At 18.2% G+C, this 58,289-nt stretch overlaps 9 protein-coding genes and 4 pseudogenes across 9 annotated transcripts, besides 4 other annotated features; 12 read left to right on the top strand and 1 right to left on the bottom strand.

Moving 5' to 3' along the window:
• Window positions 1-1,987: 1,987 nt before the first annotated feature.
• Window positions 1,988-2,867, top strand: PmUG01_11014400 (Plasmodium exported protein, unknown function; the record flags this gene model as incomplete). The annotated part of the gene is made up of 2 exons (XM_029005787.1): window positions 1,988-2,074; window positions 2,211-2,867. 2 exons carry the CDS (start codon window positions 1,988-1,990, stop codon window positions 2,865-2,867), a joined length of 744 nt encoding a protein of 247 aa, XP_028862342.1.
• Window positions 2,868-6,619: 3,752 nt separating this feature from the next.
• PmUG01_11014300 (Plasmodium exported protein, unknown function) lies at window positions 6,620-7,546 on the top strand (the record flags this gene model as incomplete). Its single annotated transcript, XM_029005786.1, has 2 exons — window positions 6,620-6,706; window positions 6,878-7,546. 2 exons carry the CDS (start codon window positions 6,620-6,622, stop codon window positions 7,544-7,546), a joined length of 756 nt encoding a protein of 251 aa, XP_028862341.1.
• Window positions 7,547-9,364: 1,818 nt separating this feature from the next.
• PmUG01_11014200 (Plasmodium exported protein, unknown function) lies at window positions 9,365-10,240 on the top strand (the record flags this gene model as incomplete). Its single annotated transcript, XM_029005785.1, has 2 exons — window positions 9,365-9,451; window positions 9,590-10,240. 2 exons carry the CDS (start codon window positions 9,365-9,367, stop codon window positions 10,238-10,240), a joined length of 738 nt encoding a protein of 245 aa, XP_028862340.1.
• A 3,083-nt stretch (window positions 10,241-13,323) lies between these two features.
• PmUG01_11014100 lies at window positions 13,324-14,284 on the top strand (annotated as a pseudogene).
• Window positions 13,324-14,284: a sequence feature (fam-l protein, pseudogene).
• Window positions 14,285-16,858: 2,574 nt separating this feature from the next.
• PmUG01_11014000 lies at window positions 16,859-17,701 on the top strand (annotated as a pseudogene).
• Window positions 16,859-17,701: a sequence feature (fam-m protein, pseudogene).
• Window positions 17,702-20,045: 2,344 nt separating this feature from the next.
• PmUG01_11013900 (fam-l protein) lies at window positions 20,046-21,013 on the top strand (the record flags this gene model as incomplete). Its single annotated transcript, XM_029005784.1, has 2 exons — window positions 20,046-20,132; window positions 20,255-21,013. 2 exons carry the CDS (start codon window positions 20,046-20,048, stop codon window positions 21,011-21,013), a joined length of 846 nt encoding a protein of 281 aa, XP_028862339.1.
• A 5,202-nt stretch (window positions 21,014-26,215) lies between these two features.
• Window positions 26,216-27,566, top strand: PmUG01_11013800 (PIR protein; the record flags this gene model as incomplete). The annotated part of the gene is made up of 3 exons (XM_029005783.1): window positions 26,216-26,236; window positions 26,441-27,307; window positions 27,423-27,566. The coding sequence occupies 3 exons, from the start codon at window positions 26,216-26,218 to the stop codon at window positions 27,564-27,566; spliced, it is 1,032 nt and encodes a 343-aa protein (XP_028862338.1).
• Window positions 27,567-31,174: 3,608 nt separating this feature from the next.
• On the top strand, window positions 31,175-31,813 carry PmUG01_11013750 (annotated as a pseudogene).
• Window positions 31,175-31,813: a sequence feature (Plasmodium exported protein, unknown function, pseudogene).
• Window positions 31,814-34,823: 3,010 nt separating this feature from the next.
• On the top strand, window positions 34,824-35,793 carry PmUG01_11013700 (Plasmodium exported protein, unknown function; the record flags this gene model as incomplete). Its single annotated transcript, XM_029005782.1, has 2 exons — window positions 34,824-34,910; window positions 35,038-35,793. 2 exons carry the CDS (start codon window positions 34,824-34,826, stop codon window positions 35,791-35,793), a joined length of 843 nt encoding a protein of 280 aa, XP_028862337.1.
• A 2,005-nt stretch (window positions 35,794-37,798) lies between these two features.
• On the top strand, window positions 37,799-38,754 carry PmUG01_11013600 (fam-l protein; the record flags this gene model as incomplete). Its single annotated transcript, XM_029005781.1, has 2 exons — window positions 37,799-37,882; window positions 38,014-38,754. The coding sequence occupies 2 exons, from the start codon at window positions 37,799-37,801 to the stop codon at window positions 38,752-38,754; spliced, it is 825 nt and encodes a 274-aa protein (XP_028862336.1).
• Window positions 38,755-42,583: 3,829 nt separating this feature from the next.
• PmUG01_11013500 (Plasmodium exported protein, unknown function) lies at window positions 42,584-43,450 on the top strand (the record flags this gene model as incomplete). Its single annotated transcript, XM_029005780.1, has 2 exons — window positions 42,584-42,670; window positions 42,791-43,450. 2 exons carry the CDS (start codon window positions 42,584-42,586, stop codon window positions 43,448-43,450), a joined length of 747 nt encoding a protein of 248 aa, XP_028862335.1.
• A 4,772-nt stretch (window positions 43,451-48,222) lies between these two features.
• Window positions 48,223-49,051, bottom strand: PmUG01_11013400 (Plasmodium exported protein, unknown function; the record flags this gene model as incomplete). Its single annotated transcript, XM_029005779.1, has 2 exons — window positions 48,223-48,837; window positions 48,968-49,051. The coding sequence occupies 2 exons, from the start codon at window positions 49,049-49,051 to the stop codon at window positions 48,223-48,225; spliced, it is 699 nt and encodes a 232-aa protein (XP_028862334.1).
• A 6,855-nt stretch (window positions 49,052-55,906) lies between these two features.
• PmUG01_11013300 lies at window positions 55,907-56,900 on the top strand (annotated as a pseudogene).
• Window positions 55,907-56,900: a sequence feature (fam-l protein, pseudogene).
• Window positions 56,901-58,289: the final 1,389 nt, after the last annotated feature.

Raw genomic sequence — 58,289 nt, 5'->3', positions numbered from 1 at the left:
TAAAAGGTTAATTGCGACACATAATTTTGCATACATAAATTTGTAAATCCATTAGTAACAGTTTAATTAAAATATGTAATAAGCTGTACCAGAAATATTAAAATATTACTAAAAAATGAAATATTTACGTAATAAAATGTTTATAAAGCATATTTAATAGATTTTTATTATTTTTAAAAAAAAATATTGCTGTGAAGAAAATTATTATTATATATTATTATATTCTTAATTAAGTGAAAAAATGTAGAAATAATAAAATAATGTAAAGGAAAATTTATAAAATTTTAGAACTTTATATAATATGACATTTAAATGCAAATAGGTCAACGTTAAAGATTCATATAAACATATATAAACACAAAATCACTGATGATAGAGGTACATATTATGGAAAACACTAAATACTTTAGAAAAAAAGGAAATGGTACATACGTGCCTCAATTTTGTTTAAATATAAATTATTTATGTTATATTTAATATAATTTAATTATGAAATGGTCAAATAATAAAATGTTTGAAGAAAACTATATATGGTCATTTCTATATTAGACTATAATACCATTTATATTTGGAATGAATGTAGAATTATACTATTTTTGGCATTTTTATTTTTTTATTTTAAAATTCTTTTTATATTTAATAGTTTTCTTTATTTTTTTTAATTTAATGGTTCTTTTTTTTTGAGATAGAGATTGTAATATCAAATTGTTTTTTTTTTATCATTAGTGTAAATTTTGTTTATATAATAATATTATAGCTGCCCCTTACATGGTTATACAACAACAAAAATAAAATTATAAAGTTATATAATATTATTTTAAAATATTTATTTATCAAGAAACATAAATTCATTTAACTTGTATTTATGTATATATTTTTTTTTAATGTGCCCTTTGTGCTATGTTTTTATAAAAATATTAAAAAAATTATAGATTCGTTTTAAAATTTTCATTAGAAAAGTGAATAAATTTATGAATAGTTTTCTTTACATATATTAATTAAAATATTATATTAATTGAATAAAAAATAATATATATGTAACATTTATTTGCAAATATATTTCAACTCATTTTTCTTGAAATTATTGTTATTTTTTCGGACGAATATTAACGAAAATTATTATGAATTTTTTTTTTTTAATCATACATGTTAATTTATTTATATGAATATATTAAAAAAAAAAACTTTTTTTATAAATTTATTAATATTTTATGTATAATAATAAAATGAATTTCCAGAATAAACTTTATATATAATATAATTAATTTATGATACAGAAACAATGATTTCATATAGATTATACTTTTTAGAATATAAAACTTGATATATTATAAATATACTGAAAATTCTATTTCTTACAATGTATTGTACTTGATGGAAAAATCTCTATTATATTAGTTATTAAGGAATAAATTATAATGCAACCTCTTTTTAAAAAATTAATTTTATTATTTATTTTTCTAATTAAAAACTTTTAATTATAAGAACTCAATTTTATAAGATACAGTTCGTATATAATGAAAGTAGTAATAAGAAAAAACAGTTGAAATTAATCAAGTCTTAATACATTGTGTTGTGAGTGCTAACTACATTTGTGGCTTTTACATGTTTTAATAAATTCAATAATTAGAAATATTAGATAATAATCTTTTTTTTTTTTTTCAAAAGAGTTAATAAAATATTATTTATTAAGTCTAATGTTAAATAATTATTTTATAAAATTTGAATAATTATTAATGAAACTAAATTATATTATTATAATGAAAATTCAGTTTTTGTAAATAACAGTGATATAAAAATTTTATAGTAATTATTCATTATCCTTTTGTAAAATATATTATATTTATATACATTTATTAAGTTCTTTATGAAGTTTTAATATAATTGTTTTTATTAATTTATATTGAAACCTTTATCATTAGACATAAATTACATTTTTGTTAACTTTTTTCTAACTGTATATATTATAATATCGATAATTCTAACAATGGAGCAAAAAAATAAGTTACTGGTTTTTATAATAATTTTTATGTTTATGTTTTTATGTTGTGTGCGCTATATAAACAATGATATGGTATTATTATATAATTAAAGTATATTTTGTATTATTCTTTTTTTTGTTGTTTTTTTCTTGTTTAGACGTTTTCTCTGAATGAAGTTATTCATTTCTTAATTAATAAAAAGTATTTACATTTTTTTCCTTTTTTTAGAATAAGTTTAATTTACATTTGGGTGACACTTACAATTTTCATAAGAAATTAGATACAAGAACTTATAGATTACTATCAAAATATAGACCTATTAAGGATTCAAGTACTGTATTTTTAAAAGAAAAGATGCAAAAAAATGAAATGCATGAGGAAAGAGATGCATTTAATGATGTTGAAGTGACAAGAAGAAGAAATAAACATTCTAGTAAACATTCGTTAAATAATATAGAGGGCTATGTACCATATAGGAAATGTAAATCTAATGTATGTACAGAAAGAGATTCATATTTTGAAAAAAGAATATTAGACAAAATATATTATACAAATAATATTAGGTATGCTGTGAATTCTGATATTAATTTTTTAAAAAGGTGTAAAAAAAACAAAATATACTTTTTATATGTTTTATTTATCTTATTCGTAGTACGTCTAATACTAGGTGTTCCTTCAATGTTTCCTAAAAATGTTGTTGGTAATAAAATACTTTCAGGAACTTTTGGATTATCATTTGAAATAATATGTACTATAATGACTTTTATATTTATACTGGCGGCTATCTATATCTGGAGAAAGATAAAAAAATACGATAAAATATTACATGTAAAAAGTAAAATGAATAAAAGTCAATATCGTCATTTCCCTAAAATAGGTTTTTAAAAAAATTATTATGAATTATTTTCTTATATATATATGTCAAAAGCATAAATATAATTGTGCAGCTCTAATAAATTCACCTGTAAATGCCTATTCCTTTTTATAGGAAACAATAAAAATAAACTTTAAATTTTTTGGTTAATTTGAATGTTTTTATATTTTACAAATTGTATATTAAAATATGTTTTAGTTTGACAAAATATTATGTCTATATATGTATATTTGCTTATTTCAATATATCCTTATGAATAATATATGTATATATACAAGTTAAAATTTTTACTAAATATAGTGATTCCAATAAATTTATGATTATCTTGTGTAGTTTACATATGTAACAGAAAAATATAGTTTAATTTTTATTATTACCTTGTTGTATCTTAAAAATTATTTGATATAATCAAAGAATAGTTTTATTAATTTTATAAAAAATATTAATTCTCCTCTTTTTCATATAAAGAACTGAAGTGAATGAATGCACATATATTGTTATTTTTTCTTTTTACTTTATTCTTCTTAAATATATATAAAAAGTAAATTACAGGTTATATAAATGTCGTCAACATTTATTTAATATTCCTTAAAGTATAAATTTATTATATGAGAGCTAAGATAAATTTAAAAAAAAAAAAAAATCAATGTAACTTAATGCAATAGATAATATGAAAATTTTTAAATAATATCTATGATAATTCCTTTATATCCATTTTTCTGTTCGGTCTTTTTTATTAAGAAACATTTTGTTTAATTAATAATTATAGCATTATGTAAGGCACAAAACAGTAAAAAATTTATGACTTTATAAATAATAGAAGATAAAAGAATAACAGTTCTTGTTTTTATTTTAATAAATTTATTTCAATGTATACTATAATTTCGTTACTAATTTTATTACATTTTACACATTACTATACTTTGAAATTTCCGCTTAATATTATGTTCTTTGTCATGCGTGTAATATAGAATGCAGCTTTTATTTTTTATTAATTATTTTTCTAAAACTTCCCTTGTTAATAATTATGTATAAGGAAAGGAATGAATATATAACAAAGGAAATTGGCTATTATATTTATATTTGTTTTACATGTGTATATTTGATAAATCTTATGTTTTGTGATAGACAAATAAATTTAACTTTTTTTTGTTTTTTTAGTGAACATTATATTGGATAAGTATAAGTAAAATCATAGAGGATATGAAAGTGTTAAATATTTTTTGAACATAAGAAGTTAATTAGTAAAAATAAATGACACTAATATGCTATAATTAAATGATACATATGTCATTGTATGATAACAAAAAGGTGAGGCATGAAATGTCCCTCCATTTCATGATTAATTGAAATATATAATTTTGTGATGACGTATTTTAATAGACACATTAGTACTACTCCCTTAGTTGCAAAGAAATAATAGCTATATAGTAAATACCATTATATAATTTATACTTAATGAAATAATAGTATAATATTATTTTAACTGAATATATATATTGTGCCATATCATTTAATTTTAAACAAAATACTGAAATAAATGATGTCATATAGAGCGTTATTACATATCATTAATGAAAACACTTATTAGAAGAAAAATAAACTATTATTCTACTTGTTTTTATGAGAACACGTGTACATTACAATAGATATATATAAAAGAGATAAAAATGTATTAAGGCGTTAAAATAAATAAATATATATATATATACATATATATATATATACAATAGATACATAAGAACAAGAATATATATAATAATTCCATTAGTATAGGATATATACATTTACTAAAGAGAAAATTATATATTACAGAAAGTGGTGAAAATTATTTATGCAAAAAATTTTAATTTTGATGAACATGTGTAATTAACTAGTTAAAAATGATATTGATTTTTTTATTAAATATATCATTCATAAATGGTTTAGGAAAAAGGAACTTTTAAATGTGACAAGATAAATTATTTAATTGAGAATCTAAAAAATATTAATTTATTATCAAAAAAATAAATATATTTCACTTGTATTAGTGGATATTCTATGTAAGATATATTATTATTATTATTATGAACTATTTTATTTTTGTAAAAAAATTTAAATATACAATATCCGAAACAAAATATGTAACATCAAACGTCTAAAACCAAGAATATTTCTAAAACTGTTTATAAATATATATATAAATATATATATTATATCTAATCATATACTTATGAAATGGTGAAATGAGTAAATATTGTATTTTTGTATCATTTCCTCATAGTGATAGTAAATATAATGTATTTAATTTAATGATTTTTTTTTTTCATTTAATTAATTATTTTTTAGAAGAGTAATTTTATTATATAAATAAGAATACATTAATTATTTATATAACTACAATAATGTATTTAATGAATAATATTTATATAACTAACGCCTAAGTGTATGAGAAACAAAAAGAAAGGAATGAAAATATTGGAGTACAAATATGTTTGATTAAGTAGTCATTATTCCGATAAAATATAATTTATTTTATTTACATTAGTTGCATAACAGTTATACATTATTACATTGATCTAGAAAATATTTATTAGCGCATAAAAATAGAATACAGTGTTCTTTCACTCTTTAAAAATTTTCAATAAAAAAATTAGTATATCAATTATTTTTATAAGGTTTATTGTATAATACTTTATATATTAACATTTCGAAATTTTCGAATACATTCATTTATGTTCTAAATTATTTTTTTTTATGTTATATTTTGTTAATATATCAATTAAAATTAACTTAATTACTAAAAATGTTTTTTAGTAAATATGTTTTTATATTTTTATTTTTTAATATTAATATTACAGTAGAAGTTTTATATTTATAATATTTTAATAAAAAAAATATACATATATATACTTAATTGAATTCTTAAGTTTAATGAATACTTTTTTTGTTATAATAACTAAAAAATACTTTTTATATTACATAAAAATTATAGTATTGTACTTATATTAATATGATGAAAAAATTTAAAAGCATTAATTTGGATTACACTTTTTAAGATATAAAAATTTTGTATGTAATTTAAATTTTACATTCAAATTTTAACAAATAGAATATATAAACTTTTTATATATTTAAAGCCGTATATCATATGTTCGATCAAAATTTATACAATAAAAAAAAATTTCTAGTTTTTTTATTTTTTCTTTTTTATACTGCCTTTGTAATTATATTCTATATGATAATTTATATTTTTTAATTAAAAAATAATGTTTAAAAAAAAAAATATATATATATATATATATAACTATATTATTAATAGGATGTTTTTCAGAAAATTAATAATTATATTCTTATTAAGTGATAATATATTTTTATTCTTATTACGTAAATTTTTTTGTTCTAAATGTATAACACAGATATCATCGAGCAAAAAAAAACTCATTTGATTTGATTTGATATGTATTCGAAAAGAAATTTAATTTTACACTTATAGGATGTTAAAATGTATTTTCAACATATAATAACAAAATTCTATTTACCAAAAATTGTTTTAAATAATGTTTAGTTTTTAAAAAATAAATTTATGGAAATGTTTGCTAAAATATTTTTTATATTATTCTTATTTAATCTTTCTATTTTTAATTTTTTCTTTAAAATTTATTATTTTTTAAAAAAATAAAATAATGTCACAAACGAAATGGAAGTATATATTTATTTGAATTTTGTGTATACATAGGAAATTATTTACATATTCAAAGATAATAAACGAAATAATTTTAGTATGTATGTAAAAATGATATTTTTTATTTCAGTTAAAACTATTATATTTATGTATTTCATTTGGATGTATTCATATTTCTGTAATAAGGTATAATTATAATAATGAAGTAAATTTTCTTTATATTTTTTGCTCATTCGTGTTATATATACATATATAAATAATATATATATATATATATATTTAGAACAAAAAATTGTTTGTATGCGTAGATAAATATATCACATTTTAAAAAATAAAAATGTTTTATTTTATTTTTAGTATAACTTTGATAAAATATTAGATATAAAAAATATTGAGAATATAGCACTATATGCAAGAAATTATAGATTATTATCTAAATTTAAGAAAAAAAAGAAAAAAGTATCATTAGCACATAACTTACGTAGAAATGGATATTACTATATGAGAAATAAAGAAAGTAATTGTGAAATAGAAAATTATGATAACAATTGTAAAACAGAATACTATGAAAAATTTAAATCTAAAAATAAAAGTAATTCAAGAGTTGAGGCAACAAAATTATTGAAGAAGAAAATATGCGTATTATGTAAACCATTTGTTAAATTAGATAATATGTTCGAAAAGTTAATTTATGGAGGATTTGCTGCTATATATAAATACAGAAAATGTACAGATTCTATACAGAAAAAGAGTTTAAAATGTTCAGCTTGTAAGAGTGCGGTTTTAACTTTTGCTGTACCGTCAATATGTTTTTTTACAGTACTTTCATTACTTTTGTTAGTTTGTCCTCCGCTAGGTAAACTAGTATTGGGGGAAAATAGTCAATATTTTCATGACTTTATGACAAAATGTGGAATCCAAGCTTTTTTATTGTCGTTATTTATATTAAGTATCACTGTGGTAATTTATATACTGGTAAAATTTATAAATTATGTAATAGAAATAGGAGATGAAATAGAAAACTAATTATAATGAATACATGGCTTTCAGAAAAATTATACTTTTTTGTAAATAGTCAAGATTTACTTTTCTCTTGATGAAATTATGCATTAACATTTTTTTTTTGTTTTGTATACATGATAATATTTTACAAGCTAGATAGCGTTCATTTATACATAACTATAAAAATATACATATATATTTTTTATACCAATTATAGTGTTTTAGTACTTTTGTTCCCATAATAATGTATTCTTTTGAAGTAATTTAATACTTTCTTTTGGTGTGTATATATAAATGTATATACATATGAAAGCATGAAATAAAAAAATTATTATCTTATTTTTTGAAATGCTCCAAAGTAATATGTGTTATATAATATATTAAAAATTATTATAATTCCGTTTTCTTATTTTCAATTAATTATTTCTTAGAACAGTAATTTAATTTGATATATTAGTACTAACTAATTATTTATAATTAAAATAATTTATTTAATATATAATATTTTTATAGTTAACTCAAGTTGCCAAATGCAACAAACGAGGATGAATAAAAATATTGGGATATTAGTTTTTCTTCATTTGTCGGTAATATTAATAAAAAAACTATGTTACTTAACTTAAAATTGTTTCATAAAAGTTATAATTTAATATATGAATCCAGGGAGAAATTATTTATAAAGCACAAGGTATAAATACGGAGTTCTTTCTCTGTTAAAATTCAAAGTAAAAATTAATAATTCAAAGATATTCTAAAATATTATTATATTGTTTTATTTACATTTTATCCCTTAAAATTGAATAAAGAAAATATTTTTCTTTCAAATTTATAATGTAAAATTATATTATGGTGAAATTTTTTTTAATTTTCTAATTCGTAAAAATATTTTTCCTTAAATTTACTTTTATATTTTTCTTTTCTCTTATTTTTTTTAATGTACTATTTCCATATAACTTATAAATTTGTAATTCATTAATAGGAAATAAATAATTATATAATTAAATGAACTATTAAATATTGTGCATTCTATTTTAATGATAATAAATAACATATATTTTTTAAAATTATATAAAAATTATTATGTGATACGTATAGTAATATGATATAAAACTACAAAACTATAATTTGGAGTTTATTTTCTAAATACAAAATTTAGTATGTTAATTCAATCTTCCAATAAATATTCTACAATAAAATTATATAAACGCACTATAGATTCAAGTATATATAAGGCGCAGCCTTATAATTTTTACAATAATAAAAATATATAGTTCTTTTTTTTTCCAACATATTACACGAATTAAATTATATATAATAATTTAGAGTTTTTTAATAAGTACAAGAAACTATGTATATTTACAAGAACATAGATACTTCAATTGTTATATTCCTAATGTATATTAATGTAATCATTTATATAGAAGTTTGTTTATATTTTAAATGCAAAACAAAAATTTTAAGAATCAGAGAAGCCATTTTATTTTATTTTTTGAAGATTATTAATAGAAGAAATTTATATTTTTTCCTTTAGATAAAAAAGAAGAATGTATATTTATATTTATTGGTTTATTAATGAAATTAGCTCTACCGAAGTCATTTTAATTGAAGTTTTTTTATAAATAAATTCTTTCTAAATATTTCGTAAAGAATTTATATTGTTGAATTTTCTGTTATATTATTTATATTTGTGTTTTGCTTAAACAATTTAATACTATGTAAGAAAAAGTAATATAAAAAAATAAAATAACAGATGAAAGAAGATTATTTTTCATCTCTATTTCCCCAATATACGACCTATTTTTTTTTATAAATAAATACATTATAATATTAAATATTGACAAAATGAAAGGGAATATTAAATATTTTATTTTAGTTAAAACTACAATATTTATCATTTTTAATTTCATCTACTCTTATATTTATAATTTGGTACCACATTTACATGCCAGATAATTTGCTTTATATTTTTTTTATTTGATATTATATATATTTAAAAGAAAATTTTTTTTAATTGTAAATTAATATCTCATATTATACACAACATGAATATTTTTTTTTTCTTTGTAGTGTAATTCTGATGAATATTTATACGATAGAAACTGTGAATGTATCATATTAAATTCAAGAAATAATAGAATATTATCAGAAGATAAGAATAAAACAATCAAGTTGGGATACAAACATAAATTACATCTAAACAAAAATGATTATTTAAAAAATAAAAAATACTCTGCTGAATCAGATTGCAGTGGAAGAAGCGTATCTAAAAAAAAATATAATTCAAAATTTGCAGCCAAATCATTAGTTAAAAAATGTACGTCTGTTATATGTAAACCATATACAACAATATATACTTTTTTTGAAAAACTATTATATAGGGTATTTTGTATTATATATAAATATAGGAAAAGTAGAGATCCTTCTCAGAAAAAAAGTTTAAAACGTTCTGTATTTATAAGTACAGCTTTGATATTTGTTCTACCAGTAATACTTTTTTTAACAGCATCTGTAATATATATTTTAGATCAATTTTTCTCCCAAACTTGGAAGGATCTTATTCCACTTAATGGAACAGACAATTTTTTATATTATCTACGTGAAAATGCAAAGTTCATTGCATTATCAACATCTATATTAAGTGTTTCAATGGTTATTTTTATTCTCGTAAAATTCTTAAAATATGTAATTGAAGTAAATAAAAATGAACTTAAATCTTAGTTATAATGAATACATATCTTTAAGAAAAAGATTTTTTCATTTATCTATTGAAAATATTCTTTGTGATTAAGAAAATTATATGCTTAAACTAATCTCTTATATAAATAAAAATATTATTATTCAATCTAGATTATATATAAATATAAATTGATGCACAAGTGTAAGAAACAAAAATTTTATTTATGTAATAAATATCTATAATAGTTTTTTTTTTATATTGTTGTTCATCTTATGGTGTTTTTATATAATGTCATATAATACTCTGGGTTAAAATATATATACATATATAAAAATATCTTGTGCTTCATTAAAATTCGAAATTGATATTTCTTAATATTCGCTATATAATTTCTTTTATATAGAAAATTATATTTTACAAGTTTTAAGTAAATAAATATTACAATAAATAAATATTCATTTAATTTAATATATTAAATTTGAATTACTACAACTTTAATTATGGAATGAAGCAATTAATATATTTAACAGTCATGCATTTTATGTTTTTTTTTTTTTAAGTTTACCATTATTTGATGATTTTTTAAGATCTAATTTTTAAGTTTTACTTTTAGATTATATATGGAAATCTGTTGTTCAGTTAATAAAATTCAAATCCTTTTTTTTTTTTATTTATGAGTAAGTTTAATTAAAATAAAAGTTAACTTATAAACTTTATAAAAAAAAAATTATTAAAGGATACATATATTTTAAAATTTCTTTTGTTTATGGATATAGTTATTGGTTCTTTCGTTTTTTTTTAAATAGTTTAGAAATAAAATTTAAATATGTACTATAATAATTTAAGTTTTAAGAATGATCTATGAACAGCACATTATCAATTTAGTTTTCATAAAGCATTATAATTAAATGAAGTAATCAAAGCATATAAATCACTTTATTAAATTACGTAATTGTTAAATATAAATCTGCTTTGTAAACATTACTTAAATATAAAAAAAGGAAATTTTACATATTTGTTTTTGAAAATATATTGTGAACAAAATATTAAATTAAGGTTAGTATAATATTAGATAGTATTATAGAACAATTACACTTTTTCTCTCTAAAAGAATAACTAACTTAATAAAAATAAATCATATATTAATAAAAATCATTTAACCATTAAATAAAAAGTAAATAATTTTTAATTATAAATGCATTTATTCTAGTAATCTAATTATATAAGGATAATTATTTATACATTTGTGTTACTTGATGTTTTTGCTATATATATTCGTTTACCTCATCAATAAGAACTTATGCGCAAAAGTATATAGGATTTATATTAATAACTAAATGTGTTTTGGAAATTTGTAATACACCTCTATTTAATAATATAATATTAAGTAAAATAAAAACAATTTTATACATATAGGTTAGTTCATATAAAGGTTATTGTACTTCTATTAGTGCTAAATGAGTTAATATACATTTATTCATATATTAATATATTTTTATAAATTTTTTAATAAAATAAGATTATATTACTTCTTTTAGAATTGAGTATATTTACACGTATTCTATTGTATCAAACGATAATATTTTAAAAGTATTCTTCCATGAATTCTATCTGAAACCTGAATTAATATAAACATTTGATTTATTAATCTATCAGTATATACAATTGAAATAATATTCCTTATCCCATGGAAAATATAAAAGAAATCCATTTTAAGGAAATGTTTAGTTGATCATAAATATCTTGAGATATATATCTGGAAACACGTGCACAAAAAAAATGGGCGCCTTATTAATAAAAATTTTAAGGTTTTCTAATTTTTATTTTCTTAGTTCATATTAAAAATATGATATTATATTAAATTATATTATTTTATTTAAATTATTTGTATACTTATTTAAGAGTTTGTATATCTGTTAATATTATTTTGTAGAAAATCTTAAAAATTTATGTTTGCAATTATAATTTATATTAGTTACAGACGTAGGAAATTATTAATTTTTTTATTATAACGTTTTAGGAATAAATGAAACAATAGTAACATATATTCTTGTTACACTCATGTAATTTTTGTTTTATTTCTACTTAATATAAATTTTTTTAAATTATTTAATTAAATGTATTCACATCAAAAAAGGAAAACATGCCTATACATGGCAGAAAGGACATACATATTAAGGAAATTTTATTATTATGATATTAGTACATTCTAGACAGGGAAAAATTTTTTTTTTTCTATATTAATATTTTTTATAAAAATTTATATATAATTAAAAAAAAAAAATACTTAATAGAAGAATTTATGATCATTTCATTTTCAAATAATAGTAAAAATTAACATTAATTAAAAATCATACTTTTCAGCAATTATTATACAAAAATAAATTATTATAATTTACTTACTGTTTAGAAAAATATTTTTCCATAGGTTATTTATTATGTTATAAATTGTAAATTTTAAAGATATAATATAAGATAAAAAGTTCATATATTTAATTAGTACTTAATTATTTCGTTATAATTAATATATCATAAAAAGTTTTTTTTTTCGTTTAATATTACAAATATTATATTTTTATAATATTTGATATATTTTAGCAACAATAACCTGTTTTTCAAAATTGGAATGTTAATGAAATTAGAAATATCAATAGGAATACATCATTAAAATTAGCAGTTATTCTCTTAATAAACATTACAGTGTATTATATATATTCTCTACTTTCTTTATTCCATAAAAGCACATTATGTAGATATAGAACAAAATGGAATGTATATTTTGTTTATTTTATTTTTAAAAAATTTAATAAAGAATAATATAATTACTCTGCCACATTAAATAATTTTTATATAAATTTAGAATATTTACTAATAAATTCAATTTATATTATTTTAAATTTATTTTTTTTATAAATAACATTATGATAAAAACACTGTAGTTCATTTGTATTTTATTTTTCCTTGTTTCTATTGTAAAAAATGTTATAGTATATACATATTTTCATTTTACGAAAAAATAATAGAAACATTAAACAAAAAATAATAGTGTCTTTTATCATTATCAAATATTTAATTATTGTTAATTTTATCCTCTTATTATATTACCGTTTCAAACTTCTATAACATGGAACTAACAATTAAGTCAATATTATTTATTAAAATTTCTACGTTTATTCTTTTAAGTTAGATATGTCATTTGTGCACGTATATGGTATGATAAATTTAATTAAGTATATATATATTTACTATGTTTTTTGTGTTTTATTTATGTTAGTACTTTTTTTTAGTATGTATTTATTCATTTTATTAAATGAAAATTTTTTTTTTTGTTTTTTCAGATTATGCATATTAAATCTTTGGTTAAATTCTACAATAATCGTAAAAAATTATGCATAAGAAATTATAGTTTACTGGTAAAATATAAGATGTATATGGATTCAGTTATTTTATTTTTAAAAGAAGAAATACTAAATGGAGTAAACTACAAAATTGATATATCTTATTATGAAAAATTTGTCGCAAGCAAAAAGAAACAATCTAATGAAAGATTACTAAGAAATGCAAAAGGATATAAAAAAATATGAAAGATAAATTTTGTATATTTGAAACAAAAAATATGTTCTCATTTAGAAAAAAAAAATATTCAAAGAACTTGATTTTAAGAATTTTCATAAAAACAAGACAGTTAGGGATAAGCTTAACAAAAAAATATTGCGTAAAAAATACGGATTAATATTTTTTTTACCTTTATCATTATTATTGTTGTTAACTGTATCAATCATATTAGATTATTCGCGTGGGTTGGGACTTGTAAGGAGGTTATTAAGGATAGTGAAGAAATTCTATGAAGGTAACGGTTGTCGAAGAATTTTGGGTTAAAATTTAATGAAAACGTCCACTTTTTATGTGATTTTCAAGGTTGTTGATAGTAGTAGTGAGGATTTAAAATTATATATAACAAGTTTATTTTGGACGTTAATATACTGTACATTCTTTCTTACGTTAGGCGATGCAGTTATATTAAGAATTGTATTTACCATAAAAAAGTAAAAAACTATAAAAAAATTGAGTTCACGAAACAATAAAACAGACACTAAGGAGTATGTTTCTTACAGTACATAGTCTTTAACAATAAGTAATATTAATGATATATTTTGTTATATAATTATTAGAAACATATATAGTTGGATAAATTTTATATATACACATGCATATACGTGTTTTTTTTTATGGATAATTTTAGTAAATATTGTTTTTGAATTTTCTATGAAATTCAATGCTATAATATTCATAAAAATGTATTTTCAAGTATATTTTCATTTTAATTAAATAGTAAAGACTAATGTATTTATTTTTGTTTTTATATATTTTTTCATAAAAAAAATATATGTGTTAGATTATATATATAACATGACAATCCTTATAGTTTAAATAAAGTCTTGTGGTCATGTACCACTGATCTATGAAAAATAACATTTTTTATATATTATATTGTTTCAGTAAAAAATAATTATTTGTTGAATACAAAAAATAAATCATTAGTTTTAATATTAAAAGTTAATATGTCTTTTTTTATACGTAATAAATGTGAGTGAATATATTTTGTTCCGTTGTAATGTATGTACATACATATAAATGGAAACATGTCTTTTACTACAGTAAAAACTGAATATTTATTATATAAAATAAATTTATGAGAAATATGTTAAAAAGAATAATTATTATGAAAAGCTTCCTAATATAATATTAGTTTTTTTTTAACTATATAATTGTGAAGTTATTAATATGTAATAAAAAAATATCGTCATGAAATATAAATTATTTATAAATGCATAGTAACTTATGGATTATCTACCTTTACATCTGATTGAAGAATAAAAGACATTTATTATTTTGCATAATTTTGGTGTTAATTCTCTTTTGCAAAAATGAAATAAATATATATCAAAAGGGATTTTAGATGTAATTAAACAATGTATTTTTTTTTTATTATTACATTACTAAAAAATTAATTTAGTTTATTAAATATTAATATATATTAAAAGGCAATATCTATAAAAATTTTTTTTTTTATGTAATTGTAAAATTTTACATATGTGAATATACATATAAAAAACTAAATCATCTTTGGAGATAATGAAAATAAATATATATCTTATACAATATATTCATTATATATAGGTATTTATTTTAATATTTATGGAATATTTTATGGTTGTCTATATATATTAATTAAAGATATAAAGGTACTTTAAAAATACATAAAAATTCGTATGCTTTATTTTGACTAGTACTAATAATTCCATATTTGTACTTTTCATTTTTTAATTAAAAGTAAAAAGGGAAATTTTTTTAATATATATTTCATAAACATATTTTAAGTTTTATATATATTATCTAAGCTATTGCTAGGGATTAGTTGATATTTATTAATGTAATTTTAGTTTTTCGTGTAAATGTATGAATTATATTTTTAACATTGTTGGTCACTATGTTGTTCCAATACGAAAGAGGATTTCGACATTAATTATATTATTATTTTGATTACATAATGATTAAGATAATAATATTTATATAACAAATTTTTAAATTTGTACAAAAACATAAAATGATAAGCAAGGAAATAAGCATTTTTATTTTTTATATAAATAAATATATACTTTATAAATTTGAGATTATTAAGATTTTAATATATTTATAGAACAACTCTGTATATTGTTTATTTCTAATTTTTATTATATATCTTATAGGAATATATATTTAATTAAAAAATAATAAAACAGATAAATTTACAAAATTTTCCGCAAAAATTAGCGATGTATATTATTCTTCCCAAATATTATAACTTTCAAAATATATATTACAAGAATGAGAGAATGTTCTTTATTTAATTATAAAATTTATATTTATTAATAGATTATGTTCTATTATATGAATGCGAATATTTAAATATATTATAAAAAGTAGAAGAATGCACGTGTTGTATATACTATAAAACAGGAATTTGCAAAAAACAAATATGTTTTTATTTATTATTACTATTATTATATTGTTATTACACTTAACTTCATTTAACAACAATAATTAGTTTTTCAAAAATATAATTCATATAAAATTAAAATTATTAACAGGAAAATATCTCTGAAAATAGTTATAAATATATCAATATATCGAAAAATATGTTAACTATGTATTATACATTTTTTCTCTATATATTACATATTCCATTGTAAACACTATAAAAATATTAAGAAATTCAATTTTTTTTTTTTTTTTTATTTTATTATTAAAAAGTTTAATGAAAATATAATATATTTAATGTAAAATGATAAATTGTATATTTTGAGTATTTATGAATGTATTTAAATTATTTTATTTTATAGAATTTTTGTTTTTCTTTTTTTAAAAATTTCTAATATATAAATTATATAAATCATTACTTAATGTTATTTTTTTTTTTCATTGTTGAGAGATACATTATATATATTTTATTTCGTTTTAATGAAGAAATAAAAAATAATTTTAAAATCAAATATAGTATTTCTTATTATTAGAGCTATATTATATTTTTATTTTTTTGTTTTCTTAATATATGAGAATATTTAAAATTTTATATCTTGAAAAAAGGAATTAAATTACTTTTTTTTATTAAATTTTCTATGTTTATGTTTTTTCATTGGGTATGCCATTTTCACAATGCTATGGTATGATAAATTTATTGGAGTATATATGGTTTACTCATATATTCTTTGTTTTATTTATAATAATAATATTATTTTTCTTACGATTATGTTATTAATTCTATTAATAATATAAGATGAACTTTTATTTTTAGAGCTTGTTTAACAAATATTTGGGTGACTACTTCAAATTTGATAGAAAATTAGACGCACGAAATTGCTGATTACCAGCAAAATACAAGAAGAATAAGTATTCAAACCTTGTATCAGTAAATGAAGATATAGGATATAACAGAGATGACGAAACATAATATGTGTATAATAATGAAAAAGTGTTAGGAAAAAAAAAAAAAAAGAAACAATATAATTGTTGTCTGTTAAAGAAGGCATAATACATTAAGGATATTATCGATTATAATAATGCATTGTTTGATGGAAATCATTTCCATTTTGAAAAAAAATATATACCAAAAAGAGATTTTGATAATTATCTAGAAAAAAAAAAGAAAAATTTGCTACATAGCTTTAAAAAAAATAAAATTTAAAAGTTAGAGATATGGAGTTGCTCTATTTTTTATTTTTCTTATGTTGGAAGTAGAACATATTATAGGAGATATTTATGATTTGGGGAAAGGAACAATAAAAAAAATTAAAGAAGCATTACAGTTGAGTATTGAAATTCCAAAAAGTTTAGATACGTATACTTGGGCATTATTGTATCTCGTAGATATTGTTATATTTTCAATTCTAATTATAATAGCAATTCGTAATATCTTAAAAAATAACGAAAAATATAATAAAATTAAGTTGATGAATGAATAAATAAATGATAAGTAATATTTTTTTTTCTGTAAAATTTCCTTTAATATTATTATTGTAATATCTATAATACGTTTAAGGATATACTTAGTAAACGTAGTTATAATTTCTTGTGCTTTTTAAGTGCATTCACATATAAGTTATATTTTTCATACACAACAATAAAAAAAGGTGCTCCTCTTTTTTTCTTAAATTTGAATGTTTTATTATTTTTATATATGAATGTTAAAGCATACATCATTTAAAATAACTATTATAGCCTAATATATATATTTATGTATTTAAATAGATTTTTAAAAAAAATTATTTCTGTACGTTAAAATAAATATATATTATATAATAGTTCACACAATTTTATTCATGTGTTTTGGAATTTTATGTATGAATTATATGAAATGGTACTTTTCGTTTTTTCTGTTCTTTCTGACAAAAATGAGTATTTTTTCACATTTGGGAAAATGTGCTCTTAGATTTAAATTAGAAATAAATGTCTTTTTTTGTATTCGAAGAAAAATAATGAACATATTTTGTTATACTGATAAGTGTATGTATATATTTTTTTTACTAAGTAAAAAATTTTTATTTATTCTATTAAATGTTTTTTATGTGATTTACATTATTAGAAGTTATTATTGTAAAAACTCTTTCAATATATTTTTATTTTTATTTGTGAATTATGTAAAATTGAACTTGTATTTATATAATAAAAAATATATCCTTATTATGTATATATAATTTATAATTATGAAGAAATAGATATAATATCTTTACAATTAATTAAAGAGTTAAATACATCCTCTATATTGTTAATGTTTTAACTATATTGTTGTTTCTCTTTTGGAAAATTAAATTAAATATAGTATATATTAAAAATTTCTAAATAAATAAACTATATATTTTTGCTATATTTTATGGTTTCTTGTAATTATATTGATAATATTATTTTGAATATTTATAATAATTTATATAGTTCTTTTTTAACATTATTAATATTTTAAAGTTTATAATGCGGATTTTTTACAAAATAATAAGAAGAAAAATTTTCTTTTTTAATATATAATTCTTAAAGAGAGATTTATGAATAGAGTTAGGTTTTTTTTTATTTTTATTCATTATTCAGTATTGATTACGCTAATTTTAGTTTTAGTTGTAGGTATAATTACCTTATTATTAATGTTGTGTATTATTATATTGTTACAATAAATAAGAGTATACGTACCATAGTAGTTCTATTATTATATTTACATAAAGGTTAATTTAAAATGATTTTATAACCATTACATAAATGTTTATGATATAATAAATTTATAAGTAAAGCAAATATGAATTTTTATTGACAAAAAATTTGAGAGATAAATAATTGCTGTAATTTTATTCTAATAACAACACCTTTAATGGAATAATTTCTGTATACTTTATTTATTTTATTCGTATATATTTTTTTTATTATATTTCTTCTATATTAATGTATTTAGTTTAAAAAAAAACTTAAGCAGGAAAATTTTAAAACGTTTAATAGAAATATTGATATGAATTAAAGTTAATTAAAAACTGTAATTTTCATAGATGCTTATACAAAGATGAAATTTTATATTATATTTACCATAAAAATATACATAGTTTTATATATTTGATCGTATGATATAAATGCTAATCATTAAATATATTATATACCATGATACAATGAGAAAACTATAATTAATATATAATGCAATGTTATACTAAAATTTGTTTTCTTCATTTATCACTGCTATTATAATATTATTTTAATAATTAATATTTTATTAAAAAAAATAGATTTTTTCAAAATATAATATTTATAAAATTAGCCTTAATAGAAAAATATAGCTGAAATTAGTTTTTATTGTTATAGTATATGGAAAGAAGTATTATCTATAATCTATATTTTCTATATTATGTACATTCTGCAATTTATTTATTCTATATTCTAGCTAAGCTAAATATTAAGAAATATTGAAAAAAATTACTTTTTTATTTTTTTATTTTTTTTAAAAAGGTTAATAAAAAAAATTATTTTACTTCTATAATGCATTAAGTTGTATTTTTTGAATATTTATGTAACAGTACAAATTATTTTATTTAAATGAAATTGGTTTTTTAAAAATAAAATTAACATAGAAACCTCATAATATGTGTTAAAAGTTACATTACTTGATCGATGTTGTAAAACGTATTATAACTGTATATATATTATTTATTTTTTACAAAAGTACAGTAATGAAAAAGAAATAAAATAAATAATTTCAGTGTGCCTTATCATCTATAAATATTATATTATTTTAATTTAGTTTTTACTGAATGTATTACAATGTTAAAAAAATATATCATGCAACAAAAAATTAAGTTACTTTTATTTATTAAAATTTCTGAGTTTATGCTTATATCATGGATATTCCATTTTAATAATGATATAGTACGATAATATTATTTGGATATATTTGGATTATTACCATTTTTTATGTTTTATTTTTTCTTATTACAATTTTTATCATTAAGTAATTGTTTAAGTATCAAATAATTATTTTGTTTTTTTAGAGTATAATTAAGAAACCTGTGGATGAGAACTACAATATAGGTAAAAAATTAGATGCAAGAAAATATAGGATACTAGTGAAATATAAACAGGATGAGGACTCAAGTATTTTATATTTTAAAGAAGTTATACCAAATTATGCATCGAACGAAAAAAAAGATATATCTAATTATGAAAAAAATACTACAGAAAAAAAAGAACAGTCAAATAAAAGTTCATACGTGAGTTCGGGATTAAACAAAGAACATATAAAAAATAAATCGTGTATGTTTGAAACAAAAATATATTCCCATATGGAAAAAAAAATATTTAAAGAACTTGATTATATGGATTTTCTTCAAAACAACAGAACTATTAGTGACAAGTTTTTCAGAAGTGTAGCATTTAAAAAATACAGAGTACGAATTATTTTACCTTTATTCGTGTTCATATTATTATTAACCTACCTAATATTAGATTTTTCTTGTGGATATGGGCTTGTAGGTTGCATATTAGCCGTGTTGAAAGAAACACTTGGATCTGGGTGGTCTGCGCCTTTACGTTCTTTTCTGGGAAAACTCCATTTAGATTTCTTATGGCCAACAGTGAATATAGGAGGAAGTCAAGGAAGAAAAACGTGGACGTTTATGACTAAACCTTTTCTACTCTATATAATTTATTTTCTACCTTTGTTAATATTAGGTGTCATACTTATATTAGGGGTTGTTTACTACCATAGAAAAGTTAAAAAATATCAAAAAATTAAGTTCAGGAAAAGATAAAATAAATAATAAAGCATGTGTTTTATTTTGTAAACAACTTTTTAATTTGAAAAAAAAAATTGTAATATTTTTAGTAACAAACTTAATAAATATATCAATAATTGTACAAATTTTATGAGTATACTACATAAACGTGGTCAATTAAATATAAAACTGTAATAACATATGTTCTGTGTTATTTTTGCGAATTATAATTTTTAAATATTTTTCAAAAGGTATTTTGAATTATTCTTTGAGTATGGTTAACTACTATAAACTAATATATATATATATGTATATATTTTAGTATATTAGTAGATACCTATGAAAAATATATAATTATAAACTAAAATTAATACATAATTGGAAATTGATATAAATTTTTTCAAGTAGTGTGTTAATATATATATGTAATATAAAAAATGTTATTTTCTATTCTACAACTTGTTCCATGCAAAAATTATTATTTGTTAATGCATTTAAAAAAATGTATCATTTGTTTTGAATGAAAGATCAGTGTATCTTGTTTTCTATTTAATGAATTAATGTGAATGTATTATATTATATATATATATATTTACATATGAAAAATTTAATATTTATAGTATAATATAAGATTTATGAAAAATATGTTAAAAAAAATAGTAATCATAAAAAGTAATGTCAATGTAATTTTATTTTCTATAAGAAACAAATGTGGTATTATAAATATATAATAAAATAATTCCCTTAAAGCATACTAAATATTTAACAGGGTTCACTAATTTCTATATTCTATATATTTAAAATTAAATAAATTGTTAAAAACACATAAAAATTTATTATTCAGCTTAAGTTTGATTTTGTTGCGATTTGTTGTTTTATTTACAGGGAAACAATAGATTATTCAGATTTTGAATAATAATAACTAAAATATATATTATTTAAATATTTCATTCTTGGAAAAAAAAATATAGTTCATAAATATTTTATTTTACTTTATTTTATTTTATTATTTTAATACTATTATTTTTATATTTATTTTCATTATTACACTGTAAATACATTTCATAAATAGGACAATTTACTAAGAAGAACTACAGATATATGTAACAACTAAAGTTACGTATATTTATATTTTATTCGATGTTATTTTTTGTTTTTATCATTTTAGATTTGACATGAGTTATTTGAATTATATAAAAGAAAGCTCTTATTTTCATAATATATTTGAAGAAATTCATACTTATAAAACTATCTATACAATTCGGGATGCATCGATAAATATATCTAAATAAGATATATTAACATTACACTAAAATTTGATAGATATGAATAATAGCATTGATATATATATAACCAAAAACGGTATAAAAAATATTAACAATTATGAATTTTCAAATTGTTTTAAAGCAATATTTTATTAGGAATATTATTACATTTTGAGGATTTAGAGTACGCCTTATAGTGGAAAAAAGCATAATAAAACAATTAATATTGTAAAATTAAATATGATTCACCTACATTATTATGATATAGATAATAACACATATTTTGGGAATATGACGATTTTGAGGAGTATTATAAAAATCATATAACTACTGTATTATGTCTAATAAATAGAATGAAAAAATAGCATCAATCAAAGGGAAATATATGAAATCTTCATCTTATTTAGAATTATTATGATATCAATTTGCTTTATGATTATATATTTTGTGTAATATTAATAAAAATTCAATTTAAATTATTAATAGTGCATAAAAATTTGTATTATAAATTTTAATTGAAATTAGTATAATATAAATATTGCAAATACGGAAGTATACATTTTTTACTGAGTATTATTTTACACCATTTTCCATGTATATTCTCGAGTAAGTAGAAGAAAAAATATAAGGATAATCCAGAACTATATAAGATATAATTTATACATACATCAAGAGAGAAAATGTAAAATAGAAGTCTAGTTCTCACAATATGGGATGTCATTACTTATGATACTTTTAATAGGATTAAAAGGAGAAATAGTAATTAATTTGTTTTGGCTTGCATAAAATAATCGTAAGGCCAAAAGTAACAAATTTCTTACTATAAAGAAGAAATATATATAATAAGGAAACATTTGATATATAAATTATAAATCAGTAAATTAAAAAAATAATATATAGAATATTTGTATTATGATACAGTAAATGAAATATCAATTTTATAATTTAATCTATTAATGAAAAATACTTATAAGAATGATTAAAAAAACGTATAAAAATCGAAAAAAAAGAATAATATATTTTTTGTAATGTCCACATTTGTATAATACTAGTTATTTAATGAATTAAATACGGAAAATGCCTATATAAACAAAAAGGTAATATTGTGTATATGTATAGAACTAATATAATCATTATCATAATAAAATAAATGTTTATGCACCTAGCATAAGATAATGTATTGGTGCTGTTAATATATATATGAATATAAATGTTGAAGAGTACATGTTCGCACAAGATACGTTATTTGAATTGAAATGCTTAAAATAATGTGCACTTCGTATAATTAACGGTAAGAAAATTTAGTAAATTAGATCATTGAATTAAAAAAATTATAACTCAAATATTTTAATAAAATATGTTATTTATGCATGATATTCCATATTCTTATGAATTTATTAACTATATTATCTATAAAAAGCTTTCTTTCAATATTTTCATAGGATAAAAAACAAATCTTTATCAAAGAAATAATATATATATATATATACATTTTTACTTATAAAAATTGCATTATATTATTTATTTATTTTTTTTTTTTCTATAGTATTTTATCAATTTTGAAAAAATAAATAATAAATTGAATAACGTTATTATTCATTTTAGAAGGAAATAATCTTTAAATTAATACATATGTTAAATTTGAATTATTTGAACATATTACATGCATTGACATAATCCTTATACATATATATATGTAATTTGTTTTTGTAACAACATATTAAGATTTTAGTGAAAAATTAGTAATAATTTATAAATAATTATAATCACAATAAGAAATATATAATAGATTTTTACTTTATTATTAATATATGTAGGCATACACAAATATTATTTAAATTTTAGTTATGTTTTTATACTGAATACGGATATAATATATGTGAAATCCGTGTTATTTTAATTTAAGGGGCAATTTTTTTATTTAATATATTAAAAACTTGAGTTTTTTTTGAATTATATGAACATAAGAAAGGAATCGTTATTCTTTATTATATATGGAAAAATTTATAAACATTATTTTAAAAATAAAAAAAAAATTTATTTAATATAACTGTAATAATAAAATTAAAATATGTTAGTAAATTACTATATAATAGTTCTTCTTTTTTTTTTTTATAATCCCATATATATATATATATATATATATATATATATATATAATAATCATCATTACAGGTGACAACATTTATCGTGTGATATATTATTTTTGTGCTAATATGAGTTATTCATATATATTATTTTAATTTTCACAAAATATATTCATATTTAAGTTATTAATGGTAATATTATATAATATTAAAGGAAAAGTATATTATTTAAAATTCATTTAAAAATAAATTGCTGTTATGATAAAATAATATATTAATTCATAAAATATTTTTCTAAAAAAGTGCTCGAATATTAAACAATTAAAATGAGGGGAGTATTAATTAGTGCAAGAAATTACTGATACATATAATATAATGAATTATTTTACAAATGAATGATAGAATAAATATATACGTATATAAACAAACTGAATCATCAATATTTCGTGCAATTCTATGATTGTTAAGTATATCTCATTGAGAGAATTTTAAAAAAGTAAGTTTGTATCTATGGTAAAAAAAAAAGATATATCAATAAAAAATGATATATTTAAAAAATATAAATAATAAAATAAATATTAATTTTTTAATATAAGGTAATTATTATTAAATTTCATGTATTTAATGAATGGTCTCCTTGCATTATTAAAGGACATTGAAAAATGTTTATTGTTAATGATACATATTAAAATATGAAAAATACCTATTAGCATTTAAAATATATAATAGTAATAGAATACTATTTACCATATTTAATTCAAATTTTGTTTATGTTTTAATTATTATATAGAACTTATTTAAAAATACACTAAAAATGAAAAATAACCTTTATTTATATTTCTTATCGAAAGTTCATATTGTTCATCGTTTTAAAGCCTATATAGAAAAAAAAAGTGCATAAAATGTTTAAATAAGAGATATATTTATTACATTCTTTATATAGGGGTTTATGAATCAATATTAGTTATTATAACTTCTATTATAGTTCTATTATTTTTTAACATATTTGAGATTAGTAAAAAAATATACAATTAAATACCAATTTATTTAATAACATATTTATTAATATAGTCATATGTACAATTGAAAAGTTATATAATGTTAGTAATCTAATACTAATAATCAATGAATAAAATAAATGGATGAAATAAAAAGTTATTAAAAAAATATTATGAATTTCGTAGGTATATTTCGTTAGAATTACCTTTAACTATACAGGGAAGATTAATGTTACTATTTTTCATAGTTGTTATTATGAAAATAATTTTAATAACTTTATTGCATTGTGTATGTAGGATAATTATTTAAGTAAATTACGTTATTTTATGAGAAATTATAATTTAATTTTATATTCGTTAGCGTTTTTGCATTGTAATTTATGTATTACCATAATTAATATAGTGAAAACACATTCCCATGTAAGGAACATTTTCCTATTTAATATGAAAAACATTTTTATAATGTTAAAGAATTGGATTATTTATATATAATATATAATTAAAAGGATGAATATATACACAAATATATATATTTAGAAAGGGATCGTGTATTTTGAATTTGTATATAAAAAAGAACACTTACATTAAAAAAGTAAAATGTAGCAAGAATTAAAAAATATATATATAAATGAAATTTTTACAAAATTCTTTTTCACTATTTTTTAAAATCTTGTATTTATTATTAATTTTTTTCTATTACTATTATTTTTTTTTTTTTATTACTAAAATTTAGCATAACATGGGCTCGTAATCGTATTTTTATAATTTTTATATATTTTAAAATTGAGAAATATGTTCATCCAAAAAACATTCTATAATTTATAAGAAAAAAAATAAAACAAGGGTACGTATAACTTGTATTATAATTTTTTAAACATAAACACTTATATGTCCTTAAATATTATCATTGTCCTCATTGCATATAGTTTATTAACTGGGATAAACCTTAATAATGGCGGATACAGTATACATTTTTTAAAATATATTTTTATATATCTCTTTATTTTATTATAGTACAGTTTTTCGAAACAGAAACAAACATTTTATTCAAATTAAGGATTTATTTATTATAAATATATATATATATTTTTAATTTTTTTTATCAATTCTCAGTATGACGTAGGAGTTCCTCTTCCTTCTACACTTAATTATAATAATTTAAATAAGAAAAAGTCCTATGACTCCGATAGAAAATGCAATAAATTAGCTGATGATTTAAGCGAATATAAGAATGTTTTCGATTTTTGTGAGAATTTTACTGGAGTTATCGAGAATTTTGATAAATTTTCATTTGTTGGTCAATTCGATGATGATTCTTGCAAAGTTGTAAAGTTTTGGGTGTATGATCGTTTATTTAATTTACGTACTAACAATACAAATGTTAGCGATATTAACAAAATTATTAATAAGTTAAATGAAAATATTAATCTTGATAAAATTCAAAAATGTACTATATTTGATTTTAAATATTCGAAGGAAGTTTTTTATAAAATGAAAAGTTTGTATGATTATGCTACAAATTATAAGACAATCAAGGATCACCTTTATGGTAAAAATTATATATGCAATAAGAATCTGAAAGATTATATTGATAAAAATTATGAAATATATATTAATATAAAAAATAATTGTAACACTAGCGATAGAATTCACGAAGAATATTGTAAAGTGTATGAATATATTAAAGAGGTGTTTATAAATGAAGCATTACCCTTATCATGTAAAGTAAGAAACATAGAATCTGAAGCTGATGAACAAGAAGAATTTGGGGAATCCAGTAGAGAAGGAATGACCCAAACATTAGGTAGCTTAAGTCAAGGTGACAAAGAAAGATCTGTATTTAGTGGAAAATCAGAACGTGGGCACGATTCTGTATTAACTTTTGAAGACCATAAACCCTCTGTTCCAATTACAAATATTATCGTGGGAGTTATTTTTCCACTTTTGGGAATATTTTGCATTTTTTTCATATTTTATAAAGTAAATACAAATTGAAAATAAAAATAAAATACTGTATAATTATAGTGATAATTTATTTCATTATATATTCATAATTATTATAATAAAATATTATACACTTTTAAATTCTAATTAGTTTACACCCTTCAAATCTTGGTTAAGAACTCACTTATTGAAAAAAAAAATAATTCAGTATTACGAAGTTGAAGAATATATACAAAAAAATTTAAATGAGAGTTATCACACAAATGGACAACATATGCGTTATCATCCTTTATGAAATATTTAATAAAAAAATAAAAATACATAAAATTAGTTGAACCAATACATGAAATATCATTTTTCATTAAAAAAAAATGAGCTGAATTATATAATGTGCAATTAGATATTAAAAAGTATTCATGAATATAGGAAAATATTACAAGGTAACAATAAAAAATATATTGATATAAAGTATTAATATATAAATGTTATTATTGAAAGAGTTGATAAAATTAGATAAATATTTTTATACAGGTATATCAATGGAAACTAAAAAGGATACTTTTAAAGATGTGAATTTTTTAACACAAGATAATTTAACAAAATCTTATTCTTTTATAGAACAATGAGAAATAATATAGAATATCTGTATATTAAAGAAAGAAAAAGCTTACATATATGATGTGCTAAAAAGGAATATATGAATTTTACAAAATAAAAAAAGGATGAACTCCTAGGTAATAGATTATTTAAGTATAATTGTTCAAAATAATAGTATTGCATATAATGTCGTAATTTTGTATAAAAAACATATCCAACTGATATATAATTTCTATAAATAATATTATTAACATATTTAGGGGATTTTATGTACAGAAATAGAGAAAGTTAAATATGTTATTTCCATAATTGTTAAATCTCTAATTTATATTAGAATACAAAATAAAATCTTTCCAAGGAAAAAAAGATTACCATTTATTGAATTTATCCGATTAAAATAGTTCTTATATGTAGTAATATAATAATATAAAGTAATGAAAGAAATAATACGAAAAAATGATTCATTGGAACATTACGATGTAATTAATTATTATCAGGTTATTAAAAATGTACATGCTGAAAAATAGTTATTATATACCTATAGGCTAATGAATAATAAACAATAATATAAATGATTATATATATTGTAAATTCTTCAATATAAAATATCAAGTTTAATTTTAGGAGTAAATTATAAGCGTGTATTACATTGCATATAACAAGTGTGCAATAAAAGGCATCACTAGCTCATAATAAAAAGTTAAATAAGAAAAATGATAAATACAGAGTAGGTAAATTTCATTATGTATACTTTTATAAATAAATTGCATACGTACAATATATTCTTAATATATTTATATTGAAAAATATTCTTATACAAAGATAAAAAAAATATGTCATTATAAAAAGTTTATAGGATATCATATAAATATAAAATTTTAGAATACATATTGATAAAAAAGTTTATTCTAATTATTATGCAACTAAGTAAAATAATGAATTTAATTATATATAAATTACTAATATTTTTTTTTATATAAAACATAAATGGCACGCTAAAAATGCAAGTAATTCATTTTAAGTAACAAAGATTAAAAACAATGTATTGCGTATGTAACGTTATATTATATATATATATATATATATATATATATATATATATATATATGGTTTCTTAAAATTATATAATATATAATAAAATATAAATATACGTTAAAAAGATGTATAAGTAATATCTAAATAATGTATTATTAAATTTAATTATGAAATATTAAAGGAAAATACATAAAATATTAAATATTAAAATATATTATAGTTTGTATAAGAATATAGAATTACATATACGAAAGAATGAAACCATTAATCCATATTCTGAGAAGAACAATTCAACAGTAGTAAATTGTTTTATAATAAAATACAAAAACAATTAAGTTTGAAATATGCATATGAATAGCAAATACATAATATAATATTAGTTTATTAGAAATGCATTATATTAAAAAATGAATAGAATACTTAGTAAAATATCTTAATCAAAAAATTAATTAAATGTGTAACAATAAATAAATAAATTAAAGTAGGCATAAATTTTTGTAAAAAAAATAATTCTCAAAAGTTACAAAAAAAACAGAATAAATAAATAACAGTAATTATTAAATATATATATAACTATATCATATATCTAGAATGCTTTTTTTTTTTTAATTAATTATTTTTACTAAAAGTAATATTCCTAGAAAAATTGCTATCAATTTATTATTATATTTTTAAAATAATATATTAAATATATAGTATTTTCATAATTATCTTCAATCATTAAGTACATCAAAGTGTAATATATAAAAATATTAAGATATATATATTACTACTTCAAATGATGCATTTTATAAAAAATAAAACTTATTCCACGCGCTTTGATTGCATAAAAGGGATAGTTAAATACATAAATTAAAGAAGTATTTATTTATAAGTATGTACTTCTGCCCTCTGTGATATTTTAAAAGAAAATAATTACACATAAAAGAACTTCACATGTTTCGTTTTATAAAATTTTATATGTTAAAATTTTGTATTTCTTATATATATTATTTTATTTTGTAAATAATTCTTTTTAATGTTATATTTTATTTTTTTTAGAAATTATGGTAAATGCGAAAAATGCTATTCTTATAGATTTACTTTTACATTTTTATTTCTTTTTTGTTTACTTTAGTATTATTATTGAACTTACAAAAATATTTTATTTTTAGAAAAGAAAGAAAAAAAGTATTTACTGAACTTCATAAATTTAGAATTTTTCTATTTGGTAATAACAAACAAAATGAATTTTAAAAAATTATATTAAAATTACAATGTTTTATTTATATTCATTTTGATACAAAATTATTAAACAATTATTTTGGAATTAGATTTTTAATATATAAAATTGATTTGGATGAATTTAATCCCTCACTGCAGCAATTAATATAATAATGCATAAATATATTACATATTTTAGATATATTTAATATAGTAACTTATATTTTGTGAAATAAAAAAAAATTTATGTTTAATTCCATTTTGTCAGTGATATTATATTCATTATACGAGCGAGCTTATGCCTTTTAATTATAAAGTAATATTTAAAAAGTATAATAAGCACACAAAATTATGTTTTTTGATAAGGAATGGGGAAAAATTAATAGCCTTATTACTAACCTATGTTAAAGTACCTATTCAGGTGACGTATTATATTTTTTAATTTAAATATCAAATAAAATCTTTGTACACTAAGGAACCAGTTTTATTTTATTTTTGTAAACTATTAATGAGAAAAATTTTTAATTGCTTTGTTTGATAATTAATATATATATCGAGAGAGCATTTACAAAACAAAATAAGATCTAAGAAAAATTATTTTAATAAATTTTTCTTTTTTTATAAATAAAAAATTACTAGACAATTTAATAATATATTATTAAAACTATATTTTCTTTAATATATTATATATATATATTTTGTATTCGAAATTTATTGCTTTTTTAAGTGAAAAAATTAATAATACCTGTAATAGTACTGTTTTATGAATGCATTTCCAATATTCATTTAGTTTTTTATTTACTTAATTATATTATAATATTAAATAATTCCAATATGGTATGAAAAATAAAATATTTAACTAAATTAAAACTCTTACATTAATCCTTTTCGCTTGATTATATTCTTATTTCATCAATGCTGTATAATAACTTCGAAGAAAATTCGCTTCATAATTTTTGAAATTTCATATTATATATATATATGTATTTATTCAAATGAACACTTTTTGTATTCTTGAATAAATATATCATATTATATATAAAAAATAATATATTTTTTTTTTTGTAGAACAACCTTAATAAATCTTTTGAAAATAAAAACTGCGAAAACAATTGATTTGATTCAAGAACTGATATATTATTTTCAGAAGATCAGAAGGAAACAAAAAATGTAAGATTAAGATATATGTTATCTGTAAGTAGACGTAATGATTCATATAATAAAGACTATAATGGAGAATCAGAATAAGATGGATAATGTGAATCTACGAATAAGGCTAATTCAAGGGATGAGTCCAAAAAGTTATGATAGAATGAAACATCTACTATATGTAAACCTTTTACAGATATAGAATATTTCTTTGAGAAAAAACTACATAAAATAATTAGTGATATTTATAAATACAGAAAATGTATTGATACTACAATGAAAAAGTGTTCATCATATATTAGTATAGCTTTAATATTTGTTCTACAAGTAATGGTTTTTTTAACAGCTCTTGTGCTAACATCATTAAGATCCTATAGTGGAACTGCTAATTAAGTTAATTCAAAAACTCTTCTTATTTCTATATCTATTATTTTAAAATGTGTAGGTTTAGTTCCAATGATATTATTTATTTTAATAAGTATTGCAATGCTTATTTTTATACTGGTAATATACTACAAATATGGAAAAGAGGTAAGAATAAGTGAAATTAAGGCTTAACTATAAATAATGAACATCATTCAGAAATTTTTTTCTATGGACTTGATAAAGATCTGCTTTAAAAGTAATGAAATTATAATATTAAAAAAAGAAAATTATTCGTTTTATACTTATAAATTTTATGGTTTATCCTATATTATATACTTGTATATTATAATACACAATAGTGTTAAAATATATGTTTAATATATACACAATTTAACATGTTTACATGTTAAAATTATAATTATAATATATTTTTTTATTACTCTAATGTATGATATATACATATATATACACATAAATATATGTCTTGCAACTAAAAATGTGTTATTGTTGTTAGCGAATACTATCAGTAAAATTATATTCTATATGTGTAAAAATGATATCTGTGAATGGTTTATGTATATTTTTGCTATAAAAATATATGCTTATTTAATGTAATATATAAAATGTTAGAATTAGTATTTCAATCAAAAAGTAAGGAATTTTATATTTTTAACAGTCGTATTTTTTTTTGGACTTTTTGTTTTTTTTATTATTGTATTTAATTGTTGATTTTTTAATAACCGTTTACCATATATTATTTTTAAATCAAATAAGATATGCTCTTCTTTATTTAATATTAATATATTTATATGTTTTATTTTTTATTCATGTACATTTTTATTTAGATTAAAATTAGTAAATTATAACTGTAAAATAAAAAATTGTGAAAAATATATTCTTAATAACTTATTTGATATAAGATTATTTTTAGTAGACTTATTGAATAGTTTAGTTATAAGATTATAAATATATATTAATATCAAGCTGCATTTAAGAATAATTAATTAGTGAAACACTATCAATTTTAGAAGTTATAAAGTTTTATAATTAAATTGACAAATTAAATACCATTTATCACTTTATATGTTACCTCACATAATTGTTGATTATAAATCAGTTTTGTAAACATTACTTAAATGCCTATAATTAAATTTTTTTGATAATATATTGATATTATGATTATATTTTTTTAGCAATATTATGCGAATATAATTTTCATCCAATATTTACGTAATATTACATCTTATAAAAACATTAATCATTTTTTTCATGTACTAAATGATAAATACATAGAAAATATGGATAATACATTTATAACTAAACTCAATTAATCATTAAAATATATATATATATATTTTAATGATAAACACATTTTTCTGCATAATATCATTTTATTTAGATGAGCATTTATGCCTTTGTTTTACTTTCAATTTTTGTAATATTCATGAATTTATCTTAATATTTCTTTTTTAGTTTTATGAAAAAATATAAATATTTTATATTAACTAAGATTATGTTTTATATATAAAATCCTGTCGCTAATAATGTAAGCGCAATGGAATATTTATATCATACATATAAGCTTTTGAAGGTGTTATTGTGCTTTTATTTAAGTTATAAAGTGCATTGTATCTAAATTAAAATATTAAGTTAGATTTTGAATTGAAGAATTAATTGTGTAAAAATAACATACATACTTTATCTAGTAAATTTTATAGGTTTCCAATTCTTTCATTTAAAATTGTTCCTAAATATTAGGTCTAATGTATTTTTAGTAAATATACGATAAATACATTTAAAAATGCATTACTTAGATTTTGAAACTTCTGTATTATACTTTTTTGTAATAATGTGAATTTAAATGGAACAATTAGGATGTATATATGAATAAGTGTGAATTAAAAAATTTACCACCTTGCTAAAAAAATATTGACATGATCTCTAACACATATATGTTTTTTGTTTGTATTAAATATTATAATATTTTAAATAATTATATTCCTTTCTGTAAAAAGTACACATGGGCCTATAAAACTGTTTTAGTATATAATTTAGAATATTGGTAAGAAATTGTAAGATGTATTAACATAATTTTTAATTTTAGTAATAATAGATGTAGGAGATCAATAATATTTTGTAATAAAATGTATTGTCAATAAAATCAAATAATAATTGTATTCTTTATATTTTTAATCAACTAATTGCTGGTTTAATTTTGCTGTATAAAAATTATTTAAGAGCAAAAAATAAAATAAATTATTAACAAAAATCATATGTATTTTCATGGATGACAGAGTTAAATATGCACATAACTAAATCGAGATTAATTCAATGTTAACACATTTTATACAACATTTGCTGTTTTTTTTTTTTTATTTATTTCATTTATCCTAAATACATATGTATAATTAAAAAAAGAAAATAATAATTTTTGACTTTTAAAATATGTCATTTACAAATAAAGATATAAGTTAAGCTTAACTAAGAATAATAATTTTCAGGAATTATTATACAACAATAAAAAAAAGGTATTAATTTCCTTTAAAAAATATATATTCTTATAAATTTGGTATTATATAATAATTTTAATTTTTAAATATATTGAAGACCATATAGGATAGCTCATGTTATAATTAGCAAAACATGGAAATTTTTATAAGCTATATATATTTTGAATTTATTAATAATTTTGTTTCATTATTGTAAAAAAGATAATATATATTTTATCAATAATAACTACATTTTCAGAAATATAATATGTATAAAATTGGAATAATTATTAGGAAAACTTTAAAATAGTAATTATTCTAGAAATAACTAGAACAATAACATAAATCTATATTTTATACTTGTTATATTGTGAATAAATTGAATATTTGCTAATAATTAAAAATCATAAAAAAAAATTTTTTAATTAATATAATATGTAATTAATTTATAAATTGTGAATATATATGAATTAATTGACATTGTGAAATATTACTCAAAGTTAATTTTTTACAAATAATATTATTTATAAAATTTTATATCATCCTATTTTGGATATATATATTTTTTTTTTTGACTTAGTAAAATATGCCATATACGTTAATTTTAAAAAAAAATATATTAAAATAAAAGATATACGTTTTTATCGTTGGAAGTGTATAACTTGTTAATTTTTTTTTTTATTATATATATTGAAATGTTAGAGATCTATAACATGGAACAAATAATTAAGTTTATTTTTTTTACTAAAATTTCTACTTTTATCCTTTTAAATTGGATATGTTATTTTTACACTGACATGGTATGATAGTAATTTTTGAGGGAATTTGTTTTATTAATATTTTTGTTTATTTTTAATAATTTTTTTTTTATAATTGGAGTATTTATCCATTTATATAAGGAGTATTTACATTTTTTTGGTTTTTTAGAGCAGTTTTAACAAATTTTTGTATGAGAACTATGACTTTGGTAGAAAATTAGATACACGAATTTATCGATTATTAGGAAAATGTGAAAAGTATATTTTTGCAAATGTTGGAGATTTAGAATTAAAGATACAATATAATACAAAAAGAAGGAACGAAAAATTAATTACAACGGATAATAAAAAATGGGACAAAGAAAAAAGAGAAAATTTATATAGAAGCTTATTATATAAAGAAAAATTGATTAAGGAACTTATGAAAAATAAATGTACAATGTTTCATAATTCATATAACCATTATGAAAAAAAAATAATGAATGGACTTGATGATAAAGCTTTTTTTAAAAAAATGATGTTAATTAATGATAAGGATTACAAAAAATTAAAACGTAAAAAATATGGATTACGACTTTTTTACCTTTCACTATTGTTCTTATTGGTATTAGTGATACCTATATTAGATTTATCATTTGGGGAATTCCAAGATGTGGGCTATTTATTTAATCAATTATGCGGTTTATCAGGACAAGATTCCTCTGTTTCCCAAGGAGGTGCTGATAATAGTGGCTTTTTATCTATTTTATTGTCCTCTACATGTAATGATTATAAAATTATAGGATATAAAGTATTTGGTGTTCTAATGTATTGTTTACCTATTTTAATATTGGGTATTATAATTATACAAGGAATTTTTTATTATTATAAAAATGTTATAAAACAGAAAAAAATTAAGTTCTTGGAAGCGTTCAATGAATGGTAAAAAGTATGTATATTTCTGTAAGGAAGCCTGTAATATTATATACTAAGGGTAATACCTTTAATGACATGTAAAATATAAGAATGATTGTAAATATTTTATATGTGAATTTACGTATATGCATTCATATTTATACGTAAATGTAAAAAAAATGGCTCTAATTTTTTTTTGTAAATTTTGAATGTTTCAAAGTTTTTTAATTTGTAAATTAATGTATTTCTTGAACTGAATTAAATATTATGGCTTAATATATAAATTTTTGTATTTGAGAAAATTTCAATGAAAAAAATATATTTGTACGTTAAAATTAATATTTAACTATAAAATTAATATTATTTTATTGAATTCATTATATAATTTACATTTTAACTATAAATATTTCTGCTTTATATTTTTTTATCTTTTTCAGGTAGAAAATCATTATTTTTTAAACTTATGAAAACGAATCATTACATTTAAATTAAAAATTAACTTACCTTGTTCAGTATATGATAAAAGGAAGTGATTATATTTATTGAATGTATATATTTACTTTTTTTTAACTATAATATAGTATATTAAATTATATATTTTTTTTGTTTGTTGTTAAATTCTTAATTTTTTCGTTGGAAAAGTAATATTTTCTTAAAAGAAAAATAAAATAAAATAAAATAAAAATTTATTTAATATTTTCACAGTTATATTTTGTGAAAATAATAATTTTATAAATATCATCTACTTTGCACCACATATGTATCAGAAATAATGGAAAAGATCTTTCTTTTTCTTTTGCTATGAGTATTACTAAAAAAAAGAAATTATGTATATTTGTATTCATTATTTAATCTGAATCTGTAAAATAATTTATCTGACAAAATGTATTTATCAAATACCAAGTAAAAACTAATATATTAACTTTAAAATTGTCAGTGCAATAGTTACTATATAATATATTTTCGTAAATGCTATTGTTACACTTCCCTATTTGTAATTAGCATATAATAATCTGTGCATTAATATAATAAGTAAATTTATATTATTTGGAATTTTTTAAATTATAATTATTGTAAAAAAATACATATATTTATTTTACTGTTACCTTTTTTTCATTTTTCTAATATATTAATATATTTTAAAAAATGTATATGCTGAAACAAAATAAAAATATTAGGACCATTAATTTAAAAAATCTCTATTTAAAAATAATAGTAAAAATTAGATTTAGCTAAGAATTAAATTTTTAAAAAATATAACTCAAAAATAAAAAATAATTTTTTATTTACTTTTAAAATATATATAACTTATCATGGATTTAATATTACGTTATAAGTTGAACTTTCTAAATATATTGTAAACCATAATCTAAAGTTCCTTTTTATATGACTTCTAAAAAGTGTGTTACATTTTACAAAAAAAAAATTTGTATAAGTTGTTAGCTAATTTGCTAATTGTTATAATTAATGTATAGTTATAATAAATAATATTATATAAAATAAATAACTGTTTTTTTTAAAATGTGATATCTAACAAATTAGATTTAATAATAGGAAAATACCTTTAAAATTAGAAATTTCTATCCTAGTATATAAAAAATTGCAATAGATCTATATTCTATACGTTTTTTGCTGTAAAATAAATGAGTATTTAGAAATTTTATTATCTCATATTTTTTTTTTTTTTACATTGAAATATATCTATAAAAAAACTAGTAATTACTCGACTATATTGAATAATTAAATTATACATTTTGAATATATATGAATGAATTAATATTATAGCATTTTATTTAAATTTATTTTTTCATTCATAATGTAAATATTAAAAATTTATAGTATTTTTTTAAAGGAATTTATTTTTTTTTCTCTTTGTAAAATGCATTTTAGGTATATATATGTTACTATTTTTCTATGAAAAAAGAAAAATCAAAAATTGAAAAAAAAAAATATAGTATTATTTTACGTTGAATACATAATACCTATTATAAATATAATTCTTTCTGTATGTATAAAAAACTTTAGAAAACTTTATGATGTTACAAAAAACTGTGTTCTTATTTGTTAAAATTTCAACCATTATTCTTTTACCTTGGGTATGTCTCTTTAGCAATGATATGGTATTATAATATTATTCAAAGGCTTTTGTATTATTTATATTGTAATTATATACATTTATTAGTTCTTTTTTTTGGGATAAGAATATATTTACACTTAAATAAGAAATATTTACATTTTTACTTTCTTTTAGAGCACTTTAAATAATCATTCGGGTGAAAAATGTTATCTTTGTAGAAATTTAAATACAAGAAGTTGTCGTTTATTATCAAAATATAAACAGAGTAAGGATTTATGTACTGAAAATTTTAAAGAAGATATACCAAATAATAATGTAAAAGAAAAAAAAAGCATATCTAATAATGTAAAAGGAGCAAATGAAAAATACAAACAATCATGTAGAAGTTCATTATATATAAAGGAATACGGTAAAAATATAGATAAAAATAAATGTGGTTTACCTAAAACAAAAAAATATATAGATTTTCAAAAAAAAATATTTAAAGAACTTGATTATGAAGATTATGTTAAAAACATTAAGACTATTGAATATAAGGAATATAAAAAACTAGCACGTAAAAAGCGCAGAATACGAATTGCTTTACTTTTGTTATTTATCTTGATATTGATACTACCCATATTAGACCTTTCTTTAGAGAAATTTACTGATGGGGGTTTGTTGGGTTTATTAGGTTTGTTATACTCAAGTGGAACTGAAGAAACTGGTGCTATTGGGGTATATGGGCATTTGGTTACACTGTTAAGCGATGGTACATGGGGTAATTTAACAAAAATGTGTACATCTATTATTTTCATTTATGGAGTACCATACCTTATATTTGTTGTTATATTTATATTAGGGATGGTTTATTACTATAGAAAAGTTATAAAATATGAAAATATTAAGTTAAGGAAAAAAATAAATAAGAATTAATGTATGTTTATCTGTGAAGATGAATTTAACATATATAGCCATATCTTTAGTGATATACTTGACAAACATGAAAATAACTATTTTTATTTTATAAATACACCTATATATAATGGTGTTTTTGTAGAGAGACAATAAAAAAGTATGTTTTTACTTTTTTTTTTAATTTGAATTTTTTATTGTTTGAATAATTTCAATTTATATTTTATGTAATGTCTAAAGTTGAACTAAATATTTTGTCTTCATATATACATTTTTGTGCTAAATTAGATTTCATGAATAATATACATATATTTGCGCTAAAATTAATAAATAATGTAATAATTTATGTTATTTTAATGGAGAATGTCTCTTTCTTTTTGGATGGACATTTTTTTTTTTTTTGAATCAAGTTTAAATGATTCTTTGTATATGTTATTTAAGAAAATGTGTTATCACTGTTAACAATGAATGCGTTTTTTTTTTCATTTAGTGTATGTATATGAATAATCATTGTTACAGTAATACGTATATGAACTTTTATTTTAACCATAAAAAGGATGTTAAAATTTATTCCGTAACACATATTTTATGTGGAATACCTTATAAAGGTAATAATTTTAAAAATATTTTTTACTTAATTTTTTACAAAGTATAAATGTAAAATTAAAAATGCATAATAAAATAATGAACTTTTTCATTATGGATTATTTTTAGCTAGGTATAAACTTTTGGATTTAAAATCCCTACAATTAAATGAAGTTTTTATAGGAACTGTAATATTATTTTTGTACCTAGTTGTGATGTTTACTAAATATTTCACAAATTCCTTGGATATAAGTCATAATGAAAATTTATATTTAAATGATCTATATATTTTATTTATTTTTTATATAATTATAGGATTATATTGTTAGGCAGCAATTAAGAAAAATATTAATAGATAATTTCTTGTATTTATTTTTATGTATTATTCGTTTGAAATTAAATAATGAAAAGTTTAAATACCATTTCTTAATATGATATGTTCTACTATTTTCGTATTTCACTTATAATTATATTTGATATAATGAATAATTCAATTCATTGTAAATGAGGTGATTATCTAATTAAGAGTAATTAAAGGCTTATATTATTAATAATATATATATTAGTTGCTTTGTTTTTTTATGTAATTCTTTTTAATTTTTTTTTTTTAAATATTTTTAAATATAACATACCCTAATAATATATCTCATATGTAGAAAAGTAAAACCTTGAAAATTAACTATAATTTAAGGTTATAAATTCTACAAGTCTTAAAAATGTATCGGAAAAATAATTTTACTTATTACCCTTATAGACAAGAGATTATTCAGTGACTATATTTTATGTTTTGTTAAAGCATCACATGTATGGGATATATTAAATTTCTATTTAAAATAAAAATAAATCTGAATTTTTGAATTTATCAGTACTATTTATAATGTGGAAAGTAGCATATAAATTAATAGCAATATAAATACCTCAAAATGTAATCATGATCTAACTAATAAATTAGAATTCATGGAATAGTTTTTTTTATAATAAGATATATTTATTATATCTCGATTAAGGTTTATATTAATATCTATAAGCAAATATTTCTTATTTTGAATAATATATATATATATATTTTACATTATTTTTTGAATAAATGGCATTCTATTCCGATAACAATGCTTTTATAAATTTAAAACAAAAATTATGGATATAGGAATAATTGCATCGCTTAAACCATTTATTAAATACCCACAAGGCATATTGAGTTTAAAATGTGTTATGAACTATTTTATTATTATAATATGTTATTGGTTAATATACTATGTTATAACTGTAAGGAACGCGATAAATTAAAAAAAAGTTTATCATTTAAAATTTTAATATAATTATTTGTATGAAAAAGAAATGAACATGAAAAAATTGATATTATATATAAAAATTGAAATCAGTGTCCTTACAAAAATATATATTACTTCATTTCATTAAAAAATAATAAATAAAACTTTAACTGGATTTTGAGTATAAATTATTATGTAAATACACTTTTATTATTAAATCCTTCAATATCGAAAAACAAAAATTACTATATTTTTATAGAAAAATATATTTAAAGAAAACAAAAAATTTGAGAAACACAAATATTCCATAAATTGTTCGACAATATCATTAAATTAAGATATAACATCATTGTATAATACAAAATTTAATAATTTCTGTAAATTATATCGTAATAAAAGTTGTATGCTGCCTTCTATACGAAATGCTATGTATTCAAACTTTTTTTATGTAAAACTTTGTATTTGACTATTTACATATATATAAGATTAAATAATGAAAATATTTAAAGAATACTAAATAAGTACCATATGTTTAATGTTTGCAATATGTACATAAAATTTAATGGCATGAAAATATAATTTTTTGGTTTTTAGTACTTGATTTAGTAATTCAAAAAAATTATTTTTAATGTAATATTTATTGTTTTTGTTTTTTATAATAATATTATTTCTTGTATATAATATATTTATAATTATTATTCCTTGTATTATAAATATACCAAGAATAAAACGAATAGGATGTAAATTAATTTTACTGTTATAAGAAAATTTTATATTTTATGAAAATATTAAATGATACTTTTTAATCTTAAAAATATATATTTAATACTGTGTATTAAACTAAAAGAGTATATTGCGAATTTTTTTCTAAACCACTTCGTATTAAAAATTAGTAAATATTTTGTAAACCCATAATTTTTTTTTATCATACTTTTATATATCTTAAATATATATTCTTAATGTTACTTACATGTGTTATAATGCGTAACTATAAATATTTCTGAAATTGTTGAATTAAAGACAATGATTTTACACTTAATTTATTTGTTTCTTTGTTTTTTTAGTTATATTAATATTTTTTCCCAAAATATGTTTACATTTCTGGAAGGAATTAAAAATATGAAATTTATGGATTTCTAGAATTTTTATTAAATCACAATTAAATTTATTTTGTTTTATATACGAATTATTCTATTTTTAAAGTATAATACAGTAATGTAATGCTCACTATTATATTAGTTTAAAAAATACGCTTAGAATTCATAGATTTTTAAATATCTATATATATTATTTTATCAATGTATAATAGATTATAAAGGAATATGTTTAATTTGTTAGATAGATACTACTATATATTTGTATAATAAAAAAATCTTTTAACTTCATATATTTTTAGTTATTTTTGTTGTTAATGTAAGTAATATTATTTAATTATATCTCATGTAGTTTCAAAAAGTATGTATAAAATTAAAACAATTACTTGAGAATAAAAGTGAAATTTATAATTATCTCCTAAATATATGTTAGTATATATTTTCTACATATTATACTGTCTTTTAAACAAATATATAATTTTTATGGATAATTAATTAATTTTTGAATTTTTCTTATCTATAATCTTTTATTTTATCATCATAATACATTTTAGATTTTTGAAAATGATTAATAAAAAATAACTTTATGTCCCTTTACTATTAAATAATTAAATTAAATATTTTAAGCATTTATCATTTGGTATAGTGCTTACTTTTTATTTAATTTTTTTGTTTTTATTATATGTCTATATAGAAATTGTTCTAAAATAATTTTTAAATTATTGTACATTTGAAATATTTAATGTGATGTACTTCTGCATATATTCAATTTATTACATTTAATATAAAAAATATAAAACAATAAACATAATATAAGTAGCTACTTATATCATTTTTATTATTTAAAATATAATTAGCTTTTTTATTTGTCAATAAATAATATAATTAGTAATATTTACAATGAAAGACAATTCAAAGTCCATAAATTTTATTAACATTCTTGTATTTACCATTTTCGTTTGGATATGTTATTATAGTGATAACACGGTATTAAAATAATATTTCTCTTTTTTTTTTTTTTTCACGTTTTATTTTTAAAAATGATATTCTCTTGTTATAAAAATACAAAATGTAAATCATGAATATTTTCCTTTTCTCTTTTTTTAGATTAACTGCGATAAATCACTAGATGGTATGTATGAACTAGGTGGGAATTTATTTTTAATAACTAATCGACTACTAGTTGAGGGTTCAATGAATAAAAAATCAACTAAAGATGTATATGGTAAATGGGAGAAAAATAAATTATTAGGTAAAGAAAAATATAAATCTAATAATTATGACCATAGATCAAAAAGTAAAAATTTAAAAGAAAGTTTATTAGACACGGAGAAAGGGGCGAAAATAGCTAAAGGAAAACAGACATCTTTACTTAAAAGAATAGATATATATTTTGAAAAAAAATTATTTAATCTATTAGATTCTATATATAAAATTAAGAATAACAATAAAATTAGTAAAAATACTGCATACATAAAGATATTCCAGAAGATATGTCTAGCAGTTACTCCACCCTTTTTGCTTTTATTGACAGGATTAGTTGTAGTTTTAGTACTATGTGTTTTATTTGTTTGGGGTGTGTATTTAATGAATAATGGGAGCGATAACATGGTACTATTTCTATCTTTTTTTGTGGCAATAGTATTATATTCATTATTTTTAATATGTGTTACATTCTTTATCGTATTTAGCATTATATGTGCTTCGAAAATAATTCTAAGATATAATAACATGAAGAAAAATAATTCTAAAATTTGTTATAAATAGTTAATTTTTTTGGTAATCAAAACTTTTAATATGGGGTGAGTAAACATGTATTATTCATAAAAATATTATTTATATATAAGAATTTTAAATACAATTGCTTAGTTTACATAATATTATATACTTCTATCCTTAAAAATATTATAGACGTATTAAATGTGATAAAAATAACATAATATTTATAATAATTCTAACTTGTAAGTAACTAGTTTTATATAGAATTTAAAAATATATTTTAATCTTTAGTGAATATTATTGTTTTATTTATTAAATTTGTATTTTAAGGAATCTTTTGATATTTATATATTAGTAAAAAATATGTGTATATATATAAGTATATTTGTGTTCAATATATATATGTTCAATAAGAATTTAAAATAAAAAAGTGTATTTAGTATTATTTCGTTAAATTAGTTAGAAATGCAGACTTATAATCTTAAAATGTGAATAAATTTTGTTTTCCTTTCTCTATGTTCTTTAAGTATAAAATATTTATTTTGTGACCTAAATATAAAAGATGTATCATTTGTTTTAAAATAATTGTGAATTCCTTTTTTTATATATAATAAAGCAAATCAATTTTATTTACTTTTTGTTTGTAAAAAGAAAATTTAATTAATATCTGTTTCAACTGGTATTATGAGAGATACATTACAATACATATTTACTACAAAAGTATTTTTTATGAACATTTAAATTTTCGTTTGGTTTATATATGTATATGTAAATATATAACAAAAAATCAGTTTTTTTATGTATGGATTATTAACAGTTGATTAATAATTTTGAAAATTATAAACACTTTTAGTTGTATAATATATAATTGTATTTATTATTTTACTTATAAAGAGCTTTTAATTCAATTTTATAAGAATTACTTAAATACATATTTAAAGAATTACTGAATATATATATATTATTTGTATATTCAATTCTTCATATTACAAGCTAATGTTCTAAAGAAATAATATTAATATTTTGTTATGGATTTCTCCATAAATAAACTTCTTTTTATTTTGTTATATTAATAATTTTCTAAAATATGAATTGAATAAAAGCAAAATTTCAATTAACAGTAAGAATAAAAATCCGATTAAGTTTATTTTTTGCCATGATTGAATATATTCAAATAAATAATAATTTCTACGTCTATCCAATTATCTCGATTTGTCTATATATGTTCTCAATGTGCTATTAATAGGATCTATAAGTTATTGTGAAATACATAAAATATATTTTACGAACAATCAGTATTTTGGTAATAAGAATAGTTTTCTTTTTAATATAATAAAAACTAATAAATATAAAAAATTTTTGATGAAGCATCATTCACAAACAAGTCATATTGTTTTTATTGATATGATATATTATAATAGATTTCGATAATTGCATAGGCGAGTAACTATAATATATTTGCTTAAAAAAGAAATATATATTATAATTTGGAAGAAATGTAAATATAAATACACTATGTATTTACATGTTATATATCTTATTTTCTTCTATATAAATTTATATAGATGTAAAAGTTATAATTTATATTTGTTTAGTTATTGTAGATATGTGAACCTATAACCTTATTTCTTGAGAATTAAATTACATAATATTTTCTTCATAATTAATGTATGGATTTGTTAGGTACAAAAAATGAAAGTTACAAAGTAGAAATATACATATAAAAATTGATAATCATGATTATTCTAATTTAAATAAAGTAAGGTTTTTACTTTATTTACTTTTCTGTTATTATAAATATTACAATATTGAATTATAAAAATTAAATATATATATTTATATATATGTTACATGCAGCAAAATGAGATAAATAAAAATTACTGTTTGTAATTGAACCAATTCAATTTTACGAATTATATTTTTAGATAGTAGGAACATCTATATTTTGGGTTAATATATATATTTATTTTAGTGGAAAAATATGTAAATTATCGTGGGATACCTATTTCATTGTTTGGTTTTATTTGAATTCTTGATGAAATTATTTATATACTACAATTAATAAAAAGGAAATACATATATGTATATAAATAAATATATTTTTCATTTCATTTAAACTTTCTATTTATATAAGAGTTGTTTAATATATTTTAGAACAATTTTAAAAAATTTTACATGTGCTATTTTACGATTGAAAGATAGATAGCATCACATAATCATTTGTATTTTGGATAATTTATTAATACATTTGTGTGTAATATGATATGTATTTTTTTAAAAGGGTAATATAAGTATTAGAATTATTTTATGATAATATTATAGTATAATATTCATCAGATACCAAATGAAAATTTTGTAACTATAAATCCTTATATAACATCATTTTCATTTTTTTTTATCTATCTTCTGTGTCCATAGTGCAAATACAGGGATTATATTTTATAAAGTTCTTTAAAATATTTTTATGTATCCTAATAATATCTGACGAACAATAATATTATTTATGATTATAATTAATACACACATGTTATTGTGCAGTACAATAAGATATAAAATGCTTTTTTTTATTATATTAGAAAATCATTATACATAATTAAAATATGTAACGTATTTCTTTTTTATTTAATGTGGTGATTAAAATTCATGAATGGAAATTATATATTAATATAAAACGTTATTCTATTTAGAATATTATTATGTTTTATTTTTTTTGAAAAAACATTATACTTGAAAAGAGAAAATATTATAAAAAAAAAAAAAAAAAGGCATTAATTATATCAAAATGTGATTTTATCAAAATTATATTAAAAGAAGCTTTTTTTTTAAATGCATTATTTCATTAGTTACTTCTTTAAATATTTATGTTATGTATTTGTATTTGTATTTTTGTATGATATGTCATATAATTTATTATATTTATAAATACTCTTTTTTAACTTTTCCAGGAATCATAATTCATATTACGTAAAATAAATAAATATATTCATGAATATAAAAATAATAAATAAAGTATCATAATTAGTGAAATATAAAATATGATTTTATACGTCTTATTATACATACAGTTAATATTTATTGTAAAAAATTAACACAATATAGAAAATGATAATTATATAATGGATACATTAAAGGGTAAACGTATACCTAGACCTTTGATAAAAGTATACCAAAAATTGTGAAATTCATATTTGATATAAAATATGAATAATTTTTAATAAGATTAAAATATTTTAGTATAATAATATGAATTTGAAACACTATTTAGTAGTAATCAATTCCTTTGCGATACTCTAAAAGGCTAAGAGTTAAAAAATTTCAACAATTAATATTATAGAAACAATTAAAATAATACTCTCAACTTGTATGTAATATGTTATTCTTTTTATTAATCATTATAATATTGCACTATTTGTTTTTATATATTAATTTAGATAAAACTTAATTTTATATTTAATCTTCATATATATGAAAAATATCAAATATCAGTTTAACATAACAAAGAGGAAGATGCATTGAAACAATAGAAATACATCATGAAAATTATAAATTTATGTTTTCAGTACTATATTATGAAACTCATTCGTTACTATATTTTTTTATCGGATGTTAGAATCTATTCCTGAAAGAAAATAACTGTTACTTACAAGACCTTGATATATGTAAATTACATTTGCAATAATGCATATATATTATCCTAATTGGATAATTTTTTAATAGATGCTATATAGACATTTCATATTTTTTTTTGTATTTTATACTGTTAGGAATTATTGGAATATAGATTGCTGAAACACTGCTTCTTTAAGCATATGAAATTTTATAATTGCATAATTTTAATAGGGATATTAAGAAGAATATGTTAAATAAAATATATATGTGGCATATAGTTAGCTTTTTTCTAATTAATATTATATATTTTGTGGAGCTTGAAGGTAATTAGATTCTTGGACCTTAAAATTTAACAAAATTTATAAAATGAAATATTGCTTTTTAATTAGAATGATATAAAAAGTAAAAATAAAATAAAATAATAATAATAATAGAGAATATAATTAAAAATGGTTAATAAGAGGAGGTAAATTAAATTTATTTCTTTTGACAGATAAGAAGTAATTCTATACATTATATTTTTTTTTCTATCAAGGAAATTATATTATCTAAAAATATTAAAATTTACAAATAAACAATATTACTGTTGGGTAAAAATTATTAAAAATTTAATATCTATATTTAATGAGAATGCTAAAATATTGCATCTATTGTTTTTTTCAGAAAAATTATCTTAATGTGAGTGTAACAAACATATATGCAAATTCACTAAATACACTTACCTAAGGAGGATGATTATAAAACTTCATAGTGTTATATATTTATAAATTTACACTATATATTGAAATACAACTGAAAAAATGAAAATAGATATAACACAAATTTCAGTACAACAACTGTTAAAAATATAACTTGTTAAAATAATATAACCACGCATATAAGCGTTATTCCCAAGTGAATAAATAAAAAAATATGAAGAATGAAACGAATAATTTTAAAACTTACATTTTCATATAGAATTTCTGGCAAATAAAACATATAAATACTCTCAAAAAGTATGAATAAAGTATATAAACTACTTCATATAAGAAGAATGCTAAAAGAATTTATTTAGATTAAAATTGACTATAACTCATGTTCCACTTATATAAAAGAGAATTTTATATACTACGAAATGCATAAAATCTTATGTGTATTAAAATAAATTCTTTAATTTTAAAAATTTCTATGGATAGTACCTTAATACTCATAAGAGTATATAGAAAACTTTTCTACTTATTTGGACTACATACTCTATTCACCATTATTGAATTTTTTTTATGTAAGGATAATATATGGTTTGCTTGTGTAATTAATTCACATAAAATTACTTCATCTATTGAAGGGTCTAAGTGTGGGATATACGAAAATAAATAGTATGATTCTGCTAAACTTGGAATATTAAGTCTAAGCAAGCTTTTAGTTTTTGGGCTAGATACAATATCTAAAAGTTTTTCGTATTTTTCTATTTTAGGAAATGGCGTTTTTTTAATTTTATTTTTATATTTCAATTTTAAATAATATAAAAGATCATTTATATAATCTTCTATTTCTTTCGCTCTTGGTTCGTATCCTTCAATTTGCATTGCTTCTTCTTTTAATTCTGTGTATAATTTTATAATATAATCAAATGATACTGTTGGATTATAAGAATTTAAAATAATATCCTGATATTTGGATGTATCATAACATCTTAATAATTTGGAAAAGCAAGATTTTTTATAATGTTTGGGTTTGGATTCATCACCTTTATAATACATTGGTCCCAGAAAAAATCTTCTCGTACCTAAATCAAACTTATGATTATGATATTTTGTATTATTCACTGATTTTGCAGAGATATCTGCCTAAAAATGTTAGTAAATATTTAATATTTATAAAAATATCCTCATTTTCATATGAATAAGTTGTTTGTTTTAAAATGAAAATACATGATAACAAAAAGTGTATGGAAATTATTAAATATAATAATTCTACCGTATGAGCATCGTGGAAAGTCCATATTAATAGGGAAAATGAAAAAATTGTAATAAAAAAAGTTAATTTATTTGTATGCGCCATTATTTCAAATTTATTTTTAGGTGCCAAATGTTTTGTGATAATTTAATTTTTGGAATATAGTTTTTTCGATAATATTATATAGAAGATTTTTTATACTTCTCATTTACTGCTTTGTGATACTTTAAAATATTAAAATTCTTACTTTTAGTTATATTTAAATAAAATAGTTATATGATGTTTTCAAATGTAATACGAGAAAAAATATATTAAATAAAAGTATTTTAGTAATTTTTATAAGCAAAAATACTAATTAAAATAATATATATAGATTAGGTTTTGAGAAATCTTTAGAAAACATTTAATTAATTGCAACTAAAGAAGTTACAAATAATTTATTTCCAAAAAATTTATTTATATATTATTGTACATATATTGAAAGGAGCTTAGTTCTTATCTTTATTAAAACAAATAAAATATAATATAATTATATGATATAATATATGTAATTTAGCTTCAATAAAAATATCATTTAAAATTTCTGTATTTAATTAAAATAATGAAAGATATATTAAAGTTATCTTAAGTCGTACATATGAAACAAAATTTTAAAATAATTTGCAATAAACATAATTATTATAAAAAAAAAAATATATGTAATAATTATAATTTAAAAGAACTTATTTGAATGTGATTTATACAATTATCAGAATTATTATATATTTTATTAATAAATAATAATTGATCTACTAATATTAAAAAATATATATTATTTGTATTCATTTTTATTGTTACATTGTATATAATAAATTAAATTTTTTTATTTTTTAGAAAAAATAACATATAATTTTATTTATTTTTTTTTATAATTTAGTGGTTTTAATGTTAATTAAAAAGCCTTTTTAATACAAAATATGAAATAATATTAAAAATAAATATTTGAAAATGTGAAATTTCCTTTTTTTAAAATTTTTTTTTCGAAAAAAAATAGAATTCTTAAAAAATAATAAATAATAAATTTATTTATGTTAAAAAGGTTATAATGTATTATGTGTACAAAATTAATTGAAATATTATTTGTTTTTTATACATCTATTATTAAGTCTTTTGGATCATAAAATAATTAAAAATGCATTCGCCATGAGAGAAATATGGATTTCCTAATATAAATGTAGCAAATAATCAAAATGATAACTAAAATAAATAAATTTACATTACTAGGAATAACAAATTTTTACTTAAAATTTTTTAAGTTATTTTTACAAGATAGCATTAAAATTTTATTAATCTTTTTTCGCATTATATTAATACATTATGATTTAGTAATATTTATTCAAGCGATATAAACGTATATAACTTTTATTAAATATTTTTTCGATGTAATATAATCTATAATGATTACGTCAAAATTGATTCCTTATGTATGTTATGTTTATAATAAAGAATAAATTACCATTTTTAAGGAACTTTTATATATATATATATATATATATGAATGTTTTAAAATTTTTTTATTTTTTAAGAAATATAATATTGAATAATATATGAAAACAATTATTGCTAAGTATTACAACGATAAATTTTTTAGTATTTAAAATATATTTATATTTTTATGTATAGCCATGCATATTTAATGTCTTTTCTACATGAAATACCAAGAATATGAACAAAATGCTCCTTAATTTGTAGTGTAATTTACATGTACAAACTTTTAATATGTGTCTAATATAAAAAATTGTTAAAACTGATGAATTATAGTTTAAGAGATTTGTGCTGTTCATGAATTATGTATATGAAATATGAAATAATATGTTAAATTTAAAAGATAATGTTTTAGACTGAAGTTCATTTTTATTTATAACATTTTTTAACATAATAATTATTATGAGTTTAATATATATTCAAACAAACATAAATACGATAAAAATTTATGAGTAATCATTTAAAATAAAAAATAATATATATAAAAAAATATTAATAATTTGTATTTTAAATATAAATACCTATGATATATTGAGATGCATGTATTCACAAAGTTTAATTATAAAAATTAAAAATATTCTAATAAGTTTAAAGTGAAAATAACGTTATGAAAATATATGTAATAACATGTAGTTATTTCTTTACCAATGTCATTATGTTCATTTCTAATAACATAAATTATTTATCATAAATAATATAAACAATCTTTATAATAATTGAACGAACTATATATATTAGAAAATTATTATACGTGAAATGAAATTACGAATTTTTGTGAACTTAAGTAATTTGTTAGATGTACATATATATGAAAAAAAAAGCATAATTTATTACATAGATGAATTAAGTGCAAAAGTTGAAGAGAAAATAATATTATACTTTATTTTTCTATTATACAAGTGATTTATTAATTTATTCTAAAGCTATTTTTTTTTAATTTCTGAAAAGTTACATTTAAATTTTTTCTAACTTTTTATGCACTAAAAATATTTAGATATAAAAAGTAATCTAAGTTAATATCTTCTTTAATAACATGCAATTATATTACATAAAATATAATAAAACTAAGAAAAAGAAAAAAAGTAATATTTTTTAATTATTTGAACATTTTTTTCAAAAAAAAAAAAGATATTTTAATAAAACTATATTTTACTATTTCACGCTTAAATATTTTATTAACTTTTATTTTATATTACAGAAAAATAATATATAATATAGTATATATGAATAAATTTTTTATTCTACTGTTGTCTTTACGAATAAAGAAAAATATTATATACATATTAATAAACATTTAATTACACATATTAAGGCTCATTCCAATTTTGAAATGGTCCTTTACAATTAATTTAACAATAATAATTATATTTTCCAAATTCTCAAAAATATTTTAATCATTCACTTTAGGTGTCATATATAGATATAGGAAACACCTTATCTTTGATATGCAAAAAGAGTTATACACGTATAATATATATATGCATATACATTTTTACAAATCTAAATAATATAAGATAAAAAATATAATATAATGTTATGAATTAAGTGCATTATAACTTTGGAAAATAATTTTATTTATTATATATATATATATATATATATATTTTACTTTATATTTTATTCAACAATAAAAAAAATTTATTTATTTATTTAATAATGTATTCGATTAAAAATAAATTAGTTAAACGTTTTATTAGATTATACATATTACAAAGTGATATTCATCATAACATGTAATTTTGTAACATAATGTGAAAGAAGAATAAATTAATAATGTAATAACTTTTTTTTTGGAAGGTGTATTAAAAATGTTCTTATTATAAATTATACTAAAAATAAATTCCTCTTAAAGAAAAACAGAATGCTATTATAGTTACAAAATTTCAATGATAGATTATATAAAGAAAGTATAAACAAAATAAATATTTAAATAAATAATAAAATGAATTAAAAAATAATATTCATATAATTAAATGAATTTTTTTGTAAAATGCTAATCTTCTCTTTAGTATTATTATTATGAGAACATGAGTTTCAATATTTTGTATTAAAATATTCTATATATATATATGATATTAAAATGCATTTAAAATTATAAGTTATAAAATTAACAAATCTTTTAATTGTAGTGAAAAAATTATTTATTATGGATTCTAACAAAATGTATTTACTTAGATCTACGAAAATTGATATTTTAATATTTAATACAAAATTTTTGTTTTTTTATATAGATTAAAATATTTCTATTATTAAAAGATAAAGAATTAATATAATCTTTTTATAAATATTTTTACAGAAAAAAAAAAGTTATATACATTATGATTATTTTTTGAAAATTTGCATTTCATTTATTATATATCAAGCGTATTCTTTAATTTTATTCTGATTATTACATTCTTTTTCTTTAATCCATTATAATATCAAAATATTTAAGAAATATTTTTTATAGACAACATATGTTTTATCTGAAATATCATAAGAATATATTTTGGATATATGACTACGAATTTATAAAATGTGTTTTCCTGATATTTCAACGTTTTTGTCTAATTCCTCATAATTAAATGTGAAATTTACATTTGTATTATCTTATCCAATCATCTATCTATTTTCTAAAATTTTCTTCGCTTATATGAAAAATATTTTCCCTATTTTCCTAAACATCTGTGATACTAATTATATTTTTTGTTATTCCTTAGTTTTTTTCTAAATATAGTTCTTTGTTCCCTTCATTTATGGAAATATCCTTGTATGATATCCTATTTTTTATATTTTCATCTTCTTTGAATTCTTGTAATATCTTCATATGTAAGAATACACATAGTTTTAGAAGTAATTTATATATATATATATATATATTTCTTAATGAATATATTTATTATAAAATTTTTATGTACTTATTAATGATTAATATTTTTTTCTTTTTTAATATTTATATGAAATATACAGCTATTCATCTGTCAATTCCATAAAGAAGTCCTGTTCTAAATGTTGTTCTATAAATTGTTCCTTTTTTTAACATCTAGTATCTCCACGTATTTTTTAGTGTTTTTATAAATGTAATATTAAGATATACATTAGAATATTTCTTATTCGATTCTTCAATTTTTTTATGTTTTTATTTACCTTTTTCCATTAATTGTTTAAATTATTGAACCACTATACTTTTTTTATTTTCTCAGAAAATATTCTAAAACTTTGCACCCCCTAATTCAATTTAATTTTTTTTTTTTCACTATTTACAGGAATACTTTCTTTAATAGTATTTTTATTGCTTTTTATAATTCTTATTACATTAGGAAATTTAGTATAAATTAGAGAATGGTTAATAACACTATTTTTTAGTTCTAAGCAGGGAGGTACAACTGTATTATTAATAGTTATATAATTATGTTTTTTAAGGATTATTTGTATGAGATTCAAATTCTTAAAAGTATATAAGCCAACAAGGTAGGAGGAAATAAAGTAAAAGTTTGGTTATAGTTCATATATGGTAATCAAATGTAATGTTCTTGATATACATAGTGAATGTTTCATTTAAGTGTAATAACACTGTTCTTGAAAAATTTAATTGTTGCATACGCATATAATTTTTTTATACAAGATAGATAATATAGAAAAATATATTAATACAGAAAAGTAAAAAAATATATATATAATATTTTCAATGTTTTTATATTTTATTTAATGTTATAATATATTCTTTTGAAATATTTCAGTACCTAATTTTAACATATATATATAATATATATTTACTGATTCATAAAAATGTGATATTGATCTTCCTAAATAATAATTATAAAAATATATGCTTTATACACAAAAATTACATGTGTTGATGCTTAGAGTAGATATGTACTAAAATAAATATGTAATCGTCCAATTTAATATATAAAATCAAAGTTAATATAACTTAACTTATCAAATGATATAGTTTTTTAACAAATTTTTTTTTTTTATGTAGTTCATGTAATCATATGAATTCCAATTTTAATCACTTTATTATATATTAGTTAAAATATGAATACATTATGTTATTCTACATATAATTAAATCTAAATCATTGGTATTTTTTATTTAAAATAATAATGATAAATCAACTTTATAAAAAAAATATAAGATACACATTTTTCATAGGATATTTTATATAATACTATTTTTACTAGATTTTTATATTTTTCTTATAATTCAAGTATGAAAATACGAAAATAAGAATAAGAATGAGAATAATTCTTCCTTAAACAATGACGTATTAATGAAGCATTTTCAACTTCAGAATTAGTGAAGCTTTATCTATAAATAATGTTATTAAAGAATATTTCTCATTTTACTTTTTATTTTCGTAGTTATTGAATTCAATTATTTTTTATAAATAATACTAAAATATTTGTGATAAAAAATATGAATAACGACGAATTATATTCATTCTTACCTTTAACATAACTAAAGGGCATTATTCTATCGAAATTATTTATATGTTAATATACTTGATATAAACATTTCTCTATACACTATTTATTTTATTTGTAATATATATCTTTTAAATATACATATTAAATTAATTATAAAAAATAGAAATAAGTCAATAATTTTACAAACATTTAATTTTTATATAATAGCATAAATTATATATATTAAATACCTATCGTTCAAAATTTTTATTACAGAAGTAAATATCAATCTTTATTTACATTAAAATATACACTTTTTTAGTATATTATTTGTTTTTTTATAAATATGATATTTTAAATACTTTATCTGTAATAAAAAGTGCTTAATTTTTTCTAGTTACAAATTCGAATACTACAGGTAAAATAAAGCAAAATGTTATACCATATATATTGTTCTTCATATATTATTACTGGTATTATAATGGTATAATAATTAATATTATTTTAGCAATAACATGTTTTTTCGATATGTAATTTACATAAAATTTGTATAATTAATAGATATATACGTTGAACTATATAACACTTTTGTTAATCTATATAGCAATTTATTATCTATACTCTCCATATTCTATATTCTATATTCTATATATATTCAATATTTCTAAGTAGTAAGAAATCGAATATATATATATTTTTATTGTATATTAAAAAAAGCTAAAAGAAAATTATTTAATTACTTTATTAAATAAATAATTTATATTTTTTGAATATTTATTAATGAATCTATCTTATATTATTTTAATTAAATTTATTTCTTTATAAATAATAATAAGATGAAAATTTTATAGATTACTTTTAAAGTAATTTTTCTTTCAAACTTTTGCAAAAAAATTAATATTATATATTTTTTAATATGTTTATACAAAGCAATAATAAAAAATAGAAAATATAATAACAAATAATAGTGTCCTATATCATTAAAAAAATGTAATATAATTATTATATTAGTGTTAAGTATATTACAGTTTTAAACAACTATATCATGGAAAAGAACAGTAAGACATTATTATTTATTAAAATTACTACGTTTACGTTCTATGTTGGATATTCCATATTTATATTCATAAGGTATAATAATATTATGTAGTTGTATTTATATCGTTCATATATTTCTTTCTCTATTTTTATTAATACTGTTTTTGCACCATTAGTTATTTTATTATATTATATAACTAATATTTACATTTTTGTGTTTTTCAGAATACGCTTAAGGAATCTTTAGATGGAAGTTGTAACGATTGTAGAAAATATTACGCAAGAAATTATCGCTTACTGGAAAAATATAAGCATAATACTGATTCGAGTGCTTCATGTTTAAAAGAAGAAATTCCAATTAATGGCTTTCGCAAAAAAAAAGATATATGTAACAATGAGAAGGATGATTTAAAAAAAAAGAAACAATTAAATTGATGCCCTTCAGGTTTTACAGGATGTCATAAACAAGCTATAAAAAATAAAGTTTATACATTTGAAACAAAAAAATATTCACATATGGAAAAAAACATATTCAAGGAAGTAGATTATACGAATTTTCTTAGAAATAACAGGACAATTAGTAATAAGGTTTACAAAAAAATAATAAGTAAAAAATAGGGCTTACAAATTGTTTTACCTATATTCTCCTTCTGGTTTTTATTAATAATGTTTATAATAGAATATCACTTACATTTGGAAACAAAGGTAGTTTATTGTATCAACTATGTTTGGACAAGGATTATTTAAAAATTTTTCGAAGTGTTGAACCATGGGAGTCCATTATAGAAGCACTAGAAAAGTTAGAAGGATTTTATAAGCACAGTGTATCAACAAATGTAGGAGCAGATGTATGTGCTATGTGTGAAAAGGCATCTGAAGTTACTGGTTATTGTATATTAGGACAATTTTTTCGTATTCTAATATATTTCGTACCTTTTTTGATATTAAGTATCACTCTAATATCAGGAATTATTTATTACCATAAAAAAGTTAAAAAATAAGAAAAAATTAAATTTAGGAAAAGACAAAGTATATAATAAGGGATTTTTTACTTTCTATAAAGACATCTCGTATATGACCTAATAACTTCAATGTATGCAATCGCATACTTTATAAACATACCAATAAGAGCGTGATATTTTATAAGCTCATATATGAAAAACTAGTTTTTTGATAAACAACAATGTATACTTACGTTATAATTTTTTTGTGAATTTGAAAATTTTAATGTTTTTCCATACGTATTTTAAAGTATTTTTTAGCATAAATGAATATTATGCCTTAATACATATAATTTTCTATTACAATAGATTACTAAAAGAAATATATATATTTGAATTATAGTTAATTTATAATAGGACAGTATGTATAAATTTATTAATGATATTTGCTAATTTATATTTTAACCATAAGAAATACAATTGTATGTTTTTTAATTTCTTCGTATTTTGAAATGATTATCTGTTCTAGTTAGAAAATTCTATGATTACTTTAAATTACTAATAAATGTGTTTTTTTTTTTGGTGTTTTATGGAGAGCTATTATGATATTATGTTCCACTGATATGTATATATATATTTTGTTTACTAAAAAATAAGCTTCATATTTAATGTATAAACCACTTTTTGTGTGATAATTGCTATAGAACAGTTTTATATTAAAATTCTTCTTATCATACACTTACTTTTTTTTTCATGGAATAAGTATGCAATTATAAATATATAATAAAATGAAATATTTATTAGTTATTTATTTATAATTGTTTAATAACTTAGTTTTTTTAAACATTCAAAATTAAATGAAAATTTGAAAACCTTTAACTTTTTATTATTCCTCTCAAATATAATTTTAATTCAATTTTTTAAAATTATATAGGCATAAGATTGAAAAGTTATAAATAAATATACAAAATATTACCTATATATTTTTCATGCTTAAGTTATTGAATTTATGATATATATACAATAATATTTTAAGAGATAATATACTGATATTTTTTTCGTTAGTTATTCTTTATCTTTTCATAATAATAGTTCTATATATATTTAGTCACTTATCTGTAAAAATTAAAAGGTTCCTTGTGTATAATGGAAATAAATATATTGTTTTTTGCAAAGATATAATTACTTTTGAGTATATTTTTTATATTTGTGTTATTATTTATGCTGAACTATAAATATATTAAGAGGTAATATTGATTTAAATATGTATGAGAACATAAATAGTTAATGTTCGTCATTTCTAATTCAATTTATTTTTTAAGCTATTTTTTTAAATAAAATTTAGTTTAAAAAAATGTATAGTTTTTTTGAAGATAATTCATAAATAGAAAACTTATCTTTTTTCATAAATATGGTGTATTAAATTATATTTAAAAAGTTACCTTTTTT

This window comes from Plasmodium malariae (assembly GCF_900090045.1).
Source record: "Plasmodium malariae genome assembly, chromosome: 11".
NCBI classification, from domain to species: Eukaryota; Apicomplexa; class Aconoidasida; order Haemosporida; family Plasmodiidae; genus Plasmodium; species Plasmodium malariae.
The sequence above is the reverse complement of the archived record's forward strand: the minus strand, read 5'-3'. Positions and strand labels throughout refer to the sequence as shown.